Source organism: Pan paniscus, chromosome 10 (genome assembly GCF_029289425.2).
Source record: "Pan paniscus chromosome 10, NHGRI_mPanPan1-v2.0_pri, whole genome shotgun sequence".
Taxonomy (NCBI): Eukaryota; Metazoa; Chordata; class Mammalia; order Primates; family Hominidae; genus Pan; species Pan paniscus.
The window spans coordinates 28,300,645-28,351,430 of record NC_073259.2 but is presented as its reverse complement, the minus strand read 5'-3'; the positions used below and the strand labels follow the sequence as shown (position 1 = coordinate 28,351,430).

Sequence of the window (50,786 nt, the reverse complement as noted above, 5' to 3'; positions counted from 1 at the left end):
TCCAGCCTGTCAGCCACACTCAGAGACATGCCTTTCCTAATATGGGACAGAAACAGTCCCCAGCTATGATGGTTAATTTTATGTGTCAAACTGACTGGGTTGCAAGATGCTCAGATATTTGATCAAACATTATTTTGGGTGTCTCTGTGAGGTGTTTTTGGATGAGATTCACATTTAAAGCAGCGGACTTTGAGAAAAGCAGGTTGCCCTTTATAAAGTGTGTGGGCCTCATCTTATCAATCAAATGCTTGGATAGAACAAAAAGGCTGACCCTCCTCCAAGTAAAAGTCTTTTTAACAGCCTTTGAACAGGGCCATCACCTTTTTCCTGCCTTTGCACTTGAACTGAAACACCAATTCTTTCTGAGTTTCACCCTGATGCCCTTTGAACTGAAATGACATCATTGGCTCTGCTGGGTCTCCAGCTTGCTAACTGGTTCTGCAGATTTGGGGACTTGCCAGCCTTCATAATCACATGAGCCAATTTCTTATACTAAATCTCTTTTGATATATATACCCTGTTGGCGCTGCTTCTCTGGAGAACTCTCATTAATACATCAATTTTTTTGGTATTAAAAGATCTACCCCATTTCTCTTCCTCCGAAACTCATCCCCCAAAGCTTAGACTCATTGCTGGATTGGGCTTCCTGTTGGGTAGCAAAACTTTTCCTCCACACTCTTTATTCTCTTAGTCTGTATTTTTTCTTTAATAATGGCAAGTTGTTATATTTAACATATATTTAATATATATTTAATAACTACTTAACAGTCAATATTTATTATTTGGAGATTCCACATTTGCAAATTTGCCTACTTGCTAAGATTTGTGTGTAGCCTCCAAATCAGAACAAGCAGCACTTTCACGGTTCTTTGTGGACAAGCATTGAGTGGTGAAGAATTTGAATCACCTGATGCACACTTTCCCAGCTGAAGTGAAACGAGGCCACACTCTACCTTCTTTTTATCTATCATACTCTAAACAAGTGTTCTTTTTGTGGTCCATCCAGTGACATTTGTTTTTTTTTTTTTTTTTTTGCATTTTTGTGCTTTTTCTTGGTGATTTTACTGTTTAAAATAGCCCCCAAATGTTTTGCTCAAGTACTAGTGTCTAGTGTTCCTAAGTGAAGAAAGCTGTGCTTTCCCTTTTGGAGAAAATAACTGTACATTTAAGCTTCATTCAGTCAAGTTATAGTGCTGTTGCTGTGAGTTCAATGTTAATGAATTAACCATATATATGAAATACAGCGTTTTAAACAGAAACACATACAAAGCAAGGTTAGGTGTCGATTGGTTGATAAAAATGTGACTGATCTGAGGCTCACAGGAATCTAACCCTGTGTTTCTCCTAAGAGCAGTGGTTCAGTATTCAGTAACTCAATGTTCACAGTGACTTTGCAGGACATTGCTACTGCAAATACTGAAAATCAACCGCCAGGTGCAGTGGCTTACACCTATAATCCCAGCATGTTGGGGGGCCAAGACGGGAGGACTGCTTGATCCCAGGAGTTTGAGACTGGCCTGGAAAGCATACAGAGACCTCGTCTCTCAAAAATAATAAAAGATATTAGCTAGGTATGATGGTACATGCCTGTGGTCCCAGCTACTTGGGAGGCTGAAGTGGGAGGATAGTCTGAGCCCAGGAGGTCAAGACTAAAATGAGCCATCATGCCACTACACTCCAGCCTGGGTGACAGAGTGAGACTATGTTTGAAAAAAGAAGAAAGAAAGAAAGAAAGAAAGAAAGAAAGAAAGAAAGAAAGAAAGAAAGAAAGAAAGAAAGAAAGAAAGAGAAAGAGAAAGAAAGAAAGAAGAAAGAAAGAGAGAGAGAGAAAGGAAAGGAAAGGAAAAGACAAAAGAAAAGAGAAAACAAAAGAAAAAAGAAAGAAGGAAAGAAAGAAAGTCAACTGTATGTTTAAAAATCTAAGTTGTGGGTGGGTATCTGAATGTATTTTTTAAAACGGTTCATAAAAAAACACAAGACTTCTTTTGTATGTGTAAAATATATCATAATTTTAAACCATTTTAAAAAATAAAAGGGCATTCATTGATGCCAAAGCTTAGTGTATGACAGAGAGACTGAGGGGGCAGACTGAGGGGGCAGGCAGAGAAGCAGGTGTCTGATCGTGAAGAGGCAGTAGGCAAAAGGAATACATCTGAATTTTATTCAGAACCAAAATAATTAACTCATGCTGGCAAAAGATTTTGTTAGATTACTCATTCCCTTCTCTCTCCCCTCTTCATCCTGCTTTCTATAACTTTCTCACCCAACTATCAAGGGACCCAAATATCTGGTGCATCCCTATTCAAGGATGTACATTTCTAGATATCTCATTTTCACAATAAGTCTGACTCCATTTCTGATGTTTGACTTCTGTCAGCTTTTAGGCCTCACCCCTCACTCCTTCCCCTGTCCCACAAGTCAGTAAGCTGATAAGAAATTCTGGATGTTCTCTCCTTTGGCACTGGTGAGAGATTCAAACCACATAAGTCCTTTGCCTGCACAGGAACCCTCAGCCCAGACCCACCACCTAAACACTGTAAAAGCACCAAACCCATCTCCTTTCCTTGTCTTTTAAGCCATTTTCAGATTCCACGGGTATTCCTTTTCTGCTCCTTCCAGAAATGCCTCAGTCATGTAAGTATCACAACTTTTCATGTCCTCTCGGTATATATGTGGCATCATCAGTCTCTGCATCCAAGCCAAATTATGGGTGGGGGTTCCGTTGTATTTTTGCAGAAGGACTATTACACTTTCAATATAGAAAAACTATTCCAGGATTAAGAACGAAGTGACATGATCTAAGGTCTTGGGGGAAATAAACATTGAGAGATTAATAAAACTAAGCATACACTTTTGAAAAATCAAAGCAAAATAACATATTTGGTGACTGATCTGCAAAAAAGACTCATTTGTCCAGGTGTGGTGGCTCACGCCTGTAATCCCAGCACTTTGGGAGGCTGAGGCTGGCAGATCACTTGAGGTCAGGAGTTCAAAACCAGCCTGACCAACATGGTGAAACCCCATTTCCATTAAACATACAAAAATTAGCCTGGTGTGGGGGTGCATGTCTGTAATCCCAGCTACTGGGGAGGCTGAGGCATGAAAATCGCTTGAACCTGGGAGGCAAAGGTTGTAGTGAGCCAAAATCACACTACTGCACTCCAGCCTGGGCAACAGAGTAAGGCTCTGTCTAAATAAATAAATAAGACTCATTTGGTTTTGAGTCTTGTTGTAAATGCAATGTACTTTAACCTGACCACCATCTTATTCTTATGATACAATGAGAGATAAATAGGAGTCTTTGTAGATTTATCTAAACTGTTTATTACACGGCTGGTGCTATTATTTTTCCTATTCATTGTATAGTCCCATCACTGTGGATGAAAAGATAAACATGAGTTCCTGAAGAGCTCTCTTACTTTTGTTGTACCTCTTTAGACCACCATGCTCCATAGCTATGTCTCACCTGGAACACAGAGGAATGTAGAATCCTCTCCATTAATGGCAGAGCCATAAATTGTTATATCTGCCATATGTCCCTGTCTCTTGCTATTGCATAAAACGTGGTCAGCTAAAGGCCTGCCACTCTGCACTTGAGCTAGGAAATTCTTCCCCATCTTTACTCAAAATGGAAAGTGCAGCCATAACAAAGTACCTGTAATTAGAATAAGCCATCAGCTACATGTATTATTACAATTTATTGGCAGGATAACAATAGCTGCTATGTTCTGTGCACCTACCATAACCAAAATCATTTCTTCTGTTTTCCTGAGGCAGATTTCCCCTTCCTGGGCTATAACAACAAGGTATTTCCCCTTCCTGGGCTATAATAGCAAAATAAATGCCAAGAAACATAATTAAATGAGGAAAAAAGACAAATACCAAATATTTAGTATTTACAAAATATTGTCCCTTTTGTACTTCCCAAAGTTCAAAGGGCCAGAATTTGAACCAAGATACATCTGACTCCAAAGCTTGTCATCTTTATGCCTATGGACTTTACCAGGCAACACTAATCACTGAACAGTCATTACCCACATTCTTTTTTGCTAAAAATAGAATCCTGATTTTGTTCAGCTGTCAGGTGGCCGGGTGCTTCACAGAAATTTGTTCTCTTCCCAGCCCAGAAGTGACCTTTGATGAGGTCAAATCAAATTTGATAGTTCCATCCCTTTTCTAGCTATTGATTGAGCAGTGGACATGTGACCCAACCCTTTCAAATAAGACATGTAGAAAGTTTGCTGAGAGACTTCTTGGGACATTTCTTTCCTTAAAATATAATGACACGAGTCCATTGATTTTTCTTATGTTTTTATTTTATTGATTTTTTTGTATTTATTTTTGCTTTTTTGTTGCTCTGGATATGTTTGCAGGGATGTGATGCACAGAACATTGGTAGTCATCTTGCGACATTGGGGGAAATTACACTAAGGGAACACAACAATATCCTGAGAATACCAGAATGGAAAAATATAAAGAACCTAGATCCCTAACAAAATTGCTGAAAAGTTTAACTAAACCTTGTACCTCCACTGTTCTCTTCAAATGAGATAATTTAAAACTTTTGGTTTGGGTATTTTGATTGGGTTGTCTGTTCCTTGAGGTCCAAAATGACCTTGCTGACACTTGGTCTATAAAATGAGATTTATTACCTGTAGATGTTTTAAAACCTAGAAATAAATTTTCTTGTAAATCAAGAAACAGTATTTCTGGATCCTTTATTGGATGTAGAAAGCAGGAAAGAATATCTTCCCACACTTATAACCAATAAGAAAATAAAGATAATTTACAAAATTATAACTTCTCTTGAATCTGTCACAGGGCTATGGTCACAAGGCAGACACAACTAACTTAAGAAATTCAAAGAAAGACAGGTGCCTTCAAGGAGAGTACCTGCTTGCCTGCAGCAAACACCAGATACCATCCAAGCTGGTAAGAAAAAAATCGGCCAAAATTTTTAACAGACTGTTAAAGGTCAAATGGGATAGTATAGGGTATAGAGTTTAGAGTGACAGTATAGAACTACTGAGAGCCACAAACATAAGGGGAATTCACATCCATTTGCAGGCTCTTCTCCACAGATGCTGAGTGCTCATGAGAAAAATTAAAGACAGGATGAGATTCCAGAGAAAACATCACTGTGGTACAGACTTGCAGAGGAGAAGAGCAGCCACCGAGGCAAAGGCTTGAAGATATACCCATTTCTTTCTCTCCTCAGGAAACAAACAAACAAACAAACAAACAAAACAAACAAAAAAACCTTATCCCACTGAGGGAAAAACAACAACAACAACAACAAACTATGTCACCATCAGGGCACTGGTAGAGACCCATTGTAGCTGGGGAAATGAACAGAAAAACCTTCTGGGGAAGGGCAGGAATATATCCTAAGTCTAGACCATTAGAGATCATTAGAGATTTCCTACTGCTGGGCAAATAAAAATATCACAGAGAAAGCCTCACCTCTAAGACCCAAGGACAGAGCACCTATCTGAGACTGAGACTGAACCAGAACAGCAAACAACGCCTCCATTCCACTCCCAACACCAGGCTAGCAAGCTCAATAAACAAGTAATAGCAGTCTTCAAGAGCATTGAAAGAGAACTTAACAAAGCATAGGCACAAAGGGAAGACCTAAATCTGAGGATGAAGCAGACATTGAGAAAAACCCTCTGACAAACTACTCTCCACCTAAGCACAAGGTAACGCTAGAAGTTGAAGCCTGTGACACATTGAGAGTAACCATAACAGGAAGATAGCATACACCCAGTCTAACTCCTGACTTGATTGAATCAATCCCATACACTAGAAGCCTAGCAAAAAGCCATAAATATTTGCTTCAGTCTTTGCTGTCTACAAAAAAGTGTCCAGTTTTCAACCAAAAATTGCAAGATACACAAAGCAGCACATAAAGAGAATATATCATTAAGAGACAAAGTAATTAACACAACTACATTCAATTATGAGAGATAATTTGGAACTATCAAACAGTAACTTTAAAACAACTATAATTAATATGTTAAAGGATCTAGTGAAAAACGTCATTAATTTGCATGATCACAAGGAAAGGATCAGCAAAAAGATGGAAACTATAAGAAAAATGCTAGAATGAAAAGCATGATAAAAGAGATGAAGAATACTGGAGAATGATGAAAGCATGATGATGAATCGGCATTGTCTGGCTTCATTCCCTCTCACCCTCAAGAACTCTAACTAGCAATTATCCACAGGCAAAAATACCATCCTGAATACTGGGAGTAAATGTGACACCCCCTTGGACTGAAGAACCTAGAAAAGCTGCAATCAAATGACAAGAGGAGAAATTCTTTTGAACCACACTGCACCTTCCTCAAGCCAGCATAGTGCCACACAGAGATAATTTCCCTGGACCCACAATTTCTGTAGTAGAAAAAAAATGAGTTGGAGATGGATAGTCAACTTCCCCACCATTCTCTCTTTTTCTTTCCTCAGGAAAAAAAAAAAAAAAAAAAAGCCTTATCCCGCTGAGGGAAAAACAACAACAACAACAACAAAAACTATGTCACCATCAGGGCACTGATAGAGACCCATTATAGCTGGGGAAAGGAATAGAAAAACCTTCTGGGGAAGGGCAGGAATATATCCTAAGTTTAGACCATTAGAGATCATTAGAGATTTCCTACTGCTGGGCAAATAAAAATCCTTCTTTGCAGGAGGATTGTTTCTCTTATCACATAGAGAACATTGGGAGTACTGACAGGGCTAGAACATGTGGGGTCAGTTAGAAACAAAAAACAGGAGTGAACTTCACAGTGACCAGTGCACAAATCTTGGTGGTTGTTCTGCATTCCAGCCAATTTCTAAATGACTTACAGATCAAAAAGGAAGTTATAAGGAGATTTGGAAAATATTCTGAATTGAATAAAAAATAAAAACACAAAACAACAAAATTTGCAAGATGTGGTCAAAGCAATGCTTTTGGGAAAATTTATAGAACTGAAATGCTCATATTAGAAGAGAAGAAATATTTCAAATCAGTGATGTAAGCTTTTGCCTTAAGAAACTTGATAAAGAGAACAAAGTAAACCCAAAGGAAGAAAATCATAAAGATCAGAGCAGAAGTCAATGAAACTGATAGCAGAAAAATTATGGGAAATATTACTAATTAATATAATTAATTAATAAACTGTCAAAAAAGAGAGAGAAGACACAAATTACAAATATCAGAAATGGATGAATAAATATCACTATGTAACCTACAGCTATTTACAGTATAATAGAAAATCAATTATGTATCCATAGATTTGACAACTTAGATGAAATGGACACATCGCTTGAGACACAAGCTTCCAAATTTCCTTCAAGAAGAAATAGATTAGTCTTATATCTTTTTTAAAAATTCATTTTTAATGAAAAACCTTCCAACAAAGAAAATTCCAGGCCCAGATGACTTCACAGCTCTATCATTTTCTACATTTGCTTCAGTTTTGATTCTCCACTCTGAGCTTCATAATTATTAGATTTTTATTTTTTCAAAGCAAGGTCTCACTCCATCACCCAGGCTGGAGTGCAGTGGTATGACTATGGCTAACTGCAGTCTCAACCTCCTGGGCTCAAGCAATTCTCCCACTTCAGCCACCTGAGTAGCTGGGACTACAGCCACACAGAACCATGCCCAGCTAATTTTTAATTTTTCTGCAGAGATAAGGTTTCACTCTGTTGCCCAGGCTGGTCTTGAACTCCTAAGCTCAAACAATCCTCCTGACTCAGCTTCCCAAAGCACTGAGATTACAGGTGTAAGCCACTGCAACTGGTTAATTACTTGACCTTTGTGTGTGAATACTGTTTGTGTTATACCTACAGAATTATTTTTTAGATATTAAGTTCATAGAAATTTAGTTTAAAATGTTATTACTACGCTATCTTAGATTCATGATCATTTTTCAATTAATGACTTTATAAGCACCATTAAAGCTATCCCCACAACTCCATGAAAAGAGGAGGCAAATGGAATCATGGGGAACAGAAGTTAAACAACTCTTCCAGCCTCATGCTAAATTGATCAGTTCAAATGAGTTCAACTATAAGTCAAGGGCCTTGAGTCTTGTCTGCTGCACCCCTGTGACTGGACTAACTCGGTCTGGCTACTGTGCAAGGTCAAAAATACACAACCAAAAACTGTCAAGCTAAGGGAGAAATCAAGAGTTGGAGTAAGATTACCACGCCAGAGCTAGACACACAAAAATGAAGATCTGAGACAAAGCAGACACAGTCAGCAGGAAGCAAGGACGACTGAGAGCTTTGCAAGTCTGAATTAGGCTTTCAAGCCATAGTAGGACAAACCAGAGGTCAAAGGGGAGGCCTAGAGGAAATTCAACCCTTCAGGCTTTCTGCTGAAATAGGATGGGGTCAGGGAGGCCAATTGGCAGCTTAGAGAAGAGAGCCTGAGGCTGAATATCTGGTTCTACCTGGGGTGTGTGTCTTATACCCTTTCTGATCTGGTTCACAGATTAACTTTTGCATGCTCAATTCACTCACCCTGCTCCCCCACAAGGTCCAGAACTGATCAGTAAACTCAGCTGAACAGTGGATTTTGTGAAATAAAAAAAGCCAAGACAGTTGATTGAATGAATGTCAGCAATTCGTTAGATGTTTTGGTGTCCTTTGGACAGAGCTTATTCATAATCACTCTTGCTTAATGTTTTAAAGTATGATCTTACATTTAAAAGAAAATGTGGAGTAGCAACAGAAAGAACAAGTTTTGAAGTCAAAATGACTTGAATAAAAATCACTGCTGTTTTTGGGCACAAGACTTTAGACAATTAGAAATCTCTAAATTTCAATGTCCCCATATATAACATGGGATCAACAATGTCTACCTCTTGTGAGAGATAAATGAAATGATATTTGCAAAGTACCTAATACATAGAAGGCACTTGATAAAAAGTAATAATAATGATTATTTTATATGTCTTGTTTAAACTGAATCTTGGACATTCCATAAATAATCCATCTAGTTTATTCAACAAATATTTATTGAGCACCTACTATGTGCAACAAATACTCTTATAGGTACATGGGATTCAACAAGAAACCCCAGTCTCTGTCCACCTGGAACTGGCCTTCTATTGAGGGTTTGTATACTATATGCCAACACAACAAAAGATGCTACTTCCACTGAACCCAGAATATAATTCTTCACCTCACTTCACTCCACTGGTAACAACTAAGGTTACTGAATTACACCTATTGGAAAGATATTCTGTAGATTTCCCTGATACCTTCTGCCTCATCTAATAATATCCTGCTAAAGAAAAGGTCCAGTTCTGCAGAATGGAATAACATCTATTCAGAATAGCAACATAAACTTTGCAGACTCCCTCATACATCTGTACCGGTATTGGTATTTCAAAGTAATCATATGCTACAGGGGCCAAAGACTCAAATGCCATCTGGGGGGCCATGGGTAAATGAGTCAAGAAGCCCAGTGTCATGGTTAGTGAGGAAAATTATAAAAATTAAACTGTCTCTATAAAATGCGCAGCCACTACTACTGGCAGTTGATATTGCCAGAGAAAATGCTAGTGTGGTCAGATCTGACTTTTTAAGAGAAGCTGAAATCTGAATTTTTACATAAAATTAAGTGATTTTCCAAATAAAACCTCTCAATAGTACTTATTCAGCCCAGGAGACATAAATTTACAAGCCCAACAGAGGTTTAGAGGACTACGTTTTTAAAAATCAGTAGTGTAAACAGTCTTTAATCCTTTTTCACTTGCTACATGGAAAGACATTCTCAGAATTGCAAAATGCCAAATGGCAATGGTTTATCATTTTGTTCATTTGTTTGTTTTTATCTGAAACCACAGTTGTTATTCAACATCTAAGAATGTAGAGCTCAATGGGTCAATCCCATAATTTGTGGAGAAGCTGCAATAAGGCTGGAATAATGATGGATTAGAAGGAATAGGTTGCCCTCACCCTAATGCCTCGTGGCCTACCATTACCCTGGGATTAAGACATGCAGAGACTTGTTTGTAGTCTCAGATTTTGTATCCTCTCTTGACATGGCTGCAACAAGAATGCACATCTGTGAAGTGTTTGCCAGCATGTCAAGAGTAACAGGACTCTTGAAGCCATTTCAAATGTCATGTCAATGCTTGTGCATAACATCTTTAAGAAGATTGTTGCTTTAGAGATCTTAATATTAAAAAAAGGAACCTGAAACACAATACTTTTAGCCACTTAAAAGTGGAGTTCTTTTTCACTAAGCAAAGCTGAACTTTTTAAACTTTTTACCAAACAAGCCTCTTTTTGGTGGTGAGCAAATAAATTAGCATGTGGGTCCTAAGTGCTCTTAAAATCGTTTTGCTATAGATCTGTCCACTGTTTATAATTCTTGAATAAAGCTAAAAGTAAAGAAGGTCTTTCTCTGAAGGTTTATGAGCATTTTTCCATGAAGCAGAAGTCAAACAGAAGATCAAAGTGATCTGACAAAATGCTCCAAACTTGGGTTGGGGTGGGCTGAAGGGCGGTGAAAAGAAATCAGCCCCTCCAGATAGTTTGAGAGATATGTCTTTTTACTTAAAATGAAACAAAACGGAAAGCATGAGAGTTTCAGTGTATCAGACTAATGAGAGTTTGAGTGACTCAAGCTAAGGTTTCTGAACAATGTTGTTAAAGTATCCGCCTTTGATATTTTACCCATAGTATCAAAAACATCTTAAAGGAAGTTAGTCAACTGTTGTACCAAGTAGCAAATATGAACAAAATCAGGTGAATTTCTTATCCCTCTGTTCCTAACAGCCATTCATTTCTAGGCTTCTCTGAGTTTCTGCCAAGGGTGGACTTTTCCAAGCTCACAAAGGATTAATGTACAGTCTTGAACTGTCTTGAAGTGTCTAATGTATTCCATATATTTTGAATACTACATAATTGGCATTTAGCTTTTCATACAATACCAGTTTAAATGCCTACTAACCATTTACTTTACATAGAAAAATAAAACAAAGGAAACAAAATAAATTTATTGCTGAAAAGGCATGAATCTATTCATCCATGATTAAAGCCTCAATAAATCTGCTTGCAATCACCCATTGGTATTTAAAGATCTAGTAACTACTCTATTAAATTTAATTCTCTCTGTTTAATGACAGTTACTCTCAATATAATGACAGTTATTTGAAATACATACCCACAGATTATTAACAACATTTTAACAAGAGTTTTAAACCATGGAATGTGAGTATGAATCTATCAAATGTCAATAAATCAATTCCTATTTAATGCAGAATGCCTGAATTGTTAAGTCAAAATATATCCCAACTTAGAATATTTTTAAAACATTTTAATGAAAAAAAGATTTGCCAGGGGGACAATATCCATTTGTGAACTGCTAGTATTATTTCAGAATAAAATTAAAGATATATAACTTTATAATATATTTATTTTATATAAAAATATGCATTTGAAGGAGAACATTAATTTTTCTTGATTGGGCTGGGCACGGTGGCTCATGTCTATAATCTCAGCACTTTGGGAGGCTGATGCAGGCAGATCACGAGGTCAAGAGATCGAGACCATCCTGGCCAACGTGGTGAAACCCCTTCTCTACTAAAAATACAAAAATTAGCTGGGCACGGTGGCACGTGCCTGTAATCCCAGCTACCTGGGAGGCTGAGACAGGAGAATTGCTTGAACTAGGGAGTCGGAGGTTGCAGTGAGCCGAGATTGTGCCACTGCACTCCAGCCTGGCGACAGAGCAAGACTCCGTCCCCCCCCAAAAAAAAAAAAAAAAAATTCTTGATTGGGAGTTGATTTTATTCAGAAAACCATTTTAACCTTATAAGTCAAGTGGTTTTACTTTTTCTGTTGCCAATTAAATATGTGCTAAAATATTACATACTATTTTATTCCTGAGATTCACAGCCAGGTTTTTTACAAAACACTCCTTTATATTGAACATAAGAAAAATTGTTTTCAAGTTATGGTGCTCACCAATTTACCATCTCTTAAACAAAACAAAGTCCTTAATCCAAATAATTCTGTTTCAGGCTACTGGCACAGTTTGCTGCCTATCAGATACACTCTGGCTGCCATATCTTTCTGGTCAGCATAAATGGTCCATGCCATTCTTACTTGAACTTTCCCTTCCACGTATCCACTTCTACATCACTGGAGCATTCACTGGACCAGGAATGTAGACTGGCAAGTCAGTGTGATGTAAGAATCCTAACCTATAAAGTACATCAGTAGACACTTTGTAGCATGTGCTGTTTATTAGGGTTTCCATTAAAAGCATTACATTTCCATACTTTACAACCATAAAAGAGTAAATAATTTCAAAGGATTCCTTGATAGGAGACTTCTGTTTTAAATGGAACTTGGAAATATCTGGGAAATCACTGGAATAAATGTGCTTAATAGACCCAATGCTGTGAAGTTCTTTTTAACTGTTTTCTTAAGCACATAAAAAGATATAACATTTCCTCCAACATTTTTTGAAATACATTTTGGTTTGGGGTTTTCTCTGTAACATTTGCTGTATAAATATTTCTTACAATGCTTTCATTGTTCTTTCTTTCTTTCCTTCATTCTTTCCTTCTTTCTCTTAGTGCTGAGGCTGACTTCTTAACACCAATAGATTCTGACCCCTTTCATTGCTTTAATCTGCGAGATAAATTAGAGCTTAAAATCAGAAAGTACCATTACATGCCACTGAAGAAAACCTGCCGCACTACATGATAAGTTGGAAAACATATACTAAATGTCCCTGTTGAGATATTTCCTTATTTAGAGGAAATTCCATCCATGGGACTAAGCAAATATTTCATCAATCTGGGCTGTGTGAGAAGCCAATACAACATTCTTTTCATGGAAAAGATTAGATCAGGCCAGTTTCAGAATGAAATAATTTTTAAAGATATTCCTAATACCAAACATTTGAGGAAAATTTAAGTAGTCCATCATATATTCTCACATTATAATCCAATTGGAATTGTCCAGATCAGCTGCCTTTATGGTCCTCATTCTCCAGGAAATTACATCAATTTATCTTTGATTTTGCCTGTGTAGGCACTGCATTAGATAGCACACTTTCTTTTTCCAGGACTGCATTTCTAAGCATCAGCCAAAGTACCTCAACAACACTAGCTGTCAAAGGCAAGATGATGAGTAGATTAAATACCTAAGGTGAAACTGTTTGATTATCTAATGGTACCAATTTAGAGGTCTCAGGATGGTGGAGATTAATTTTTTAAACCAAAATGTTAAGCCCTCAATAACAACCCCTGGAACCAAGAAGAGTAAGCATGGAATGTTATCAGGTGGATTTTCCTGACTTGATGAAGAAGGCACGAGTAATTGATAATAGCAACTACCAGACTTGCATGCCAGGCTCTGTGCCGAATTGTTGGCCCATATCATATCATTTAATTCTTACAACCCCTCCTGATCTTTGTTTTACAGATGAGGAAATTGAGACTCAGAGAGGTTGAGTAACTTTCCCAAGGTCACAGAGTTAGTAGTGTACCTAGGATTTTAACCCAAGTCTGGCTGAGTCCAAAGTGTAAGTTCTTAACTGTCATGCCCAATATCCCTCTAGCTTCAGAGTCAGGCAGGGCTAGAGGACAGAGCCCAGAGCCAAACCTAAAAGGAAGGTTGACTTTTAAGGGGTGAAAATGCAGCCACGTCAAGAAGAAAGTTATCCAACATCTGTTCACAGGGCCAAGGCCTCCTCCTGGCAGAGTAGATCTGGTTGGCAGGGAAGGAAAATTGGAGGTGCATGAGGAGCATCTTGGATCTGGGAAAAAGACCTAAAGTCTGAGTACTATCAAGTGGGAGAGGAGGAAAAGCTATATGCCTCCCTCTGGTACTGACACAGGCTTAAGCAACTGCGTGGTGGAAAGCTGGTGGATTCATCTAGCTCAGATGGCAAGTAAAAAGGAATGAAGGCAAAGAATGACAATCCAAAGCATGTCTCAAGGTGATCACTGCATGTGGACACTATCTGGGAGAGGCTGGGAAAGGGAGCAAAAGAGGAATCCAGGGGAATTAATCACTTGCCTGCCAAGGAGATGCAGTTCAGAAACCAAAGGGAAAAGCAGGGCTCGCTCCCACAAAGCACTCAATCTCCCAAAAGAAAAAGCATAAATAGAGTCATATTTGCCAATGAAGGTTTCTAAATGTTTAAACTAGCTGGTAACACCGCACAGATGGAGAAACTAATGCTTGCGGAAGTTAATGATTTGTACCGTAGTCACTCGGTGAGTCGGAGATAGAGCAGATGTAAACCCCCAATCTCTGGACTCCCAGATCAGCACATAAACTATCAAAAATACAAACCTTCTAGCCCTGAAATCTGCCCAGCCCTTTTTCTACTGTGTGGTCCCTGTCAACCTTCAACATTGTACTACACAGAAGGGATTTCTTTCCCCTTACACGGTTTCTAAGTCTTGGTTAGCTACATGACTGGGTTTCTGCATTTTTTCTTTTATTCTTTCATTCATTCTACAAATATTTATTGAATTTTTACTATGCACAAGGCACTGTTCTAGATGCTGGGAACACAGTGGTGAACAAGACAGAGATCTTGCTTTCCTCTAATGCTGATTCTGGGAGGGGCAGGCAGACAATGAACAACAAACAAGAAAATATCAGAATAAAAGTGTTAGACAGAAAACAGAGCAGAGTGATGGGATGGAAAGTAACAGCAGGAAATAACTTAGATTGAGTGGTCAAGAATGGCCTCTTAGGGGAGGAGATTTTGAGCTGAGACCTGAATGCCCCCAAAAAGCCAGCCACATGAAGATGGGAGAAAAGCAGATTTTTCAGTCAAAATACACACGTATAGATTTCCCAGTTACGCACTCTGTAACCTGTTTTCCCAGCTACTCAAGATAACTTATTAGATTGCCAGTGAATGAAAGTGTCATCCTATGAGGAATAAAGCAACGCATTTTATTCTAAATTTTAAAGTTTCATTAGCAAGCTTTGATATTTTGACTATTAATTTTTATTAATCTGAAATTCCCTACTCATTTTACAACAGATTAAGACACAGCAGTCTTATCAGAGGTTAGTACACAAAGGAATTAAGAGGCTCACTGAAGAGCTCAAGGGCATGACAAATGTTTCATCCAGATTATGCTCAAATTCATCTGCACAATAGATACTACATATTATGTGGTCCACCACCGTCACTACCTTGCCCCATTTTATTCTAACCGGTCTCCCAGATCTCCAGCAAACAAGGTGATCCTTTCAAAAAGAAACTGCAATCATGTCTCTCCACCGCTAACCTCACTCTAAATTACAACAATCTGCAATTGTGGATTGTTATGGGCTGAATTACATCCCCCCAAAATTCAAACATTGAGGCCTGTATTAGTCTATTCTCACGCTGCTAATAAAGACATATCTGAGACTGGGTAATTTATAAAGTTAAGAGGTTTAATTGACTCACACTTCCACATGGCTGGGGAGGCCTCACAATCATGGAGGAAGGCAAGTGAGGAGCAAAGTTACATCTTACGTGGCGGCCGGTAAGAGAGCTTGTATACGGGAACTCCCGTTTATAAAATCATCAGATCTCGTGAGACTTATTCACTACCACAAGAACAGGACGGGGGAAACCGCCCACATGATTCAATTATCTCCACCTGGCCCCGCCCTTGACACGTGGGGATTATTACAACTCAAGGTGAGATTTTTGGTGGGGACACAGCCAAACCATACCAAGGCCCTAAACCCTAACGTGACTATATTGGGAGATTAGGGCCTTTAAGGAGATAATTAAGGCTAAATGAGGTCAAAAGGGAGGGTTCCTATCCAATAGGACAAGTGTCTTTATGAAAAGAAGAGACACCAGAGATCTTTCTCTACATGCTCATAGAGAAAAGGTCGTGGGAAAACACAGCGAGAGGGTGGCCGTCTGAAAGTCAGAAAGAGCTGCCTCACTGGACATCAACTCCGATAGCACCTTATCTAGCACTTCTAGCCCCTAGAATTGAGGGAAAATAAATGCCTGTTGTTTAAGCCGCCCAGTCTGTTGCATTGTTATGGTCCCCTGGCAAACACATGCATGGTTGTTGACCATCTACTCACCTCACTTTCCTCTGCCTCTCTCCTGCTTTGCTCCCCTCGCCCACTCATTCCAGACACGCTGGTGGCCCTGTTCCCTGTGCCTGACGGATTCCTCCCAGAATACCCACGGGGATCTCCCTTTCTCCCTCTTCAGGGCTTTGCTCAAACGTCCCTTCCCAGCGAGACTTTCTCTCACCACCTGTATTTAAAATCATGAAACCTCCCCTCCTCCACAGCTCATTCCATTTCCCTCCTCTATTACTCTTCATGGTACTTATCCCCTGTCAATAAATAATAGCCACGTAATTTATTTATTTGGGTGCATTGTTTGCCTCCTCCCACTATGATATAAGCTCCATGAGGGCAGGGAGTGTTGCCGTCCTGTATCCTGTCAGATGAGGACAGAGTAGAGGAGTGTGCAAGTGTATATGGGAAAGAGAGAGAGACTGAGAGAGAGAGAGGGAAAGAGAGAGGGAAAAGATGACCAGTCAAATCAAGATTTTGCCCACTGGAGGCAGTTCTTTTGAGCTCTTTGACCCAAATTTACTAGATATGGACTTATAAATGCTAATAACATAACAAAAAATACTATAAATAGTTCACAGTGCAATGAGGAGGTACTATGCCCAATACCTGGCAGAGGGCCTGTTACAAAGGAGAGGTTCAGTGATTATTTTTTGAACCGAATGGTTATTGTCACCATGACCAGAATCTCCATAATCTAGTGACCTGCCCCCATTATTATCATCTGATTATGAGAAAGGGTTTCATCATTTGGAAATGTCACAGGTCATTGGGAGCAGTGTCTTATGTGCTGACAGTGACCAGCATAGTGCCTGACTTGTGGTAGACTCCCGGTAAATATTTGTGGAATTAATTGAATTTTTTTTTTTTTTACATTTATCGGTTTAACATAAAAGAAATTGCAAAGAATCAGATGAAAAGATGCATAGGGCAAGGCATGTGGAAAGGGACACAGAGCTCCCATGCTTTGTCTGGGTGTGCCCCGTGCCAAGAACCTCCGCGTGTTCAGTTATCCAGAAGTGCATCCGATCTCCGTCCTTTGCAGTTTTTACAGTGGCTTCATTACATAGGCATAATTGATTAAATCATTGGCTGTTGGTGATCAACTTGACTTTCAGTCCCTCTCTCCTTCCCAGAGGTTGAAGGGTTGGGCTGAAGTCCCAACCCTCTAATCCTGCCTTGGTCTTTCCTGTGACCAGCCCTCATCCTGAAGCCATCTAAAGGTTGCCAGTCACCAGTAATCTCATTAGCATTCAAAAACACACTTATTACTTTGGAGATTCCAAGGACTTTAGAAGCTGAATGCCAGGAAACAAGGACCCAATATATATCCCATAAAATAACAGTTCACTCCCTATCCTCCAACACAGATCCCTTACATTAAAAAAATGTACAACTCAAATGGTACTGGCAAATTATTGGAATCCCATTTAATCTTTAATAATTAGTCCAGTCCACTCTTATGTCATGTGAATATGTCTCTCAGAGCAAGGCCACTCAGGTTTGCAGCCTTCCCATTCAATCTTGTCAGGGTCCAAGAGCAAGAGTAGTCTCAGCAAACATAGAGCTTTACCCTTTCTGGCATCTGGCATAGTTGAGCTGAAAGACAATGTCATCTCTTGCTCTGAGCCTCTTTGGAAGTTTTGATATAATATTGGATTTCTCTTATTACATACCATTTATTCATTTCTTTTTTTATATGCCCTTATTTGAAGATATTATTCATTTCTTTAACCTCATATACTATTTCTCCTTCTCTTCATTTATACCTAAACTTTTCTGCCTTTGCTAACATAGCAGAAAATCTGACAGGACAAAAATATGTAGACACTACTACTTTAGATGTTAATTTTAAGTAACTTTTCAATACTGCCCATTATCCTAATATTCCTTTCAGTAAATAAGCTTTGCTTATTCTGCTTGGCTCTGAGCATAATGTTCAGATTGGTTCAAATTAAAAAAGCCACCATATTTTTATCCTTGGGAATAAGAAAACAGAATTTCTTACATGGTAGAAAGGAAAAACATCACTACAAAATGTAATTATAGCATTTTACAATATGCATCGCACAAACTGTATAAAACACACAAAGTACATCTACTAAAACTTTGTTCTAAAACAATTTTTTAAGTGAGCTAGTTTTCAATGCAGTCGAGATTACTGAGTTAAAAAAAAGATTGAGAAGGATTGAGAAGGAGCTTTGCATAAACAAAAACTCTATCTGCAAATAATTATTCCTTAATTAATCCTAAGAGCTGGAGTAGCTTTCCTTTGTTTATTAGCTTTTTTGTTGTTTTTTAATGGAAGTGATTTTCTTAGAGTAGAAAGTTTAGTATCAGAATTGGCTGTGTTGTATATATGGTAGTCACTTTTCAGATATTTTCCTGTCTGTTGGTTTAGGGGCTCTTTCTCCACACCCACCCTCAAGGCTACCTCTATCTCCACCTAGCCTCTGAATATCTCCACCAAAGAGCAAATCAGTTGACTGAAGGTAAGTAAAAATTACATGGGGTTGGTAGTTAAAACTATTGACCAGGCTGGGCATGGTGGCTCATGCCTGTAATCCCAGCACTTTGGGAGGCTGAGGCGGGCAGATCACCTGAGGTCAGGAGTTTGAGACCAGCCTGGCCAATATGGTAAAACCCCGTATCTACTAAAAATACAAAAAATAACTAGCTGGGCATGGTGGCGGGTGCCTGTAGTCCCAGCTACTCAGGAGGCTGAAGCAGGAGAATCGCTTGAACCTGGGAGGCGGAGGTTGCAGTGAGCCGAGATCACGCCACCGCACTCCAGCCTGGGCAACAGAGCGAGACTCCATCTAACAATAATAACAATAAAGCTATTGACCAAAATTTTTATGCTCTGAGATTTCTCTGTGAATTTGCATGAACCCGGGAGCCTAGCCCATTAAACTGACTAACTGAATTATATGACTATCTACATCTTTTCAGAGGGTAGAGTGATTTCTTCCTCAATCTAATAAAATTTATATTACTATATCCTTAACCCATAAGTGGGTATGTTGAGTACAACTTTAAAATTTTTTTTTACTTTGAGAGATTGCATGTTTAGGTTTTAATGTGTTTCTTGTTTTGTTTATTGTTTAGGCAAAGTCAAAAAACTAACCTTATCGGTCTGGCATTTGTTTAAATTTTTATTTGCACAGCAAACATTATTCAGCGCTGTGTTAGTATTAAAATATGAGAAACACCAGGACAAAAACACGTAGACACTCCTCCGTTAGATGTTAATTTTAAGCAGCAGAAAAAGCCAAATTCTGCGTTCAGTATGCAGAGAAATAACGAAAAGAAGTAACAGAAAGAGGTTAATGTGGGCTGAGACCACCTGAGGGCATTTGAGCACCTTTGCATTCCATGCTAATAAAGTGACAGAAGTTAGAAAGTTGGCCTATCTTTGAAGATCAACGTATATATATAGATATATGAATAGAGGAGATACATTTTATATCTGCTCCAGAACTCATTTTGGATTTTTTTCAACATCCTTCCGACAACATCCTTCCGAAAGAGATCAAAGTTGAAACTATTAGTAAATAATAAAATTAAGTCAATAGGTTATTAAATACCACATCCAAGTTATCAAAAATTGAAGTACAGAGTAAAAAAGGAAAAAGTATACTACATACAATGAGATTATATGAGTCTCCAGACCCCCATTTCTGCAAAAAGCTCATCAAATATTCATAAATCTAAGTAACTTCCCCGTAGGACATCTCCCAAACAAAGTGTAGGTGAACACAGAAAGCTGAAATACATAAAAGCAGAATTTGGGTGTCTACTTTGACTGTCTGGAATTTGTTAGGAAGCAGAAATGCCACCAAAATGGAAATTGCACACAGGGAAAAAAATCCCACTGTGCTTTTATCCAGCTAGGTTGGAAATGATGTAATAAATGCACCATAATTTATGTACATAAATGTGTGGGTAACTCGTCCAGGGAGTGGCAAGTGCAGAATTTTAGTGGAAAAAAATAGTGTACATCAAAGAAATTTGACCAGCGGCCAACAACCATTAATCTCTTCATGAACTCTTAAATATATAGATGCCAAATAAAACTTGTCATTTTATTCCATCTCTCAAAGCAATACATTCTTATTTATGAAGTTATGAGAGAACATAACATTATACCTTATTTGACATACAACACACACAGAGCATACAGCAACCTTGAGAAGATTTCCTTCATAAAAATGAGAACATTGATAAATCAACAGCCATACACCTCAAGGATAATGGTTTAAGTCTGACCATAGTCCTCAAACTTAATGTGATTGTGATCTTCATTCATCTTTCCATAGTCAGCAGCCCACATCACAGAAACCACGGTATGTGATACATCACCACCAGCCAGCTTGCTAACCAGGACAGACTTCAAATAAAGATAGCGTTGAATTCTTTCAGATGTGGAGGCATGAGAGAAAATATCAGAATTAAAGTCAAATACTTTAAGTATCACACTAAAAGAAAACATTTGTGTAGCTGTCCAGAAAACCTATGAGTCGTTGGCTGTAGTTCCCACAGAACTATGGCATTCCGTGTGTGGACATTGTTAAGTGATAAACCTTTCCATTGATGTGGCTTTGCCAGAAGCCACTTAGCATGCTTTAAATTCATAGCTTGATAGGTTTCCATGGAGAGCTTCCTTTAAAGGTATTTCCTTCTTTGGATTTCTACAGTTCTGTATCTTATACACCTCAGCAATATAACATAATGTGTTACTTATTACTATTTTTGAAATGAATAACCAATATTTCCCACCTTGAAATATACTTCAGCAAAGTCTAGATCAAAACATTTCTGTTTATCGGGACATGGATTCAAGAAGTCTTGCAGATAATAATTTAAAATATACGCAAGTAATGGTAGAGTTATATGATTGTCTTTCCCACTGCAACCTCAATAAATATTTATAATGGAGTGTGTGTGGGGTGGGGTGTAGAGGGAGAGAGGGAGAAAAAAAAAAGAGAGACAGTCAGTCAGATCAATATTTTGCTACTTGAAAACATACAAATAGCCAGTAGGCTTATGAAAAATGCTCAACATCAGTAATTATCAGGGAAATGAAAATTAAAATGACAATGAGCTCCCATCTCATCCCTGTTAGAACAGCTATTATCAAAAAGACAAAAGATAAAAAATGTTGGCAAAGATGTAGAGAAAAGGGAACGCTTCTACACTGTTGGTAGAAATGTAAGTTAGTATAGCCATTGTGGAAAATAGTGTGGAGGCACCTCAAAAAAACAAAAATAGAATTTGCATATCATCCAGCAATCTCACTTCTGGGTATATACCCAAAGGAAGTGAAATCAGCACCTCAGAGTGATACCTGTGCCCTCATGTTCATTGCAGCAATATTCATAATAGCCAAGATACGGAATCAACATAAATGTCCATCAACAGATGAATGAATTTAAAAATGTAGTGGAATACTATTCAACTTTTAAAAAGAAGAAAATTCTGTCATTTTCAATAACATGGATGAATCTGGAGAACATTGTGCTAAGTGAAATCAGCCAGGTGCAAAAAAACAAATACCACAAGATCTCACTTATATGTGGAATCTGAAAAAATCAAACTCGTGGACATAGAGGGTAGAATGGTGATTACCAGAGGCTGAGGGGCAGGGTGGGGAGAATAGAATGGGGAGATGTTGGTGAAAGGAGACAAAGTTTCAGTTATACAGGAGCGATAAGTTTCGAGATCTGTTACACAGCATGGTAACCAGTTAATAATGTATCACATGTTTCAAAATTGCTTTAAAAAGTAGATTGTAAATGTTCTCACTACATAAAAATGGTAACTATGTAAGGTGATAAAAATGTCAATTAGCTTGATATAATCATGCTACAATGTTTTCATATATCAAAACATCACATTGTACCCCATAAATATATACAATTATTATTTCTCAATTCAAAATAAAAATTTGAGTTAAGAAAAGATTTTACTCTGGCTGAACTTACAAATGTGAATGAAATAAAATAACAAAGAAAGAGTTCAAAGTACAATGAAGAGGTGCTACTGCCCAGCACCTGGAAGAAGACCTCTCACAAAGTAGAAGTTCAACAAATACTTTTTAACAAAATAGTTGTTGTTAACATAAACCATCATCTACATAATCTAGTGACACCCTGCCAGTTACCATCATCTGATTATGAAAAAGATTTTCATCATATATAGAAACTTCCCAGGTCAGCAAGGGCAGGTCTTATGTGCTGACCCAGGCCTGCTCATAGCAACCAACCCTGCTGGTCTTGAGAAATGAATTTGCTCATCTTCTCCAAAATGGTCCAAAAGTTAATACCTTGTAAGAAATGTTATGAGATAAATAATTCTTGCCTGATGTTTCCATTTGCCCAGAGTCAGAGTACATAACCTAATCCCAAGACTCCTAAAACACATGAAAATTAGACCTGTAGTGAGACCACGAGGCATCAGAATCCATGATCATCCTTCCAAGTTCAGACGATGCTGTAGCATCAACCCACACACAATGTTTGCTTTGTAGGTCTGTATTTTCCAGGAAGCAAAAGGAACAGGAAACCAACGAAATCAGCATCGTTGACCAATTATTCAGGGCTAGTCCTTGCTCTCTTTCTCTTGGTTAGTGGCTATTTCTGGCAGTTCCTAAAACTGAGGCAGCCAATGTCATCACTGTGGAAATATGGATTGTGAGTGGCACTTAGATAGCAACCAGCTGGGGGCTATATATTAACAAGTGCAAGAATGGGAGCAGAAACAGTGTACAGAGACCCAGAATGTGCCAAAAGATGGCAAATCACCCCCTGGGGTCCAAAACAGATCCAACTGAGAGACAGAGAGAATGATTGTCTTCTCCACAAAACTGCCTCTCACAGAGCACAGAACCCTTTAGATTTATGCATGTGTTTTGACAAAACTGGATGGTTTCTATCATCTAGGAACACTGGAAGGGTCCCATTGGGAGGCAAACAATTTAAATAGGTCAACTTTTAAAAAAATTTTATTATTATTATACTTTAAGTTTTAGGGTACGTGTGCACAATGTGCAGGTTTGTTACATATGTATACATGTGCCATGTTGGTGTGCTGCACCCAACTTTTAAGAAGTTTCAGCATCCCAAGGTGTCCGAAGTCACACACCAACACCAAACCTTTGTGCACCTGGATGCTACATGCCACCCAAAAAGGTCCCCTACTAATCTCTCACATTCTGTCCCAGCCTCTAATTCAGCCATCAGAGAGCCAGCTCCTCTCGCTGGCCACAATAAAGCCAATTCATGTCAGTTTATTGCTCTTCAATGGATGTTAGTTCCATTTTTAATTACATGTTTATGTATGTGAATGCTTTCCATATTCACTACCCAGAATTTACTTACTCAGCAATTTCTTAAGATTCCAAGCGTGTAGACCATTGAATTCACATGGTTTGATTACTGAGTAATTCTTAAAGTCTCTTTACTGGAGTGTGACATTTATCTAAAGTCAAATCTAGAAAGAAAAAAATATATGTGATGGTGATAAACTACTATTGAAACAGAATCCTAACATGAGATGTTAAACAATAGAGCATTGTAAATAATACCCTCCCCAAAAGGTTCTCTGTGATAGCCGCAGCTAAGGAAAACATATGATAACAATAATATGATTTCCATAACCCAACAGTCCTTTCACCACTTGTTCCATTTGGGGATGATATGCAATAGCTCTGCTCTGCATTTTTTTTTGTTAAAAAATAAATTCTTTCTCACAAATAATAAATTTATAGCCAGGGAATTTCTTTATGACTTAAGCTTTCATTTCTTTAACTTACTGCTTTTAGGGACATAAATTCTATTAGCCTCTGTGTGGAAAGTTCGTTAGGGCAACTTGAGATCAGTGGGAATTGGTAAAAGTCTTATGGTTTAAGATGAAAACATGCAATTCACTTAGAGTCTTTTCAGTGCTCTACAATATTCCTGGCCATTTCAACCCAATATGTGAATTCAAACTACTTCAGTCAACATTAAATTAGGCAATGGTCTACATTAATTCATTACATTTGAGTAAAGAAAGATGAGCTGAAAAAAAAATAACATGGCATGCAAGAATGTGTATGTCATGTCAACCAGCTGAATATGCATTTCAGAATACCATACCCTTATTTACATTTTAGAAACGGTTTCATTCTTAAAACTATTTGTGTTAAAATCAATTCATTCTTCCAGTGCTTGAATACAAATAGGGCCCATATGATAACAGAGATAATCCATGTATATAGTTTATTTTACTTAAGCAAACACTTCAGTGATTTTTTAAAAATCAACACTGTCCAGGCAATTAAATGTTTTCTTTAAAAGAAATTATTTGAAAAATACTGGAATTTATCTTGTTGTCTATACATCAATAGTAAGTTAATAACTTTGAACTTAAAAAATATAAACTGTTATCCCTTTCCTTTTGTTTAGAGACCTTTTCTTTATAGAACATCTACACTGGTACTATGCAAACGGTGTTCCCTGGACGGTGCCGGCCCTGGGTGGATTGGCACCACACTGCAATGAGTTGAGCAAAACTGTGAGTGAGCACTTAGAAACTTTTCTAGTCATCTGACATGAAATTTTTTTGTCTTTGTTTTTTTTTTTTTTTTTTTTTGAGATGCAGTCTTGCTCTGTCACCCAGGCCAGAGTACAGTGGCATGATCTCTGCCCACTGCAACCTCGGCCTCCCAGGTTCAAATGATTCTCCTGTCCCAGCCTTCTGAGTAGCTGGGACTACAGGCAGACGCCCTCACGCCTAGCTAATTTTTGTATTTTTACTGGAGATGGGGTTTCACCATATTGGTCAGGCTGGTCTTGAACTCCTGACCTCAGGTGATCCACCTGCCTCGGCCTCCCAAAGTGCTGAGATTACAGGCGTGAGCCACTGTGCCTGGCCTGTCTTTTGAATCTGATATTAAGTATGAGAGGCTTGCATTTTGTACGATTTGGGGTGTTTTTAAATTTAATTTTTCTAGAAATACATTTTTGTTACATTTGATTAAAACACCAGTTTGTGGCTGATTGGACACTTAAAAACTGGTCCTTTGCCACAGATAGTTTGAGAAGCTTGAGTCTAAACTATAAAGTGATCTGGATGATCAGGTAACTGTTTTGTGAATTAAATGTACATTACACACACACACACACCTTATCTATATAACAGAACAGCCAACTCAGCAGAAACAAAGCTCAAAGCTCTGTAAACTCATTTCCTCAGTATCTCCAGATGTGCCACAGCTGAGGGAGTGTTCAGAAATAGGAATGGTTTGATTACATGATTGAAGCAAATGGATTTGTTATGTCTTGATCCTTTTTCTTCCTTCCTTCCCCTCTCCTTTCCTTCTCCCTTCCTTCCTCTCCATCTCTTCCCTCCCTCCTCCCTTTCTTTCTTCCCTTCTTTCCTCCCTTCCTCTTTTCCTTCCTTCCCTCCCTTCTTTTCTTCTTTTTCCTTTCCTATATTATCTTATTCTCTGTCTCTAAAGAGAGAGTTAAACCAAGAGCCCACATTCACACACATCAACAAACTACATGAGTCAAATTCACTGAGGAAGAGGAAGGAGAAAAAGAGGTTAGGGATATATGGAGAAGCAAAACTATGGCTCAGAAATGCAGGTACATTAGGATCTAGAGACAAGTACCTATATCAAGCAAAAGAAATGTTGCTTTATGAATTCCCAGAGAATATATTTTTTTCTGAATTAAACTTACCTGTTATTAATATATTTTAATTCTCTAGAAAAGGAATTTTTAAATCCGAGTTTCTGAAGAACTCTTCTTGGTTGCTCCCCCATGAAAATCCAAAGGAATTTCTTCTAAAAGTCATAATGAACGTTCCTTTAGATGTTTTGGGGAAGAGAACTGGTGAAGCCATTTCCCCTCTGCTCCCCCTTCACCCTAGCTGAAGTGTTGCAGACCACAGGACTTTGCTTGGGCCCAAATCATTTCTCCCAGACTCTGAAATATGGGTGGTTAAAAACAGGATGCCAAAACAACCATATTTCCTCCCCTCATGCTGCCTTTTTACATGTACTCAAGACAATGCAGATTTATTCTGCCTCACCTGTGTCTAATGTTAGACGCATGCCTCAGAATGTCGGAAAACTTTTGTGTTTCATTTTACAATAAAAGAAATATACTACCCAAGCTCTCAAGAAAACACAAAGAAATGAATCTGTATCCCTTAAGCTTTGCAATTCGTTTTTCTTCTTTGTTGGTTCTCGAAACTGAATTCCCTGGGTTGGGGTTTTATACTACAATTTTATCTTCTACACTTTTCTTTACTTCCCCCTTCACTCTACCCCCACTATCCCCCCACTCCCTAGGGGCTTTGGCTTCAAACCAAAACAGCTTTCAAGTGGCCAGGACCAAGTTCCAAATCTTCTATGTTTCCTACAGATTTTCCTTCTTTCCCAGATTTTTCTAAGCCCCACTCTTTGTAGGAAGGCATGCACCTCCAGATAGGGTCCTGACTGTAAGCATTGTGCTTGGGCCCCCATCCCAACTGCAGAAGTTTATTTGAAGTATGTTACTCTTTGCCTGCTTCTTAACTTGAGGCCCAATAGTCTTACAATGTCATTTTTTCCCCCTACTGTAAATCAAGGGACAGCTGTCTTTGGACTAAATTCCAAATAGTTGGTCTGGAAATGAACTTCTCAGTGGGTCCCTCCTCTATTCTGGCTGACATTTCCCCATTAATTTCTTTTTCTCTTTCATCCATTCATTGGCTGATGAGTCTATAAATACACCTCATCTGCTTTTACTTTGCTTTTTAAGAATAAACTGATACCAAACACACTGTCTTAATTACATCCACAGGCAAAGCATAACGAGTTTAAATGTTGTCACAATATAGTTTAAAAACTTGACATGGTTCATTATGCCAGCTGTGATAAAACTGGGAAATGAAAACCTAAATTTGGACGTGTAAGTGAGTAATTCATTTGAAAAGGTATTTTTAACATTAATAAATGAGAATACCTAGAAACCTACTAAGCAAAGGAAGGGAGTTGAACAGGAAACCGATAAGTAGATTGGTAAAGAAGCAAGGAAACCCGGCCTCCATTCCTCTTGGGCACAACACCTCTAAAATTAGGCAAGTCAGCCCTCCCAAATTCAGACCAGACCTGGGAGAACATTGTTCCTCATTCTGTTCTTGAGCATTCACATTATGAGGTGGCTGCTGATTCATGAGGATCTGAATTCTAGGTGCACATCAGGAAGGAAGGCTCAGGAAAATTCTGATTTATGCCCAGAAGACACTAGGTTTTGGAAAACTCTACTTTTAAGATGAAAACAAGATTAAAGGGAAGGATAAGGTAACACTCATAAGTTCTTGATATAAAATTACTTCTTTTAAAACCTTTGGTTCTGATGATATGGCTGATAACTTTCCAATAGCAGTAGCCCACTGGGATAAATTAACATTCTGAATTTTGTGAAGCAACCTTTGTTTTCCTGAGGTATTTTCACACAAACACATTCTTAACTGATGGAGAGCAATGGAGAAATAAATATTCATTTTTGAATGGGAAATAAAAGTCAATGGCAAGTTTCTCAGGTAGGAAACTACTATAATCTCCCAGTTTTCACACATAAAAAGCCTCAAGAAAATAGCAGTTAATGTACGTTGAGTCATATGTGAAAACTGATAGACATATCAAAAAAGTTTTAAATGAGTCAAAAGAAGAAAAGGCTTACAGATGGCCAGATGGCTTTGACATTGATGGAGTAGTATAAGAAGAGTGATGATCAGATGTTTTACTATTTCTATGAGAATCATTCAAAATAAATATGATTAAACTGTAGAAAAATCAATTTTGGCAATGTATAAGAAGTTGCAGACTCTAGCTGGAACCCATTCATCACTAGATGAGTTTATTAAAGGATACTGTGGAAGAATCCTTTTCTGGGTTTTCTTTTTTTTTTAGACACAAAGTCTTGCTCTGTCACCTATGCTAGAGTACAATGGTGCAATCTTAGCTCACGGCAGCCTTGAACTCCAGGGCTCAAGTGATCCTCCTGCCTCAGCCTCCCAAAGCTCTGGGATTACAAGCATAAGCCACCATGCCCAGCCAAGAATCTAGTTTTTTAAAAAAAAGCTCAGGGAACAGCATGTTAATACTAACTCTGTGCTAGGCATTTTCACATAAATATCTTACTGACTCTTTGCAGCAACTCAGCAATAGGCATTAACTCTGCGCAATAAGACGTACGGATAATCTCCAATTGTCATGCATTCAACTTCCATATATCATGTGTGGACAGCTATACACTGCTTACTACATACTAAAACCACGCTTTTATACATCAGTTTTGATGAACAAACTTTTTGAGGGCCCTGGTGGCTGCTGGCTGGCTAATAATTCAGTTTGACAGCCTTGTTTCTAGACAGACAATGCTGTGGATTCACCAAACCATTTAGTTTCTCCCCTGGGCACATGGAAAAACTACATCTCCCAATCATTTTGCATCTAGATGGCATATTGTGACAATTGATGGCCAATGAAGTGTAAGCAAATGTCAAGTGTGTACTTCTAGCCCTGGCCCTTAAAAAGACCCATGAGAGGCCGGCATTGTGGCTCACACCTGTAATCCAAGCACTTTGGGAAGCTGAGGTGAGCGGATCCTTTGAGCCCAGGAGTTCAAGACCAGCCTGGGCAATGTGACAAAACCCCATCTTTACAAAAAATACAAAAATTAGCCAGGCATGGTGGCATGCACTTGCAGTCCCAGCTACTGGGGAGGCTGAGGTGGGAGGATTTCTTGAGTACAGGAGGTGGAGGCTGCAGTGAGCCCTGATTGTGCCATTGCACTCTAGCATGGGTGACAGAGCCAGACCCTGTCTCAAAAGGAAGAATAAGAAGAAGGAGGAGGAGGAGGAGACGGGGAGGAGGAGGGAGAGGGAGGAGGAGGAAGGGGATGGGGAGGGGATGTGAGAATCCCTCTCTTTGCTCATTGGCTGCTGAATAAAGCAGACCCAGCACAGGCCTCCCGGGGAGGCTCTGCTGGATAACAGAGTCTCTGAGGGAAGATGCCAGGACACCTGAGTCTGGCAACTTAAAGAAGAGCTGCCCAAGCAAGATCAGCCCCAGTGGACTCTCTCTCTCTCATTATCTATCTATCTATCTATCTATCTATCTATCTATCTATCTATCTATCTACCTATCTATCTATCTATCATCTCTCTATCTCTCTATCTATCTATCTAATCTATAGATTAGAGACAGGGTCTTCCTCTGCTGCCCAGGCTGGAGTACAGTGGCATGGTCATGGTTCACTGCAGCCTCTACCTCCTGGCCTCAAGTGATCCTCCCACCTCAGCCTCAAGTAGCAGGGACTACAGGTGTGTGCCACCATGGCTGGGAAATGTTTTAATTTTTTGTAGAGACAGCGTCTTGCTATGTTGTCCAGGCTGGCCTTGAACTCCTGGACTCAAGTGATCCTCCTGCCTCAGCCTCCCAAAGTCCACTGGACTGGACTTTTTATGAGAAAAAAAATTAAACTAAATCAGTGAGATTTGGAATTTGTTTGTAACAACAGTAATTAACAATAACTACCCTTAAGAAATAACTTCTGTGAATTCAGTGATCCAAACAAAGATTAATATTGGTGCAATTATTTGAATATTTTACTGTAATTTGTCATAATTTTTCTATTAAAAATTGTGAAAATAGAATAATAAATGTTTAAATACTAGTAACAGGAGTATCATGAACTTAATATAATACAGAAAAGAATAATAATTATTAGACATATTAAAAGTGATGTCTCTAACCTCAGCCAGGCGCTCACTTAAGCATGTTGACTACACATTCGGTTACAAAGAAAAATAAAATTAGAGAATGTGTGGGAGATGTTAGAATTCTAATCATTGAACTATTGTGTCTAAAAAGCAAGACTTATATCAAAACAGGATCCCTTGCCCCTTTTATATTAAATCCATTGTTTCACTATCTTACAATCAACTTGCAGGCATGTTTTCAGGATCAAAAGACAAAAGTGTCTTTTTTCTTATTTTTAAATATAAGAATATTAAAAATCAGAAAAGTTGAACAATTCCCCCAAAGTCTTGTTAATAAATAATAGAATTAAGATGCATTTCAAGATTGGCATCAGCCTAAAGCCTTATTCTTTTCATTATACCTCACTGCCTCTCATCTCTGTAAAAAATTAGGATGTCTGCCTGTCTTTGAAGAACAAAATATGTAAAATGAATGATCTTACAGCGCCCCCTTTGAGCACTTTGATTCTATGATAAAGACATTTCCATCATTTCCTGATGTTGTGAATGCAGGAGGCTCATGAAAAATGTCCCTTTACTACAAAGGTTGGCAAGTGCTCAAAGATATGGCTTTAGTCAGCTATGCCATGCTGTCTTTACTAAACAGCATTATTTCTAGGAAGAATTTCTATTACTTTAAAGTGGAAAATAAAGTTACAACAACATTAAAGAGTATGTTACAGTTCCACGCTCTATTCTGTTGGCAGAAAGCTTGGTCTCTGCACCAGCATTCTGCCCCAGCTGGCCATGTCTCAGGAGAAAAGAATTCCTCTCATCTCTCTACAGCAGCCTTTTCTGCTTAACTTAGACCCCCACCAAAGCCGGGTGACGAATACAAAAGGTTTCTAAAGAGAGAAATGGCAAAGAGAGAGCTTGAAGACACCCTACCTCTTGAAAAGAAGAAAAAATAAGTAAATAGTTTATTATCATCATGGGCCTTGGAATGACATCATAAGACCATCCTTTGTCACCTCTGCCATTTCAAAGCCAATGCGTATGAGCTATTTTAACTGAAAAAATTATTTTTCATTGACTATCCAACAACTTTGACTTTATACAGTATTTTGAGAACCCATTTTTATAATAACTCAGTTCCACAGACTTTTGGACTCATTCGAAAGTGCATGTAGTGGTCAGACTTTTGCTTGTGAGTGATATCAGTGTGAAAATAAGCTTTAATAAAGTTGCCAGCATCCATGGTCCTCTGTACCCATAACAACTTCCATGGCTTCAGTTCTGCCAAAGGTTTTGCTTGATGGGTATTTCCTATGAAGCTTCTCCTCCTTTCCCACCCATAGCACTGTTCTATGGCCCACACGGGGCCAGAAGCAGCCACTAGGAGAAATTATTGGTCAGGCAACCCTCCAGTGCCGCAAGCCCGGCCCTCCCTCTTCATGTCCCTGAGCTGTGTCCAAAAATAGAAAATGAGACATGATGATGGATTGAGAGTAGGAAGAAGGGAGGGATCTCGGGGTGAGTGTTTAAGTCAACACAATGGAATTCCACCAGCAAAGGCTTGCTGCATAAATCACTCTTGAGAGAAAGTTGGGCACACTGGGAAGTGTGTTGGGGCTTCCAGGCAAGTGGTGGATGGGCACTATCAGGAGGCACACCCAGAAAGAGGTGGTGCAGTGTGGAACAGGACTTCTCAAACTTGAATGTGCCCATGAATAACCTGGAGATCTTGCTAAAATGCAGGTTCTGACTCAGTTGTCTGGGGTGAGGCCTGAGATACTACCTTTCTAGTAAACTTTCAGTTGACAATACTTTGAGGAGCAAGGATGCAGAAAGTAAGAACACAAAGTCCGATTTCAGAACCTATGAGCTGTGAAACCTTGAGCTTCAGTGTTTTTATCTGTGAAATGGAGATTGTTTTAAGTACTCTTGTATCAGATTATTGTGAGCATTAAGTGACATGATGTCATTTACCTGGGACATAATAAAGAATTCAATATGTTGATCGCCATCAATATTTTATTTTTACTCATTTGAGCATTGGGGCAGCTTCCAAAACATTGATCTGTCGATTTGATTTTTTAATGGTGAGACGAGGTGCGCAGAATGAAGTGAAGTCCAGGGTGGAGGGATAGGAGTAGGTGGAGGAAGTGGGAAGAAAAGCAAGCCTGGGAAGGAATAAAAAGAAAGATCCCCCTTTCGGCCGGAACCACCATCTTCCAGTAATTCACCAAAATGACGAATACAAAGGGAAAGAAGACAGGCACCCAATATATGTTCTCTAGGCCTTTTAGAAAACATGGAGTTGTTCCTTTGGCCACGTATATGCGAATCTATAAGAAAGGTGATATTGTAGACATAAGAGAATGGGTACTGTTCAAAAAGGAATGCCCCACAAGTGTCACCATGGCAAAACTGGAAGAGTCTACAGTTACCCAGCATGCTGTTGGCATTGTTGTAAACAAACAAGTTAAGGGCAAGATTCTTGTCAAGAGAATTAACGTGCATATTGAGCACATTAAGCACTCTAAAAGCCGAGATGGCTTCCTGAAACGCGAGAAGGAAAATGATCAGAAAAAGAAAGAAGACAAAGAGAAAGGTACCTGGGTTCAACTGAAGCCCCAGTCTGCTCCACCCAGAGAAGCACACTTTGTGAGAACCAATGGGAAGGAGCCTGAGCTGCTGGAAACTATTCCCTATGAATTCATGGCATAATAGGTGTTTAAAAAAAAAAAAAAAAGACCTGTAAGGACTGTAAGAAAAAAAAAAGAAAGATCCCTACCTATACCTTCATCATTCATGTTCAGACAGAAAATTTCCCAGTGACAGATGCATCGCTGTGAAATTACCTTAAGAGAGGTACTTCCTAGGGAAGCTGCGGGACATGCTTTGTGGTTTCTTCATCTATTACAAAAATAAACGCACTGAAGTAAGGCTGTAGCTACCAAAGTACCACATTGCTTTAACACACATGTGACTCTTACAGAACTTTTTCACATTAGGGATAGCATAAACTTATCAACTGAATTAAACAAAGTAAACCAAATTATTTTTGGTGCAAATACAGAGTACTCCACCAAAATTTTGGTCAAAGTGCTTAACTCTTAAACTTTTCTCCAGTGCTCTGAGACTACGAGGGGCACAAGTGAAGAATACCTAAAATTGTAATTGCACCCTAGTGGCCCAACAGCTGACTATAGTCCATGGAGTTTTGGGTTTTGGTTGATTTAAATTAATTGCTACATTTAAATAAAAGAAGAGCTTGGCTCAATTCCCTCCCAGCAACTAGAAGCTGAAGTTGAGTAATGGATACTCCTTTTAAATGAGACATGCACTGTACAGTTTGCGACTGTTTCCACTATTCCTTATAAGTATACACAGACTTTACTCATTTACCTTATCAATCTAAGCCTGTGTAGAGAGTTGAGTTTGTCACTCCTGACCTAAGAAGAGGTGGTAAAGAAGCATGGGATTTCTTCCTAGAAGGATGAATAAATGCAAAAGAGATGAAAAATGAGGGGAAACCCCATTTTTTAAATATTTACTCACATATTTACCATTTAAGTGCTCTTTATCTCTTTCTGTAGGTCCAAATTCCCATCTAGTATCATTTTCTTTCTGCTAAAAGAACATTTAACATTTCTTAACCATCACACGCCTTTTATTGACCTGAAAAAAATTTTATTTTGCCTTTATCTTTAAAAAAAAATCTTCAGTAGGTATAGAATTCCAGGCTGGCAGATTTTTGTTTTTCTCCAGCACTTAAAAGATGACCTTCCATTGTCTTTAGGCCTGCATGGTTTATGACGAGAAGCCTGCTATAATTCTCAAGTTTATATCTCTGTACATAATGTATCTTTTTCTCCCTGGCTGTGATTTAGATTTTCTTTTTGGCATTAATTTCAGAAATTTAACTATGATGTGCCTTAGTGTGATTTTTTTTATATTACTGCTGTTCGGAGTTTGTTGAGCCTTTTGAATCCATGAGTTTACATTTTTTATAAAATTTGTATAATTTTCAGCCACTTCTTCAAATAGTGTTTCTGTTTCACCCACATCACATTTGTAAGACTCCAGTTACACATATGTTGCATGGCTTTATAAGATCCCAGAGTTCACTGGGGCTCTCTGTATGTGTGAGTTTGCTTTTAGTCTTTTTTGTTCTTTTTTTTTTTTTTTTTTTTGAGATGTAGTCTCACTTGGTCACCCAGGCTGGAGTGCAGTGGCACAATCTCGGCTCACTGCAACCTCCACCTCCCATATTTAAACAATTCTCCTCCTCAGTTTCCCAAATAGCTGAAATTACAGGCACCAACCACCATGCCTGGCTAATTTTTGTATTTTTAGTAGAGATGGGGTTTCTCTATGTTGGCCAGGCTAGTCTCAAACTCCTGGCCTCAAGTGATCCACCCTCCTCAGCTCCCAAAGTGCTGGGATTACAGGCATGAGCCACCGTGCCTGGCCCTTTTTTTTTTCCAATCTGTGATTCATTTTGGATAGTTACTATTGCTATGTCTTCAGGTACAGTGACTTTTTCTTCTGCATCATATAAGATGCTGGTAATCCTATCCAGCTTATTTTTTATTTCATATTTCCATCTCTATAAGTTTCATTTGGGTCTTTTTAATATGTTTTACTCCCTATTCATAGTGTTTATGTTCTCTTTTACATCCTTAAACATAGGATAAACTTTGTTAAGGTCCTTGCCTACTAATTCCATTATCTCTGTCATTTCTTGATCTATTTCTACTGATTAATTTCTCTCTTGTTATAAATCACATTTTTACACTTTCTGGTATATCTACAAATTACTATTTGAATTACAGATATCGTTAATTTTATTTTATTGGGTGCTGGATTGTATTCTCTTCTTTAAAGAACATTGGATTTCGTGGCAGATCAGTTTGATTCATGAAAGGCTCATTTTTACATTTTGTATGGTGGTTCCAGAGCAGCTTTTATTATAGGACTAATTTACTCCACTACTAAGGCATGGCACATCTGAGGACTTCACCCAATGCACTATGTATTTTGAGGTTTCTCCACTCAGGCTGGTAGAAACGCGAAGTATTCCCAGTCCTCTGTAAGCTCTAGGTATTGTTCAGCCTGTGCTTTCAGGGAGTTCTTCACCGCAGTCTTCATAGTGTCTTCACGAGCACATGCAGATCAATAAAACTCATCCAAAGACATGGGGTAAGTGCTCTGCAGATCTCCAGAGCTTCCTTTCTATCTAGTTTCCTCTTTCTGGTAAACTCCCCTGCAAATTCTAGCCTCCTCAGTCTCCCCAGACTTTAAACTCTGTCTCTTCAACTTAGCAAGACCACTAGGCTGTTTTGGTTATTCCACCATGGGTAGTATCCTGGAAACTGCCTCCAGGTATAAGGTGTGGCAATCACAGGGCTCATCCCATTTATTTTCCTACTCACAGGGATTAAAATCTTGTTGTCCAATGTCTGACGTTTTGTCTCATTTCTAACTGTTTAAAATGGGAAGACAATTGCTGTAGCAGTTAATCATTGACGGTCAGCAGCAGAAGTTAGTGTAGTTGCTAGAAAACCAAGGCAAGGAGAGCATTTCAGGCAGGGCAGGGATGATCACATAAGCCAAGGCAAATAGGTGAGAAACAGTAATTATGAGTATCAGAAAACAGCAATTTGGTGTTGCTGCACCACAAAGCTAAGGCTGGAAGGGACTGGAAAAATATGAGGCTGATGCCGGCATCCAGGGCCAGAATTTGAGGCTTCTGGGGTTATGTGATTAAGAACTATGGAATAGGAAGAAAAACAATAGTCAAAGAATTAGGAGACCTGGGTTCAGGTTCTAGTTTATTATTAGCCATATAACTTTGAACAACTCTTTTGTGCTTTAGTTTTCTCATTCGTAAAATAAGAAACCTTCCTTAGTTTTTGCCCAAGACTATATTTCAAGGTAAAATTTTCATAACTGAGTTCAGTGGAGGTGGGGGGACCCTTTGGGCTGGGGTCTTCAGAGAAAATAGGTTTCTAATACCATGTATTTACTGGATACCTGCTACATGCCAAGATGTGTGCCCAGAGCTTTAAATACATGGTTTAGTCCCTGCAATGATGCCCCCCGCCCGCCACTCATCCCACAGATCAGGCAACAGAGAGGTTAATAGTTTGTCAAAGGTCACATGACTAAAAAGTGATGGTAACAAGATCTGAACTCAAGTCTGAGTAATTATATTTTGCTGCTCCCATCTTGGGCCAGATATCACTATGTCTTTAAAGCTCCTTGGGTAATTCTAATGTGCATCCAGGGTTAACAGTCACTGACTAGAAAGGTTAAAAGCAGGTTTGAGACAACAACCTTAATAATTGAACAAGTAACACCTTGAATAATGCCTCCCCTCCCTAATTAAGTCAATTTGCACACACAGTGATTGTACCTATACTCCAGCCCAACCCCTATAAAGAGCTGGAGAATGGGTGGGTGACTCTGATTTTCTGGAACAGGATGTCTTCAAGAGGTGACCTCCTCATAGAGCGAGTGGTCAGTTGTACTATCTAATCTTCTTTGTGCTTTTTGCAACAGTACAGATTGACTAAGAATATATTAATATTTATTAATTTGGGGGCAAATTGATGCCACATTTTATGCAATTTAATTTTCGGAGCATAATGATGTTATTATAATAACATTTTACTGTAACAATAGCAATTGAAACCCTACTAGGGTCCATGTACTGTGCTGAGCACCTGTATTATTTCAGTTAATTCTCACAACAACCTCATGAAGTAGTTGCAGCTATTGTTCCTGTTTTACAGAAAACTGAGACTCTAAGTTACACAGTGAGGAGTGCAGAAGTGAGCCCAGCCAGTATGGCCCCCCAGCCAAAGTTCCTAGCCCTTCACTGTGTCGCTGCACTTCTTAGAGTGGCTACCGGAGGGAGGAAGAAGGCATTTTGTTTTTCTTTTTCAGTTGCAAATAGTGAAACAAGAACAATCAAAGGGGCTAAATAATGTCCTATCATCCTTTTAAAACATAGACTAGAACAAAAAATGAAACTCTTGATTCCCTGAGACTAAAACCCTTACATTCTTCTGGTCTCTTGTAGGTGAAACCTCATTTTTGGCACACGGGTCATTGCTCAAAAGCAATGCGTGCCTTTATCTTTTTGATCTGTGTGTGGTCTCACTAATGTACGTGTATTATGGGCCGTGCCACAAATCTGGCACCCCCTTCACTAGTAACGATTTTACTACGCAGACCACGTTAACGTGAAAAACCTGGAACAAAGAGAAACTCTGCCTAGCAGCATTGTTTTCATGGGGAAATGGGCTACATGATATATCACCCATTGATAGGAAAAACAATTTTAAAACATTTTCTTTTTAGGGTGAGAATTGCCAATGTCTAAATCAAAGATGAATACTTAAAAGATCTAGGGACATGAGAAGCCAATAATAGCTTGGATGATAATACAGAAGCCTCCATTCAAATATCCTGGAAACTTGCACCCAGTTTTAAGCAAATGAACACAAGTGTGTCTCTGATTGAGACCAAATGTTTTGGAACGCAATTTTACCTTAGACAAGTCTTGGTTATTCAACAGATAATAGGTTTTGGCGAACTTCTCTACGGGACAAATAGACATTTTTCCAACAGCATGTAAAGTGACTTTTTCACACTTCTAGGAGAAAAAGGTACGGGAAGAAGTGGCTTGCTGATTAGGAAACCTTAGTAGCCTCCGATCATAAATTTTGCCCACCAGCAACATTGGCAGTGACAACAGCGTGCATAAGAAAAATGCGTAGATGACTCCATTGTTTCATTTAGATTGTTAGTTTCAACTTCTCTCAAGCAAAAAACAACTCTTTGATTGAGCTTACTATGAAGTATGAAAATTAACATAAATATAATTCCACACGCACTCCCAGCTCTAAAGAGGCGTTTATAAAGACAGCAGAAAAGCAAGCCAGATCAAACATAATAGCAAATTGGATAGTAGCCTGGAATTAACAGTGGATTGATGAATCAACCTCACATTTTTATCATTTTTCACTTAAGAAGCTTTGATCCAGTGTAAAGATTATTTATTCTCTCAAACCCTGTGCATAGTGAGTGCTGCCCTGGGGTATATTCATTATCAGAATTATTGTGGAAGAGATTTCCCCACTGGGCAGGAGTTTGGACTAAATGATTCTAGATGTTGGGTAGAACATGCTGAATTTGTAGATAACAGGTCTGTTCAAGGCCTGAGGAAATCGTGCGGCCAACCTCGAGCCATTGAAACACTTCCAACAAAGTTTCTGAAGTAAAAACATTGAGTAGCTCCCAGGTTTGTTCCAGTAAACATTGGCCATGTTGCGGACAGGTGGGTAATGGAGTCTAAACATCCCTGGACACTGTGCCACAGATTCTTTCAGTGTTCTCTGTGGTCTGCCAGTGAAGGCTAAGTTCTTGGACTCCATGCATAAAATGTGGGGTCACTTTGCTCCAACATTAATGAAGCGGTGTCATTTGTCTAGGGTAAATACCCAAGATTCATTGTCTGATGGCCACGGAAAACTAGGACGGATACGTACACACACAGAGTGAGGTTCAGAGTGGAAGTTTAATATGCAAAAGAAAGAGAAGAGCTCTCTCTGCTGCAGAAAGAGAGGTCCTGGAAAAACAGGTTGCCCCTTCCGTAGTGAAATGCAGAAGGTTTTGTTGATGAGCTTGAGGAGGCCGTGTCTGACTTACATAGGGCACAAAAGATTGGTCGGACCAGGTGTGCCATTTACATAGTGCACAAAGAAGTGGACCGCCGCACCCTAATCTTTTATTATGCAGATGGGTTATCTACCTGGCCGGTGCCATGTTGCCTGGTTCTTTACTGCACAGGTGGTGACAAAGAAAAGGGAAGATGAAGACTCCATGTTGAACATACCTGGCTTCCAGGTAGCCCTACTCTGTTGGCACAGCTGCTGGCATTTACCTGTGCAAGCTTCCAGCTTGCTTATCTGTGTCCGCAGCTCAATTTTTCAGGCTGCTCTTTGTTAGAAAAGAAATGATTTGGGGGTTGCTTTGTGTTAAAAGGGAAGCCTTGCCAAGGACTCTCTTACCCTCACTATCTGCCTAAATAATTTCTTTCTATTTCCTGTATCATTAACACATATTAATTTATATCCAGTTAATATATACTTTTGCAAAAAACACAAAGACTAGATAGTACAACTGACCACTGGCTGAACTAAGAAGGTCCTTGAGGAGGTCACTTTTTGAATGTATCCTCTTCCAGAAAATTAAAGCATTACCCACCCGTTCTGGAGGCTCGGCTGTAATATAGAAATAATCACAGTGTGTCCAAATTGGTGTCCCTTTGGCAACTCAAACCTGTAAGTCCAGGTTTCCTACCCAGCAGGTAGGAGGTCTTTGCTGGGTCTTTAACCTGTGGGGGCTGAGGCAAAGTGGTAACCATCTGCAGCAGAACAACAAGATGCTTCTGGCCCCAGGAAAGACATTCCAACAACTGCTGGGCAGGCCCTTGCCTGTATCATTTTAACAGCCATACTCCCATAAGGGTGTTTCTCAGCTCATACTGGAGAATCAAAGAGGATGTGATCTCAGCTGAAGCCTGACAGCAGGACTGAATCCATTGAATTTCTTGCATTAAAATTTGAAAACCTTCTAAATACATTCATGTGAACATTTTCTTATGGTCCTGAGTTTTAAAAAATTAAATCATTATTAAAATAAAAATCTTAATAACTGCCTTAGTCCTCTAAACTGGTAGCATGAGTTTTCCAACTCCCTCTGTAACAGATGTGGGACCTCCAACTTACTTGGAGTCTTACAGAGAGCCTTGGACTTTGCTGCCGCCAGAGTACTGCTGGTAGCTGCAAGCATAAGAGGACGCGATTCATCCTCTACTCCCGATGCAGATGATCCGGCAGGGCTGTGAGAGAAGAGCTGTCTGTCCAAGCCGCTGATGAGAGCTTTCCTGTGGGTTTCATCAAAACTGAAGCCAAGTCCAAAGGGTTATGTCAAGAAAATTGCATTAGACAGTGCCCTTTCAACATCTAAATGCCCATGCCTTTAAAACCCTGAATAGAATTGATGATATTTCCCTCTGAAGCTATTTGCTCATGAGAAACATCAGGAAAACCATCTTTCTTTTCTCTTTTTGACAAGAGAAGCATTGGATGCAAAGGACAGGCAAGAATTGGTAGGGAGGATATACTAGTAACGGACAGCATTACCAAGACAGCACAAAAGGAAGGATGTAGTGTTGTGCTACTCTCATTTTTGGCTTTCCGTGATAGCAATTGGAAATAATAAAAATAAAGTAAATACAATCAGTGAGGGTGAGAACGGGCCAGGGGTGGAATGTGGAAGACATTCCCTTTCTGGTGCTCTCCTATTGCTGAGCAGCTAGAAATTGCTTCAGAACATTGCTTCTGCCTTTCCCGGCCACATCCTCTCTCTTTTCCTTCTATAGGCAGTAGAGGGAAAGGGTGAGGGAAAAGTCGCCAGCTTCAGAGAGACCTGAGTTCTAGGCCCAGGTCTGCCACTACACTGTTTTTAATTGTGTTTATAATCTTGATTGGTATTCACCAAGTAATTTATCCAGTACTTACTGTGTGCTGGGCACTCTTCTCAAGGCTTCGAGTCTATTAATTTAGTTAATTATCACAACGATGATAAGTACTTATTTTCACACCACTTTATACATGAGACAGCAATTAAGTCACTTGCGCAATGTCACACAGCTCAGAATTGGAGGACCTGGGATTCAAACACACAAAGTCTGGCCACAGAGCACAAGCTCCTAGTGACTGCGCTATCTTTCAAGTTATCTAAGCCCATTTTCTCATCTTAAAAAATATAGCTTATAAGCCTCATAGAATTATTATGTTAGTTAAATGAGATAATGCATATGGGCCGGGTGTGGTGGCTCACACCTATAATCCCAGCTACTCGGGAGGCTGAGGCAGGAGAATCACTTGAATCCAGGAGGCGGAGGTTGCAGTAACCCAAGATCATGCCACTGTGCTCCAGTCTGGGCGGCAGAGTGAAACACTGTCTCAAAACAAAACAAAACAACAAAAAAGAAATAATGCATATAAATTCAGCACAGGGCCTGGGGTATAGTAAGCAATAAAAAGATGTCAGATATTATTTTTTGACTTTCCCTGTCCTTTCAGCCCAGACCCCCAGAGGTGGAACCAGCAGGGAAAACTTGAAGAAATTGTGCCAGTTTCTTTTCTTCCCCACCCAGGGAGTCCTGTGTTCATATACTGTTGTGCTACATAACTAATACTCGAAGGAATAATAATGAGGTCATTGAGTGCCAATAATATGTTAGGCATTATAAAAAATTCGTCATTCTACAAAACCTGTTTGCTTCCCAAGCCTACTCAGTCTCTGCTGAGTGGGTTTAAGATTACTGGCAATATATCCATTGCAAACCCTTTTAGCCAGGAGTGTCTGCTGCTTTGTCTTTAAGATTTTGTCTCTGCAAGAATATTGGACTCTTTGATTTCAGTGGCAAGGGTGTTTGGGTAGCAGCCAGAGTCTAACATTTTTTGTCCTTTAAAGCCTTCATGCATCTGTTGTTTGGCCATCACAACTGACTGCCTTGACTTGGTTGGAATTACAACTCAATTTACACCCTATATTTTCCCTTTATTTCTTCAGCATCATACAGGACTCAAGATTTAACAGCATTTCTTTGACTTTCTGGCCTCCTCTCGAGACTTCGATTTATTTCTACAAGCCATATAACAGTGTTCTTGGCAGCCAATAAGAACTCTTCAATTGGACGCTCTAATCAGGCTCTTTTCCTTGGCAACAAGTTCTAGCCACCTCCTCTTCTTTGCTGAGAGAAAACTCAGCAAAAAAAAAAAAAAAAAAGTGCGCCAGTTTAGAACGAAGCAAAAGCTATCTCAACAGGTGAAAGAAAGCCAACTCTCGTGAAAGTGGGAAGGGAAAACTCTGCCTCTATAGGTATTGTTTCTTTAGGAAGCCATAAGGCCAAAATAACTGGTTATAATCCAGAGTATTGAATGTTTTTCCTGATACTCACTTGTCACATGATTTAAGTCAAGCCTGTTTGCTTCTCTGGGACTCAGTTTTCCCATCTGTAGAATATTACTCTCTGGCATCTTCACCACAGAGTTTAAAGCATTGGCCATATGTTAACCTCTTTACTTTTCACAATCCTGTAAGAGTCAGGCACAGATACTTTGCTTCAGACCTGAAAGGAAAAAGAGAAGCAAAGAAATTGTGGGGTCTGCCTACAGTTGCAGTATAGCTGGGATAACAATTTACATTGTTTATCTTAATGCCAAATGCTATTGTTTCCCAGAAACTTCTCTGTCAGAAAAATGGAATTATTAACAGAGAAATATGGCACCTTGCTTGCAAGTCATTTGACTTGGCTGTTTAAATGAAGTTAGGGGATTTGAAAACCCAATCTAATAGAAAAACATTGGTCAGAGTTTGACATTATACAAATATTTCATACTTGGGGCCTACCGCCTTGAAACACTGACTAATCCTCACTGTTACCTTGTGAAATACATTATTAGTCATTATTAGTTCCATTTTACAGCTGGAGGAACTAAAGAAGAAAGTTCAAATGGCTTCTCTGGGGCCACAGAGGAAGTCAGTACTACACAAGAGAAATTCTTGTATTTTCTCTCTCTTTTGCTCACCCAGATAGAGAAAGCAGGTTTTCTGGAGAAGTTCTCACATCTGAAATCATTCATGAAACTAGAGGCAAATTCACATGGCATTAGTTTTTGAGAACAGTCACAGCTACAGCATTTCTAAAAATGTAAACATAACAGCAAATGTAAGATCCATATTGGAAAAACACCCTTGAGGTTGTGTTTCTCTAATTGTAGTCATTGGGCTTCCAGGAATTTGGGAGCACAGACCCCAAATCATTCACAGACCATGACACTTCTCTTACTCATGAATTAACTATATATTGGTGGTATTCAATGAAAAGCTGATGTCTTTTTATGCGTACCCTAGCCAAAAATAATGCTAGGCTTCCTGATGATTCTCAAGATGTGTGGTGAAGTGTGTGTGTGTGTGTGTGTGTGTGTGTGTGTGTGATGTCAAGTAGACATTTACTGAACATTAACTGTGTATCAAGCACTGTGCCTACTTGTTGGAAAATAGAAGTAAAAATCTCCTTCCCCTAGAAGAATTTAGGATTTAGGTAAGAAAATAAAATACACATATCTACTAGGCTCTGGTAAAATCTAGAGTTCAAATATGTTATTTTTAATTTTGCTTAACCCCATATTTCTTTAACTTTTGGAATTCAGAATTTTTCTTCAAGAAGCACCTAATAATAATGCCACTATAATTAGTACTTTTCACTTTAAAATTAATTTTTTAATCTCTCCATCAGTATTCAGGTTTAGAATTTCCTAAAAGACCATGTACTTAAGCTTTCTTATAAAACAATTACATCATCAAGATGCAAATAAAGACTTCTTAATTTCCATTTATATTCAATTATTTTATGTTAAATTTGGGCTTCCCGTCTGCCAAGTTATATGCTGTATGGTGAACATATAAACAGGAAGCCAGCATTAGCCGTGCCCAGTAGTGTAGTGGAAGAATGACATGGAAACCTCTGATTGCAATACAATGAGACGAATGCTGGTTGACACACCTACAATATATGACCAGCGCCTGGAAACCAGCCATGCTAGCACATGGGGGTGCACGGAGGTGTACCGGGCGAAGGAAGGCTTTATGGAAGAAGTGATGTTTGAGCGGCTCTGAAAAAAACAGAAGGTCCCCAAGGTGAGAAGAGGATGAGGACTTTTCCAGGCAAAAGGAGAGGCAAAATGGCGTGATTTGGGAGTCTCCTGGGGATCTACTCGTCAAGAGAAAACCTCCTGAGAAGGTCTAAAAGTGGAGCAGCGTCTACAGGGCGCTTCGCACAGCAAGCTGAGTCAAACACCAAACTGCTTCAGCTAACGAAATCTGCTGCCAGCATCTTCTGCTGTAACCTGCAAACACTGAGATACCTCTAACTTCTCGCCTTTCTTCCCTTCTTCCTCTTCCAAAAAAAAAAAAATGGTAGTGTCTGCTTCCAACTTCTCAAGCATGTGGAAAAAGACCTTGAGCTCCATCAGTGAGTAAGACCAGATAAACAGCAGTACAGTGTTAGTGTCATCTTTGTCAGACTCATGAAAGAGCCTCCTTAAACAATAAATTATCATCAACATTCCAGGGTATAGTTGCTTAATATGTGTACTAGCCACGTCTCTGATACCTCTTCTTTCCGGGGTTTACCCTTTGGCTATTTCACTATTTGTTAGCATTTATGTACACAATTGGTTGTGCAATTCTACTCTTTCAGCTGCTGTTAGTTCTTGTGGTGATGAAAGGTAAAACAGAGGGTGCAATAAGATTCAGGAATAATCTGTGGACTTTTATTTTTTAGTGTGATCTATCTCACAGAAAATTGACGTTTGTTTTTATTTTATGGAAAACTAACTTTACTCTCAAAATGTTCCTTTACCGTGTTTTTTGGTGAAAAACATTTTTAAATAATCTCCACAATTGTTGAATGGCTACTTTTCTGATGAATTTCTTAAGCAGTAAGAGAAGTCCCTACAGCAAGCAGTCTGCTGTTTTGAAATTGTTTGCAAGGGAAAGTATTGTATAAAGATAATTATGTTGTGGCTAAAGAACTATCTTAGGCTAAAGTCCTTGAACAAAGAACAGATAAGCATGTCTTTGTTTGAAGTTTTGTGGTGAAATAATCATTGGCAGCTTATGTAGATATGCCTTGATTGATAACTATCCTATGCTTTTTTTTTTTTTTTTTTTTTTTTTTTTTTTTTTTTTTGAGACAGGGTCTCTCTCTCTCTGTCACCCAGGCTGGAGTGCAGTGGTGCAATCACAGCTCAATGCAGCCTCGACCTCCTGGGCTCAAGCAGTCCTCCCATCTCAGCCTCCTGAGTAGCTGGAACTACAGGCATGCACCACCATGCCCAGTTAATTTTTCAAAAATTTTTTTGTAGGGACAGGGCCTCCCTATGTTACCCAGACTGTTCTCAAACTCCTGGCCTCAAGCAATCCTCCTGTCTCAGCCTCCCAAAGTGCTGGAAGGCTGAAACAGCCCAGTCTCTATGAAAATATTTTTTAAAATGTGGAGCATTTGCTGTGTAACAAAGTACCTTTTTTAAAAAAATCCACATTGAAGAAAGTCATGTATTCACTCAGCAAATATTTACTGAGTTGCTTCATCTGCATAAACACAGGTATAAATTCTTGATACATCATTTTTAAAACAAGTAATGATTATAATTACTCAAGGGGAACTTAAGACTGATTACTGTTGGCAAATACAAAATCATAATACCATATATTGAGCAATTACTAAATATCAGGCACATACTAAGTGCCAAATGTATATATTATCTCACTTAATCCTCTTGGTAACTCTTTGAGGTATTTTCATTAACCCCTTTTTACAGGTGAGGAATCTGAAAGTCAGAGAGATAAAGAAACTTGTCAAAGTTTGTTAGAGCTAATACACAGAACCAGGTTTTGAACTCTGGAATGTCTAGTTCCAAAGGCTTATCACTTAACCACTATCTCCGCATTGCCTTAGGTAATATATTAGCCAAAAGAAGAGCTACTTATTGAGATACTTATCCCTGGTTGGTAACATGGTAACACATCATTTACAGTGCACAAGATGTGTAGCCACTAACAACAACCCTTGAGGCAGGTGTTTATTAACTCTTCTATTCTAGAGCTGAGTAAATTGAGACTTAAGGAAATTAAGGGACTTACCTAAAGTCATACTGCTAGCATGAGGCAGGATGAAGACCAGAAGTCAGGAACAACTCCTCTGCTGTTGCAACTGTACCACTCTGTACTACAAAGAGGTAGAAGGAGAAGTGATGGGAGGTTTGTCTTTCAAAACACGTGCACATGCACTCCACAAGTAAGGAGGTACTAGTACTTCTCTTTGTGTTAATAAAAATAATAATTTGAATTAAAATGCTTCTCAATTTTAATTTTACAAAAATTCAGCAGCAATTAAAACAATTCATTAGCCTAACAATAAATACCAACAGAATCACATATTTATAGTCCTCATAAAATATTAAGGTATTACTGATTATAAAAAACATATTTTTCTTGGTTTCTGTATTTAATAGCCTTTCAAGGGCTGGAGATTGTTTAGAATTATAGATAATGATTTTAAATCTTTTTCACTGTAGGAAAACATAGCAAGATAAAACGAGGAACTCATTATCTACCTGTTTTAATATGAAAGCGGGTAAATTTTCCAAAATGAATTGTTAATGAAAACTCTGAACAGATAATAAACCATGAAGAGACCTTTCAATCCCGTTAATTCTTGACATTGAAATTTTTAAATTTAAAACGGAGAGGAAAGAGTAAAAAACTCTATCCCTCTGAAGGATGTTTAGAGGATATCATTCAAAAATTCGGTGCCAACAACAATTTATACACAGCATGAAGAGCAATGAATTCCACTTCTGTGGTTGTATCTGGAGAATAAAACAAGTCAAAAGGAAAAATTCCAAAGAAGGTTTAAATTTATTCTCCAACCTCAGAGCCTAGTTCGAGTTCGCCTGTGTGGTTTTATTGCTTAGTTCACACACAGGAATTAGCACTGGGGATCCTAAAAGCCTGTTTAAAAAAAAAAAATCTTTTGCTCCTGGTGTTGATACAAGAAAACACTCTTTCTTAAATTCAGCCTGTGATTATTTGCTTCCTCATAAGTTCAAAATGCGTGAAAAGAGAGAGGGGAGTGTCTTTAAAAAAGAACATCCTTCCACCACATTTTAAAACATTGCTCTTTTGTCAATGACAGGGAATTGGGGGCTTCTAAAAACAAAGGAACATAGTGGTATCTTTCAAATTAGTCAAGAGGGAATTTAGTGTCAAGTTATGTTCATAACCAGATGACCCATGGAGTTGCTTTCTGTAGTTACTTCTTTATAGGGAATATATATAACTTAAATTTTAAATCACCAAGATTTAACATTGATCTTTACTACAGTAAAATCCCACTGTGGGGGAAGGAGGGGGAAACTCTTACCATGGCATTTCTTCAGGAATAACTTTTTATAGTTGCAACCAGATAAAATATGATTTGCCTATAAGGTGAAAGCTACTACTATATTTTACCATCTGCAGTATATATTACTGTGAAATTATATTAAAGTTATATTGAAATAAGTGCTAGAAGAAGACCAATTGTCTAACCAAAGAAAACATTCAGAAATCTAATAGTTTCAGAAAGGAGAAATGTAAGGTACAAAATGTATATTTTGCCAAAGTCGTGTAACAGAATGATCAAGGAAAGAGCATCTAAATTGCCTAGGAGTCTAGGCGTTCACAGTCATGTGTTAAACTCCAAGATAGGTGGAATCTCACCATCCTGACATAACCACATGAACCACTTGTAAATATACCATTTACGTTAGCATTTGAACTTTATCTGATACCTTTCCACACTTCAGAGGCCACTGCCAATCAAACTAGTTTTTTAAAATGCATTAGCTCTTTTTGTCTTGGTCAAGCTAATCAAAGTTTTTGTAATTTTGCACTTGGTAGCATCCACAATGTGGCACAAGTTCGAGATAAGAAAAATCTTAGAATTCTTTCGTTTGCTTCTTGAAACAGACACCAGATCCCTAATCTGTATTTTCATTCAAGTTTGCTCATTTCCACTTATTTTATCTTAATATCTTTTTATATTTTGTAGATGCAAATTTTCTTCTTGATTCAACATTGTCAAGAAAATGTACCTTATATATGAGGATTTCAAAGCTATCTTCTAAACTGTAAAGTAATATTTACATTCCTCAAAATTTGCCATCCCAAAAGTTTTTTAATTAAAAAGTTTAAAAAAACAAGATGCACCAATTTTCCCACTTTAAATATTTTCGATGACCTAATTTTTAAATGATTTTTAAAAAACCAAACAGGTCCCTTTTGGGTAACCCTCATATCACCACCTACTTTGGGGTAGATGTAATGAAGCTGAGATATTGGGGTACAACATCTGGCAAGGACTTGTGAATTACAATTTTCTTTTACAACTGAAAACCATATCCTGGTCAGGTCTCAGTGGGGTTTAATGCTGTCAGAGCACACAAGGTTTGTTTTGATCTGTTATGGAGGAACACACATAGCTTTCAGTTCGCACTAATAACATCCCTGTGTCTGGTATACACCAATCCAGAGGCTACTAATTAAAGATTGGAATTAACCAAACACAGTTTCACTACAAAACATGTGAAACTTATTAAAACTTAAAAGTAACTGCTGATTCTCAATACAGGCAAAACTAAAGAATGTAGGAGTCTTGTGGGTTACTTAAGCAAAAAATTTTAAAGCACACTCAAGATGCCTCAGGTCTGCACACTCAGTACACAATGTGTCAACATAATAGAAAAAAGTGCAAAACTTTTAAGATTACTGAAACCAAGAGATGAAAAGAATTTAACAGGTAAGCAGCCCATTTCCTTCACCAGGGTTAACTTCCACTCTGAGTCTTTGGTCTAACAAATACTTATATTTGCAGTTGTTGGAACAATTACCTTACCATTTTCTCACCAGAAAATTGTTTGTTGATCTGGTAACAAAAGGGGGAGTTGGGACCAGTGGAAGATGGCCAGAGGTGGTGAGTTTCAGCAGCTAAATTACATAATTCAAAATAAGACTACAAATTTTGTTTATTTTTACAATTTTTATCTATGTGTAATACACAAACAGAATAGTGCATATTTCATGAGTAGACACCTTATTGAATTTTCACAAACTGAATCTATCCATGTAAGCAGCACCTAGACCATGACACAGACTATTACCAGCATTCTTACAATTTTTTTTTTTTTGACTTAGCACTGTGTCGCTACTCACAGTCAGCATTTACATCTTGTCCTACATCATGATTAGAAAGAATAGTAAAGCCCCAAATCTGGAAAGCAATGGGAGATGGCAACAGCCAGTGTTGAGTTCTCTCTGCTTGTGGTTTTGACAGGGCTACCAGGTCCCAAAATGTTGTGTGTGACACCAACTGCTCAAGGTAGATTATTCAAGAAAGGCGGAGAAGAGGGGAACAAAACATTTCAATTAAAGCTCTTTCCCGAGGAGGTGCACCCAAAGCTGTGGTTTATAAAAGTCGTGAATGCACTGTGCTTTGGGGGCTAAGATCCCAGGTTCTAGAATCAAAGAGATTCTATCTCTACAATTTACTAGCAGGGAGACCTGGTCCAAATTATTTAATCTCTCTGAACCTCAGTGGCCTCATCATCTTTATTTAGATGGATCAGCCTCACTGAGTTATTGAGAAGATCAGGTGAGATCCCCTACAGTTGTATATGGAAAGGGCTGAACATAAAGTAGGAATCAAAAAATGGCATTGATCATTATTATTGCAATGATCAAAAAGCAGAATCACTCATTGGAGAAGTAAACCTCCTGGTTTTCTCCTCTGTTGAGTATCAGTTCACCCTCTGCTTGTGGGTTTTTTTTTAATCTGTCTCTCAGTGTGTTCAAACTAATTTTAAGACTAAAGGGTAAGTGACTCCCTTTGGTGAAAGAACCAGTGTACTCCATTTCTTCTCTCTTCTGGATTTACATAACTTAGGAACTTTAAACAAATATCTCCTAGCATTTATTATACACCAGCTTTCCAATTTTGGTGTGCATAAACATCACCCAGATTTCTGGTGCCTCATACCTAAATATTCTCCTCTAGTTGACTTGTGGTGAGGCCCAGGAATCTCCATGCTATCAAGCAGAATGTGCATGAAGTCAGTACCCAGGTGATTCTGACATAGGTAGTCCCTAGGTCACCCATTCAGAAATGTAGACCCTCTGAGTCTTGGGACCTCAGAGATGATAAAGAGCACCTGCTGAACCAGAAGAATTTTCACAGATTTGATTTTCTGTGCTAAGTAGACAGTATCCACAGCTAATACTTTCCAAACATTAAAGGAATTTCCCAATGAATGAAAAAAAATTCTCCAAACATATGAGTGGCTGGCCTTCATTTCAGGTAAGTCATTTGCATGTCATTAATAGTCCTAAGCAGAAATTAGATGTTAATGAAATGAGTTGAGTCAAATCAATGCAACTTTAAAATTCATGAAAGCAAAAATAAGATTTCTGCTGATGTATAAATGTAACATTTTTCTCATTATGGTTTTCTATTCCTTGAGCATATTTCTTGGCATCTGACGTTCTCTATATTTTGGCATTTTCAGTTCTTACTTTTTCTCTAAAAATAAGCTTATCAGCACCACAGCCCAAGACATTTTTGTAAAATATTTTATTTACAGGTATACAGGTGCAGATGTGTGTATACTGAAATAAGCATAACGCTTTGCTGAATGAATAATTCTTTCTGGCCTTCACATTTTCCTCCATTTTCTCCTTTTCCATTGTCATCATCAGCACCTCACTCAGTGCATATCAAATTATGTCCACATTTGTTTAAAAGATCTATCCGTTCACTAAGTCCAATTATAGGTCTTTCTTTTTTTCTTTTTTCTTTTTTTTTTTTTTTGAGACAGAGTGTCGCTCTTTCGCCAGGCTGGAGTGCAGTGGTGCGATCTCGGCTCACTGCAATCTCCGCCTCCGGGTTCAAGCAATTCTCCTGCCTCAACCTCCTGAAAAGCTGGGGTTACAGTGGCATGCCACCACACCGGGCTACTTTTTCATATTTTTATTAGAGATGGGGTTTCACCATATTGGCCAGGTTGGTCTTGAACTCCTGATCTTGTGATCCACCCGCCTCAGCCTCCCAAAATGCTGGGATTACAGGCATGAGCCATCGCACCTGGCCCCAGTTATAGGTCTTTCTACAAAACTGTTTGATATTCTTAAATAAGACTGCCATCCAGATTCTAAGTTTAGTTTTCTTCAGTTGAGCTCAATACGCATTTATATAGGACCTACTATGTGCC

The 50,786-nt window shown here is 38.7% G+C and overlaps 1 long non-coding RNA gene across 1 annotated transcript; it reads right to left on the bottom strand.

Moving 5' to 3' along the window:
- Positions 1 to 20,148: 20,148 nt before the first annotated feature.
- Positions 20,149 to 25,920, bottom strand: LOC130540702 (uncharacterized). Its single transcript, XR_008954696.1, has 3 exons — positions 25,815 to 25,920; positions 23,466 to 23,577; positions 20,149 to 22,761 (listed from the first exon to the last, which is right to left on the bottom strand). It is a non-coding gene; the product is annotated as an uncharacterized LOC130540702 (long non-coding RNA).
- Positions 25,921 to 50,786: the final 24,866 nt, after the last annotated feature.